General features: G+C 44.2%; 3 protein-coding genes across 5 annotated transcripts in view; all 3 read right to left on the reverse strand.

Annotated features, from left to right (window-relative positions):
• Positions 1-13218, reverse strand: part of LOC116503446 (zinc finger protein 420-like) — an 18082-nt gene extending 4864 nt beyond the window's left edge. Inside the window, exons 1-5 of the mRNA XM_032209856.1 lie at positions 12349-13218; positions 11981-12095; positions 11797-11864; positions 10640-10769; positions 8025-9250 (exon numbers count right to left, since the gene is read on the reverse strand). Of these exons, the coding sequence (XP_032065747.1) occupies positions 8025-9250; positions 10640-10769; positions 11797-11864; positions 11981-12095; positions 12349-12762 (1953 nt within the window). The 5' untranslated portion in view covers positions 12763-13218. The remainder of the gene's footprint in view (positions 1-8024; positions 9251-10639; positions 10770-11796; positions 11865-11980; positions 12096-12348) is intronic.
• A 3291-nt stretch (positions 13219-16509) lies between these two features.
• Positions 16510-48751, reverse strand: LOC116503330 (zinc finger protein 493-like). 2 transcript variants are annotated; one of them, XM_032209678.1, is made up of 6 exons: positions 24560-24644; positions 23529-24113; positions 23154-23268; positions 22969-23036; positions 20931-21060; positions 16510-19332 (listed from the first exon to the last, which is right to left on the reverse strand). In XM_032209678.1, the coding sequence occupies exons 2-6, from the start codon at positions 23940-23942 to the stop codon at positions 16751-16753; spliced, it is 3309 nt and encodes a 1102-aa protein (XP_032065569.1). In that variant the 5' UTR covers positions 23943-24113; positions 24560-24644; the 3' UTR covers positions 16510-16750. The 2 variants fall into 2 exon arrangements, with proteins under 2 accessions (XP_032065569.1, XP_032065570.1); XM_032209679.1 differs by lacking the exons at positions 20931-21060; positions 22969-23036; positions 23154-23268; positions 23529-24113; positions 24560-24644 and adding exons at positions 45118-45247; positions 47325-47414; positions 47688-48285; positions 48648-48751.
• Positions 48752-54731: 5980 nt separating this feature from the next.
• On the reverse strand, positions 54732-60606 carry LOC116503342 (zinc finger protein 708-like). Of its 2 annotated transcripts, XM_032209706.1 has the most exons (6): positions 60527-60606; positions 59573-60176; positions 59254-59353; positions 59066-59133; positions 57526-57655; positions 54732-56902 (listed from the first exon to the last, which is right to left on the reverse strand). In XM_032209706.1, exons 2-6 carry the CDS (start codon positions 59984-59986, stop codon positions 54858-54860), a joined length of 2757 nt encoding a protein of 918 aa, XP_032065597.1. In that variant the 5' UTR covers positions 59987-60176; positions 60527-60606; the 3' UTR covers positions 54732-54857. The 2 variants fall into 2 exon arrangements, with proteins under 2 accessions (XP_032065597.1, XP_032065598.1); XM_032209707.1 differs by lacking the exon at positions 60527-60606 and having other exon boundaries at positions 59254-59348; positions 59573-59664.
• Positions 60607-67950: the final 7344 nt, after the last annotated feature.

The raw sequence follows: 67950 nt of genomic DNA on the forward strand, positions 1-67950 counted from the left end.
GGGGGAAATAGAAGGAGGGAGCACTCTGCACATTTCCTGCTTCATTTCCTGGAGGGAGAATACAATTTTAATAACTTTTCCCTTTCTTACTTGATTTGGAGATTCAATCGCTGTTTGAGCTCCATTGTAAAAACTAGAAAACTTCATTCTTTGTTTCTCTGTAGGGAATAAATAATACCAAAATGTATAATTAACAAAATAGGAGGAGGTATTCTATAGAAGAATACAGAGAGTGAAGGTAAAGCAGATGGGCAATCTGAGGATCTAAGATTACCTCCTAAAATGTCTTGACTTTGATCTTCCCAGGGGATCCCCCTTAAAAATAGCTCCTGAGGGGGATTTGGTGGGTTTTTCTTTCCCTCAGGATATCTGATCTCCACATTGCAGCACTTCAAATAGGAAGAAGGAAAAAAGAAGCAGAATTAATGTACATCACACAACATAAAGTAGATTCCTATATATGGGGGAGAAAACAAAGCCCCCAATATCCATCAGTGTGGTTGAGTGGGAAAACAATGGATGAATATCCGACAAGAATTGGTGGGACATCGCCACATATTATGAATTTCAGAAAAGTTTGGGAAGGAGGGGTGAAGTATTTAAACACATTCTTTATTCCCTTTTGAGCTCCCTAAAGTCTCTCACCTGCAACTGGATCTGTTCCTTCTGCTCCTCTGCCTGGCTCAGGAGGAAGCCTTCTGCAAGGGCCACCGCCTGGGAGCTGGTTTCTGCTCCACACTCCCGCACCCAGCTCTCCATCTCTGGGGGCAGAAGGACCAGGAGCTGCTCCAGAACAACCAGGTCCAGCATCTGTGCCTTTGTATATCTTTCTGGCTTCAACCACTGATGGCAAAGGTGATGGAGTCGGCTACAAAGTCCTCTGGGACCTTCAGTCTCCCCATATTGCCAGGGCTGAACTTCTGAAGGGAGGATGGTTTCCTCCTCCAGGATCTTCTGCCCAGTCCTTGTCGAGAGCTTCCCCTGCTTGCCAGGCTGAGCAGCTGAAGGGCCTTTTCTGCTTCCCTCCTTGGCAAACGGTTGTGTCTCCATCCTTTCTCTGTCCTGCAGAGCAACTCCAGATGGGTCCAAGGACTCTGGTGGGTCTCCAGGTGCCTTTTCCTTCACGGGGCCATTTCTGGTGTCCCAGGACGGATCCCGGCAAGTTATTCCGCTCTTTTTCTTCCCACAAGAGAAAATTTTGCCTTGCAAAGATTTCAAACAGCTTTGAGTTTCTGTATCTGAGATGGAAAGAAAAAATAAATGCCAAGAATTAAAAATTAAAATTTATCCAATGAAAAACATCCCCCCAACCTGCCAGGATCCCCAAGCGGCTCATCCCAGCGCAGGGCCGAGCCCCTCCCCCATCCGCACCAGCAGGGCCGGGAAGCAAGCAGCTGGAGAGGCAGCTTCTTTGCCCCTCCGGAGACAGGATGGGGCCCTCAGGGAGCCTAGTGCGAATCCTGCCTCCTCCCCGTCCGGCTTCTCTCCTCTCCTGCTGGGTCTCCGCAAGGACGACCCTCCCCTCCCCCCACTCGGGCTCTTCCCCAGACACCTGTAAGGGAAGGGATCCCTGGATCCCCGCCGCCTTGCAGGCATCCCCGCTTCCCATGTATGCAGGTGGCGGCCGGGGAGCATGGGACAGGGGAAGAGCCCCTCATCCTCACCCGTGGCACATCTGCATCTCTCCCCGAAAGACTCTCCCGCAGCACCTCCGACTTCTGCGGAACTTCAGGGGTTAAGGAGAGTGAGTGCGGCGTCCTAGAGCGTTTGTCATCTAACGTCCTTCGCAACTTCCTCTGGAATGACAGCTCTGACGTCCGCCCTCCAGCAGCCCAATGGGGAAGCGCCTGGATCTCCACTGTCTTTGTGCAAGTCGCCCCCTGGTGGATTTGGACGCAAAGTGCCAGGATTCTACAGGGCGGGGCATAACCTTTTCCTAGGGGGTCACAGCAACACTTGTAATAACAACACAAATAATTCATACACCATTCGAAAGCCCATCAAAAACTGAGTTTATTGACACAATTTAATAGTCAGTATGACCACCATTAGCCCTTCGAACAGCATTCAAACGAGGTGGATAAGAACACAACAAATCTTCAAACAGTTCCGTTCGATTTTCCAGATTTTTCAACAGTTTCCAAATTCATTCTCAAAGTTTCAACCGAATATCGATTTTGACCTTGCTCCTGAATCATCAGAGCTTCCACTTCATCCTTAATTATGGCCCCAATGTTCTCTGCCGGATTGAGATCTGGCGAATTTCCCGGCCAGACGTCATTCGTTTTCCACGAATTTGAAGGATTTCTTGGGCCACTTTTCAGTTTCCTTTTCGTTGTTTGCGACTGCCAGTTGCAATGATGGCTTTGCTTTCTTGGGACAGTTGCAGAGGACGCCCTTCTCCAAATTTTGTGAAACATTCTTGGGCTGTTTTGTTCCAATTATCAGTAACCCAATCCGGATGACGTTTCAATTTGTTTGCAATCCATTTTCGATTGATAAACGTCACTCCAGCATCACGAGCCTCTCGAAAGGCAATGCATTTTATTCTGTCAATGATCCTTTGTTCTTCCGAATCGAATTTTCCAGCCATTCTTAAAGCAAATTTAACATTTAATAGCTCATTCAATTCAGTTTTTTATGGGCTTTAAAATGAGGTGTCGCGGAAGTTGTAAACTGCTGTCGATCTTGCTGTGACCCCCTAGGAAAAGGTTATGCCCCGCCCTGTAGAAAGGGCGGGAAAGAGGGGCGCGTCTGAGGGGAAGGGAGAGGACAGGGATGATGGGCATGGGAGTAGGGGGAAAGGCCCCTCCCGTCACGGCCACCCTGTGCAGAAAGAAAAAAAGACTAGTTTCAAAATGGAGAAAAACTTCAAATCTCTGGATATTCTGAAAATTTCGCCTCATAACGAGGCTCTTTAATTGAGAAACTGAAGAGGGGGGAAAGCGTGTTTCATCTCTGACTGGGGAAAAGGTGGAATTACAAAATTAAGAAAGGAAGATCAATAATACAATACAATAGCAGAGTTGGAAGGGACCTTGGAGGTCTTCTAGTCCAACCCCCTGCTTAGGCAGGAAGCCCTATATCATTCCAGACAAATGGCTATCCAACATCTTCTTAAAGACTTCCATTGTTGGGACATTCACAACTTCTGGAGGCAACTTCTGTTCCACTGGTTAATTGTTCTAACTGTCAGGAAATTTCTCCTCAGTTCTAAGTTGCTTCTCTCCTTGATTAGTTTCCACCCATTGCTTCTTGTTCTACCCTCAGGTGCCTTGGAGAATAGCTTGACTCCCTCTTCTTTGTGGCAACCTCTGAGATATTGGAGCACTGCTATCATGTCTCCCCTAGTCCTTCTTTCTATTAAACTAGACATACCCAGTTCCTGCAACCGTTCTTCATATGTTTTAGTCTCCATTCCACTAATCCTCTTTGTTGCTCTTCTCTGCACTCTTTCTAAAGTTTCCACATCTTTTCTACATTGTGGGGACCAAAACTGAATGCAGTATTCCAAGTCTGGCCTTACCAAGGCATTATAAAGTGATATTATCACTTCACGTGATTTTGATTCTATCCCTCTGTTTATGCAGCCTAGAACTGTGTTGGCTTTTTTGGCAGCCGCTGCACACGGCTGGCTCCTATTTAAATGGTTGTCCATTAGGACTCCAAGATCCCTCTCTCAGTTACTACTATTGAGCAAGGTACCACATATACTGTACCTGTGCATTTTGTTTTTCTTGCCTAAATGTAGATCCTTACTTTTTTCACCATTGAATTTCATTTTGTTAAATAGTGCCCAATGTTCAAGTTTCTCAAGATCCTTCTGTATCTTAAGCCTATCTTCTGGAGTTCTGGCTATTCCTGCCAGCTTGGTGTCATCTCCAAATTTGATGAGTTCCCCATTTATTCCCTCATCCAGATCATTGATGAAGATGTTGAAGAGTCCTGGGCCCAAAACAGAGCCTTGGGGTACTCCACTGCATACTTCCCTCCATGAAGATGCAGTTCCATTGAGGACTACACGTTGAGTGCGCTTGGTCAGCCAGTTACAAATCCATCTGGTGGTGATGCTGTCTAACCCACATTTTTCTACTTTATCTAGTAGTAGATTATGCTCTACTTTATCAAATGCCTTACTGGAGTCCAAGTAAATTATATCGACAGCATTCCTCTGGTCCATTAATTTTGCCACTTTGTGCTCGTGAGGGGGTGGGGGCCAAAAAAGGGGGGAAATTGCCTGTTTTTTTGACAAAAAAAATGTATGCATAGCATTATGGAGGCTTATAGAGTGTTGCTGGGGGGTGGTGGGAAACGGCCTTTTTTCTCATTTCTGCCCTTCCCAGCCCCCAGTGTATGCACAGCCATTTTGGTGAAGGGGTGGAGTTTCGAGAGGGAAAAAAATGCTGAATTCGATGTATAAGACACACCCAGATTTCCAGCCTCTTTTTTGAGGAAAAAAAGTGTGTCTTATACTCCGAAAAATACGCTAATTATGTTTGTTTTTTGTAAAAATCTTATATTTTGACATCTTTCTCGTATGTTGAATTTATTTGTACATGCAGCCACCATGCTAAATTGATCCCTTGCCTAATCTGTTCCTGTTTACTTTTAAGTTCCTGGGTTCTGGACCCCCTACACAGGCTGGAGACGGGCCTGTTTCTGGACTTCTGGGAGGCCCATTTTTTTGCCCTCCCAGAGTCTCTGCAGAGACCCTGCACTTACCTAGCATGATGGACAGGCAGCAACGGAGACTCCTGGGAGGGGAGGTGTGAGCAGGACTTGCCGGTTCTTGCAACAACCGTTTTGGCAAACTGGATGCAAAATTAACATCCAGTTCACCCAAACCAGTGCGAAATGGCTGAATCCCACCCCTGGCTATGGGCAAAGACGGAGACAGTGGGCAGGTGGCTACGCATCTGATGGGTTGGATCACGTGCCTCCTCCAAACCTCCCTGCCTCTGCTAGTGTTGCTGCCATAAGGTGAGGCAAGAGATGGTTGCCTCACTGGATCTCATGCAGGCCTTGGTTAGTAAAGAACAGAGGCCTAAAATACTGTAGTACAATATCACGCGAAATCAGTAGCCTGAGATCTTGCACTACTGGTCTCACATGATCTTGCATTAAACTAGGTTTGGCATTTGTTTTCTGGAAATGGACCGAAGCAGGTAAAGAACCAATGGCTGGCTACGTCGTCCCACGGTAAGACTCAGCGGAGTGGGATGGGGAAACAGACTCTCTGGAAAACACAGCTTGTGTCTTGCAGTTATTGTGAACTCCAGTCTTAAGTGGAGGAAATGGGACACAGGCAGGGAATCCATAATCAGGGAAAATAGTTTTATGCATTTGGTTTTTTTTATTTCTTGAATTCAATACATACAGGTGCCCTATTCAAATTATTTGCTCAGCCTGACATTGAAAGGCAGAAGCAGAAAGGGCAGACCCCAGTCTCTTCCGATGAACATGTGGATGACCCAGCTTTTGTGCCCACTGAAAGGCTCTGAATGAAAAAGAAAAAAGAAAACCAGTTCCAAATTGGAGGAAAAGCTGAGTTCAATCTCACCGGCTCATTGTTCATTCAGTCTTTTAATCTTTCTCAGGTCGGTAAAAGGAGGACCCAGATTGCTAGGGACAATATGCTGACTTTGTAAACTGCCCAAAACTGCTATAACACTTTGTGGAGCGGTATATAACTCCGAAACCTAGCTAACCACTGAGTTGGACTATGGACTGCCAAACAGCATTTGAAAAACTGAAAAAAACTCTTTTCAGCTGAACTTGTATTAAAAAACGCAGACCTAAAGAAACCATTTGTAATCCAGGCTGATGCAGTGATGTGGCAGTCGGTGCTGTTTTATCCAAAAGAGCGAAGAAAGCGAATTACAACCATGTCTCCATACCTCTAGGACAGTGTTTCTCAACCTTGGCAACTTGAAGATGTCTGGACTTCAACTCCCAGAATTCCCCAGCCAGCGAATGCTGTTGAGTTGAAGTCCGGACATCTTCAAGTTGCCAAGGTTGAGAAACACTGCTCTAGGAAGTTAACTGAAACTGAACAGAGATGGGCAATATGGGAACAGGGGTGTTTTGCAGTTAGGTGGGCACTCCTAGCTTGGAGACATTTCTTTGAAGGAAGTAAAATACCTTTCCAAGTATGGACCGAACACAAGAACTTGGAAGCACTCAAAACCCCACGGAAAATGTCTCAAAAATAAGTCCAGTGGTCACAGTATTTCCAACGCTTTAATTTCATTTTGAAGTATTTACTGGTATGGAAAAACTTTTTGGCAGATGCCTTGTCCAGACTACCGCAATACAACAGTGTCAAGGCAGAAGTAATTAAGCCCATGAGCCCAAACTTCCAATTAGCAGCTAAATTCGTCACAAGCTCTCAGGAGACAAATGCCCCCTCCACCTTAGACAATGCCACCACATAGATTTCAAAAAAACCTTAGAAATGGATGGGAGGTTTAGTGCCAATAAACACACTTGCATAATAAAAAAGAAGTTAGCTTGGGTGGGAAATATGCTTTATGTCCCAGCTAGGGAAAGGCTGAAAACTATGCAAGCTTGTCACGACTCCAAATTAGCTGATCACTGGTTTGGTAAAAACATTACATTTACTGAAACGGCGATTCTGGTGATCCTCATTTTAAAAAAGACATAGAAAGTTATGTGGTAAGCTGCACCATCTGTGCTGCTGCTAAACACCTGGCAGAGCCTCTCTCTGGGAATGTGTAATCAACACCTGATCTTATGGGTTCTGGCACACGCATGCACACTAGCCAGCTGATCTTTCCATGGGCATGGGCACCAGAAAGTGGAAGACCACGTGCACCAGGCAGTTGCTCTTCTGCTTTCCGGCATGCATGCACATGCAAAGATCAGCTGGCCAGCTTGCACACACGCAACTGTCAGCTGCTCTTCCAGTTTCCGGTGCTGCTGCACGTGAAGTCCAACTAGCTGATGCACATGAGTGCACCGGAACTCAAAAGAGCAGCTGCTCTTCCGGTTTCCAGCGCACACACGTGCGTTCTGGTTTCAGCACTTGGTGCCAAAAAGTTTCGCCAACACTCTCCTATGACCATTTCAGAAAAGTGACTATCCAGTCTCTTAAAAACATCCAGTGAAAAAGCACCCACAATGTCTGAAGGCAAGCTGTTCCACTGGCTGATTGTCCTCACTGTAAGGAAGATTCTTGTTAATTCCAGGTTGCTTAGTTCATCTGCATTACTTCTTGTCCTGTCCTCTGATGCTTTAAAAAATAAATTGACCCCTTCTACTTTGTGGAAGCCTCTCAAGTACTGGAATACTGCTATTATGTCACTCCTAATCCCGTCTTTTTCTCTAGACTAGCCAAACCAAAATCCTGCAACAATTCTACATGTGTTTTCATCCTTAGATCTTTAATCATCTTAGCTGCTCTTTTTACACTTTTTCCAAAGTCTAAACATCTTTTTTCTAATGTAATGTCCAAAATTGGATGCAGTATATTCCAAGTGTGGTCTTGCTAAGGTTTTATAAAATGGTACTAATATATCATGGGAATTTGATTCTATGCTTCTGTTTATACAACCAAACATTATATTAGCTTTTTTAGCTGCTGCTAAAAAACATGAGATGACTCATGTTCAAGTGATCATCATTCAGACTCCCAAGGTCCCTCTCACAGATACTATTTTTGAGCCAGTTTTCATGTAATCTGTTTTTCCCACCCAGGTGTAAAACTTTACTTTTCTCCACATTAAATTTCACTTTGTTGGATTCAACCTTGTCTCATTTGGATCAGAAAGGCACAATATAAAACAAAAATCTATAGACATGGTGGGTTAAAAGTTGGAATGCAGTACTACAAGCTAATTACCAACAACTCATGGTTGATTCAGGCTTTAATCTTTGTCAGGTCAATATAATGAGGACCCAGATTTCTTGGGACGATATGCTGACTTTGTAAACTGCTCAAATACTGCTATAAAGCTTTGTGGAGTGGTAGATAAGTCTAAAGTGGAATTGCTATTGCTAGATACTTTCTCCCGAGCATGCATCCTTTTATGAGAAGTAAGATTCCTATTCTGAGCAAAAGTATTTTCAGATTCCATGCATTTATAGGGTTTATCTCCTGTGTGGATCTTTTTGTGGATGGTAAGTCCACTTCTAGAACTAAAGGTTCTCCCACATTCCGTACATTTATATGGTTGCTCTCCTGAGTGGACACTTTTATGGGAAATAAGATGACATCTTTGAGCAAAAGTCTTTCCACACTCCATGCATTTAAATGGCTTTTCCCCTGTGTGCATCTTTTTGTGGATGGTAATTCCCCTTCTAGAACTAAAGGTTTTCCCACATTCCATACATTTATATGGTTTCTCTCCTGAGTGAATCATCTTATGGCGAATAAGATGACCTCTTTGAGTAAAAGTCTTTCCACACTCCATGCATTTATATGGTTTCTCTCCTGTGTGTATCTTTTTGTGGATAGTAAGTCTACTGCTCAAAGCAAAGGTCTTTTCACACTCCATGCATTTATATGGTTTCTCTCCTGTGTGGATCATTTTGTGGATGGTCAGTCTACTGCTCAGAGCAAAGGTCTTTCCACACTCCATGCATTTATATGGTTTCTCCCCTGTGTGGATCCTTTTGTGTTTTCTAAGTCCATCGCTCAAAGCAAAGGTTTTCCCACACTCCATGCATTTATATGGTTTCTCTCCTGTGTGGATCATTTTGTGAGAAATAAGATTACTACATCTTCTGAACTGTTTACCACACACTCTGCATTTGTATGGCTTCTCCCCGGTATGAATTCTTTTATGGCAAGTAAGTTGCCGATTTCTTCTAAAACATTTTCCACATTCCAAACATTTATAATGCTTCTCTTTTGTGTCAATCACTTTTTGAGATGCAAGGAAGTTATTTCCAAGAGAAAGAATGAATGTTCCATTATAATTTTGTCCGTTGTGTCTTTTTATAGCAACTTCTTCTTTGTTTTGGCTTAAATAATGTTCATTCACATGTAATTTAGCTTTGATTAGCTCCAAAGTTTTCCCAAGATCGACTGTCCTTATTTCCTCTTGTTGGGCAAGAAAGTCTTGCATTAGAGCATCAGTGGAAGATGAGCTTTCCTGATACCAATTATTTGACTGCTTCCAGTCATGGCTTTCTAATTCCATTTGAAATCCAAATTTCTCTGGTCCATCTTTAGCATTGATCACTTGGAACAGTTCACAGGAATCTTGATTCTCCTGGCCATTATTACCTTCAAAGCAAAAGAGAAATTAAAATGACATTAAGGTTAGAGAAAAAGATCAAACAGTAGAAAGTAAAGTGAATTTCCTTTTGAATTTTTCTGAAATTCCATTAGGTTGTATGTTTGCATGTTTACAGCGGTGTGATATAGACATGATGATTTCTATAATCATGTGTTATGAAAGAGTTGAAAATAACTAGAAAACATATTTTCTTTATAATTATCTATCTATCTATCTATCTATCTATCTATCTATCTATCATCTATCTATCTATCTATCTATCTATCTATCTATCTATCTATCTATCTATCTATCTATCATCTGCAAATCTAACTCAAAGTCAATTTTGAGTTAAGGAATAATCAGGGAAAACATCCAACAGTAGGATTTAGGAGAAAAGTAAAGACTTATTGGGATAGGTTAATTTCAGCAGAGACCTGTGAGAAATGAATCAATTTGGAAACAAGCTCCTTCTTCCCCGGTGTACCCTGGAACAGCTGCTGCATGTGTCTGCCTGGCAGCTGGGAATCCCCGCTCGGCCTGTTCCTTTATCCCAGCGATGAGATTTTGGAGCTAAATCCTTGCTTGAAGCCTCCCATTGGCTTGTAAACACTCTTTGTACTGAGACTGGAAAGAATGGGAGACTTTAAGAATGGTTATTTCGCTGCACCAAAGTCTCATCGGCTTGCAAGGACTTTATGGCCAGACAGGTACAGCCTTCTGTTCACAGAAAACAAAGGCCTAAGCTACTTTATTGCGAGATCACATGAGACCAGTAGTACAAGACCTCAGGGTACTGATCTCATGTGATCTCGCACTGCAGTACTGTAGGCTTGTGTTCTTTATGAACTGAGGACTGCATGAGGTCCGACTTCTTAGAGTCCAATTTCACAGCAGAGCAAAGTCTTTGAAAACGAAGCGGCTTTCCCTGTTTACAAAGCATTTGGCCCGGAATCATTCTGTCATTCGTAATTTTGGGACAGTCACATAGGGAAGTGTCGTAACTCGGGGATTATAGGATGCTCTGAGTCACACTGCATGAGGCCTTTGCTCTTGAATTGGATTGGGAGAATGCTCTTCCATAGCCTTAGCGTGAAAGTTGTCTTCTCACACAATTTTGGGAGGTTTCAGAGGAAAAATGAAAACACATTCCTCTCGCATGACATGGAGAGGACTCATAAAAGCAATCTTTTTTATATTTTACAGATGTGAAATGAACACAGAAAGGATGTAAACAAAGAGACATTGACTCTTTCCTTCCCTGGAGTAGGAGAAGGCCAGATACTTTCCTTCTCTGTCCCAGGAGACAATATTGGATTAGTGACTTTTTAAATTTAAAACAACTAACTATAATCTGTACATTTGAACTCTCTGATTGGGGACAAGAAAACTCTTACCCAAAGAGACCACGTTCCTATGGTTTTCAAGCATGACTTCCGAATGCAGCGCTTTCTGGTCAGGATCCAGCTGAGACCATTCCTCCTCAGAGAAATACACAGCCACTTCCTTGAAGGACACAAGATTCTCCTGAACATGGAAAAAAGAACAGAATTGGAGGATTCGCAAAATATGTTCATCTTCATCAATGATTTAGACAAGAGGATAGAAGGGGAATTCATCAAATTTGCAGACAAGACTAAATGGAGAGGAATACCAACACTCCAAAAGATAAGCTCAAGATATAGAAGGATTGACAGTTTGGTCCCCATCTACAAAATGAAAATCAACGGTGAGAAATGGAAGGTGCTACATTTAGAAAAGAAAAACCAAATGCACAGGCACAGAATAGGTGATATCAGGCTCAACAGTAAATAGAAAGTGAAACAGGGATCTTGGAGTTCTAGTGGACAATCACTTGAGCCAGCAGTGTAACTACACTTGCCAAGTTCACCCCCCAACAGATTCATAGGCTGCATTAAGAGGGGGGTAGAATCAAGATCAAATGTTAGTATCACTTTATAATGCCTTGCTAAGACCACACTTAGAATATTGCATCCAGTTTTGGTTGCCAGATTTAAAAAAGATCTTGAGACTCTAGAAAGAGTGTAGAGAAGAACAGAAAAAAATATTAGTGGACTGGAGGCTAAAACATACAATGAACTGTTGCTGGAATTGGGTATGTCTGGTTTAATGAATAGAAGGACTAGGGGTGACATGATAGCACTGTTTTAGAAACAATGGATGGAAACTATTCAAGGAGAGAACCAACCTACAACTAAAGAGAAATTTCCTGACAGTGAGAACAATTAATCAATGAAATGACTTGCCTCCAGAAATTGTGCATGCTCCAACACTGGAGGTGGTTAAGAAGAAATTGGACAGCCATTTATCTGAAATGTTATAGGGCTTCCTGTCTGAGCAGGGGGTTAGACTAGAAGACCTCTGAGATCCCTAGCCACGTTGATATTCTCTTCTATTGTTCCCAAATTCCCAAAGCAAAGATATGCACTAAGTTAAGTGGTTGTGCTTCACACAAGTCCTAATTTTAGGTAAGAAAATGGGCAAACATTTCCTGGAGGGAGAATACAAATTTAATAACTTTTCCCTTTCTTACTTGATTTGGAGATTCAATCGCTGTTTGAGCTCCATTGTAAAAACTAGAAAACTTCATTCTTTGTTTCGCTGTAGGGAATAAATAATACCAAAATGTATAATTAACAAAATAGGAGGAGGTATTCTATAGAAGAATACAGAGAGTGAAGGTAAAGCAGATGGGTAATCTGAGGATCTAAGATTACCTCCTAAAATGTCTTGACTTTGATCTTCCCAGGGGATCCCCCTTAAAAATAGCTCCTGAGGGGGATTTGGTGGGTTCTTCTTTCCCTCAGGATATCTGATCTCCACATTGCAGCACTTCAAATAGGAGGAAGGAAAAAAGAAGCAGAATTAATGTACATCACACAACATAAAGTGGATTCGTATATTAGGGGGGAGGGACAAAGCCCCCAATATCCATCAGTGTGGTTGAGTGGGAAAACAATGGAAGAATGTCCGACAAGAATTGGTGGGACATCGCCACATATTATGACTTTGAGAAAAGTTTGGGGAGGGGTGAAGTATTTAAACATATTCTTTATTCCCTTTTGAGCTCCCTAAAGTCTCTCACCTGCAACTGGACCTGCTCCTTCTGCTCCTCCGCCTGGCTCAGGAGGAAGCCTTCTGCAAGGGCCACCGCCTGAGAGCTGGTCTCTGCTCCACACTCCCGCACCCAGCTCTCCATCTCTGGGGGCAGAAGGAACAGGAGCTGCTCCAGAACAACCAGGTCCAGCATCTGGGCTTTGGTGTGCTTTTCTGGTCTCAGCCAGCGCCTACAAAAGTCATGGAGTCGGCTGCAGAGTCCTCGGGGACCCTCAGCCTCCCAGTGTTGGATGAAATTCCGCAGCTGAACTTCTGAAGGGAGGGTGGTTTCCTCCTCCTGGATCTTCTGCCCAGTCCTTGTCCAGAGCTTCCCCACCTTCCCATGCTGAGCAGCTGAAGGGCCTTTTCCGCTTCCATCCTTGACAAAAGGTTGTGTCTCCATCCTTTCTCTGTCCTGCAGAGCAACTCCAGATGGGTCCAAGGACTCTGGTGGGTCTCCAGATGCCTTTTCCTTCACGGGACCATTTCAGGTGCCCCAGGACGGACCCCTGCAAGTTATTCCGCTCTTTTTTGCCTCCCCAAGAGAAACTTTTGGCTTGCAAAGATTTCCAATGGCTTTGAGTTTCTGTATCTGAGATGGAAAGAAAAATATATGCCAAGAATTAGCCACTGAAAAAGCTTCACCCAACCTGCCCAGAGTCCCCAGTGAGTCATCCCAGCGCAGGGACTCGGTTCCCCCCTCAAGCAGGTCCGGGAAGGAGGCAGCTGGAGAGGCATCCCCACTTCTCTCCCGCTCCGGAGACACGATCGGGCCCTCTGGGAGCCTGGTGCGAATCCTGAGTCCTTCCCCCCCACCCCCGGCTCGGCTCCTCTCCTGTTGAGCCTCTGCAAGGCGGACTCTCCCCTCTCCACACTCGGGCTCTTCCCCGGTCACGGGGCAGGAAGGGATCCCCGGATCCCCGCCGCCTTGCAGGCATCCCCACTTCTTCCGCTTTTCCCTACGTGCAGGAAGCGGCTGGGGAGCATGGGACACGAGAAGAGCACCCCCCTCTCACCCGTGGCACATCTGCATCTTTCCCCGCCAGACTCTCCCGCAGCACCCCCGACTTCTGCGGAACTTCAGGGGTTAAGGAGAGTGAGTGCGGCGTCCTAGAGCGGCAAGCGTTTGTCATCTTACGTCCTTCGCAACTTCCTCTGGAATGACAGCTCTGACGTCCGCCCTCCAGCAGCCCAATGGGGAAGCGCCTGGATCTCCACTGTCTTTGTGGAAGTCGCCCCCTGGTGGATTTGGACGCAAAGTGCCAGGATTCTAGAAAGGGCGGGAAAGAGGGGCGCGTCTGAGGGGAAGGGAGAGGGCGGGGATGATGGGCATGGGAGTAGGGGGAAAGGTCCCTCCCATCACGGCCACCCTGTGCAGAAAGAAAAAAAGACTAGTTTCAAAATGGAGAAAAACTTCAAATCTCTGGATATTCCGAAAATTTTACCTCATAACGAGGCTCTTTGCGAAAGGAAGAGGAGAAAAGCACGTTTCATCTCTGACTGAGGAAAAGGTGGAATTACGAAATTAATAAAGGAAGCTCGTGGAAAAGGAATATCAATCTAAACTATGATGGGAGAAAAAACATTTTTATGTAGGGATTGAGTAGGAAATTCACCTCAACAAATGTGATTAGGAAACTTAAGCCCTTTGGAGAATTTATGGCAGGGATATATCATTAGGCCATAAATGAAAAGTGAAAACATACATATTCCACCACATTTGCAGTCAACAATGACACAAAAAGGTTAGCGACAGTAAGCAAAACAAAGAATTTTAAAGGATGGATTGTCCCCGTCCCGTCCCGTCGACCCCGCGTACACCACCCACCAGGGAGAACTACAATGATGATCCGGCTTTCTAGAAATCCCCTGGTCTATATAAATTGTGTTGTCTCGGTACAGTTAATTTGAGCAATAGTCATCATCATAACAATAGTATTTATAATATTAGTAATAATCATATAATTTCAGTAATGCCTCATCATAACAATCATAAACATATGAGAATAGTACTTAATTATATTTTGAAAAACCATTTTTACAATATTAGTCATTCTCTTGTATTTTTAAAGAAATCTAACTTCTGTTTCTACTCATTAATCATTGATAAAATGAATCCCAAATTAAAATATATTCAGTGTCTTCCTTGTCTTTAATTTTACATGTTAGTCTATTCAGTTCTGCACATTCTAGTACTTTATTACATTCTCTTCTGTAGGAATCTCTGTTATTCCAGTATTACGCAAATGCAATTCTAGCCGATGTTAATACATGTAATATTAAATACGTATTTCCTTCAGTATATTTTTCTAATATAATACCCAACAGAAATATTTCTAGTTTTAAGTCTTTGTGTTCTTTTATCATTATTTCTATCCAAGTGTGTATTTTTGTCCAATATTTTTTTGCCTTAAGGCACGTCCACAACATGTGGTAATACAAGCCCGGTGTCTGGTTACATTTCCGGCACTTAGCTGACATGTCCTTAAACATCTTGGCTAGTCTTGCTGGTGGAAAGTGCCATCTGTAAAACATTTTATATAGGTTTTCTTTATATGCTGTTCACATTGTTAATGTATAATTCATCTCCCAGAGGTTTTGCCATTTAGCTAATTATTTCGAATCCCTTTACTTGTTCTTCCATTGTAAAGCTCAGTAAATAGTTATAACAATTTCTTTTAGTTTTTAATCTGTTCCTGTCAGGATGTGATCTAATTATGTTTGCTCTTTGTAAAAATCTTATATTTTGACATCTTTCTCGTATCTTGATTTTATTTGTACATGCGGCCACCATGCTAACTCGATCCCTTGGCTATTCAGTTCCTGTTTACTTTTAAGTCCACTGTTCTTTCAGAATGTCTTTATATATTATTATTTTTTCCATATTAACCACATGGATGTATCAGTGCCTCCATCAGGGAAAGCCAGACTGATATTCTCAAATAGTGTTTTTCTCTAATTTTTGCCCATACGGAGGACCAGGTTCGACGGTGGGGACCAAAAGGATTGGGACAGTGGTGTGGCAGCACCCATGCCCCATCACTCCTCGTGGCGGCAGCAGCACCAACATACGAAGGCAGAGGCATGGGGTGTGGGGGAGGCATGTGATGCAGCCTGCTGTACAAACTATGCAGCTGGTTGCCCCATCACCGCTGCAAGCAAGAGTAGGATTGAAAAATGTTAGCAACTGGTTCTCTGTCCGGATGCTGGGTGGGCATGGCCTACTTGTCTCCTACAACATGGTGGAACAGGCATTTTCATCCTCCCCAGGCTCCAGAGGCTTTCCTCGAGCCTCTGGGAGGGCGAAAATGGCCTCCCCGGGGCTCTGGAGGCCCCACAGAGGTTGGAAACAGGCCTGTTTCTGGACTTCTGGGAGGCCCATTTTTTGCCCTCCTAGAGCCTCTGCAGAGGGACAGGAAGGACGGAGACTCCTGGGAGGGGAGGTGTGAGAAGGACCTGCCAGTCCTTGCAACAACCGTTTTGGCAAACTGGATGCAAAATTAACATCCAGTTCACCGAACCAGTACAAAACGGCTGAATCCCACCCCTGGCTGTGGGCAAAGACAGAGACAGTGGGCAGGTGGGGGCGCATCTGTTGGGTTGGATCACGTGCTTCCTCCAAACCTCCATGCCTCTGCTGGTGTTGCTGCCATAAGGTGAGGCAAGAGATGGTCCAAGGGTGGTGCGTGATCTCACACTGCAGTATTTTAGGCCTGTGTTCTTTAGGAACTGTGGACTGCACAAGGTCCAGGGCAAAAGTCTTTGAAAATGAAGAGGCCTTTCCTTTGTTTGCAAAGCATTTTGCCCTGGATCTCATGCAGGCCTTGGTTAGTAAAGAACAGAGGCCTAAAGTACTGTAGTACGATATCATGCAAGATCAGTAGCCTGAGATCTTGCACTAATGGTCTCACATGATCTTGCATTAAACTAGGTTTGGCATTTGTTTTCTAGAAATGGACCGAAGCAGGCAAAGGAACTGATGGCTGGCCATATCATCGCACGGTAAGACCCAGCGGGGTGGGATGGGGAAACAGACTCTCTGGAAAACACAGCTTGTGTCTTGCAGTTATTGTGAACTCCAGTCTAAGTGGAGGGACACAGGCAGGGAAGCCACAATCGGGGAAAATATTTTTATGCATTTGTGTTTTTATTTCTTGAATTGAATACATAAAAGTGCCCTATTCAAATTATTTGCTTAGCTTGACATTGAAAGACAAGTGGAATGGGCAGAGACTCGAGTCTCTTATGATGAACACTGTGGATGACCCAGCTGTTGTGCCCACTGAAGGCTCTGAATGAAAAAGAAAAAAGAAATCCAGTTTCAAAATGGAGGAAAAGTTGATTTCAATCTGACTGGCTCATCGTTCATTCAGTCTTTTAATTTTCTCAGTTCAGTGAAAGGATGACCCAGATTTCTGGGGACAATATGCTGACTTTGTAAACTGCTCAAAGACTGCTATAAAGCTTTGTGGAGTGGGATATAAGTCTGAAGTGGAATTTCTATTGCTACATGCTTCCTCCCGAGCGTGGATCCTTTTATGAGAAGAGAGATTACCATTCTGAGCAAAGGTCTTTCCACACTCCATGCATTTAAACGGCTTTTCCCCTGTATGGATCTTTTTGTGGATAGTAAGTCTATTGTTCAGAGCAAAGGTCTTTCCACATTCCATGCATTTATATGGTTTCTCTCCAGTATGAATCTTTTCGTGGCTTCTAAGGACACTGCTATGAGTAAAGGTTTTCCCACACTCCATGCATTTATATGGTTTATCTCCCATGTGGATCTTTTTGTGAGCAGTACGTTCATTACTACAAGTAAAGATTTTTCCACACTCCATGCATTTATATGGTTTCTCTCCCATGTGGATCTTTTTGTGAGCAGTAAGTTCATTGCTACGAATAAAGGTTTTCCCACACTCCATGCATTTATGTAGTTTCTCTCCCATGTGTCTCTTTTTGTGGATGGTAAGTTCAGAGCTACGAGTAAAGTTTTTCCCACACTGCATGCATTTATATGGTTTCTCTCCTGTATGGATCTTTTTGTGGGCAGTAAGTTCATTGTTACGAGTAAAGGTTTTCCCACATTGCATGCATTTATATGCCTTCTCTCCCGTGTGTCTCTTTTTGTGGATAGTAAGTTCATAGCTACGAGTAAAGTTTTTACCACACTGCATGCATTGATATGGTTTCTCTCCTGTGTGGATCATCTTATGGGAAACAAGATGACTACGTTGAACAAAGGTCTTCCCACACTCCATGCATCTATATGGCTTCTCCCCTGTGTGGATCATCTTATGGGAAATAAGATGACCTTTTTGAGTAAAGGTTTTCCCACACTCCATACATTTAAAAGGTTTTTCCCCTGTGTGGATCTTTTGGTGGTTTCTAAGTACATTGCTATGAGTAAAGGTTTTCCCACACTCCATGCATTTAAATGGTTCTTCCTCTGTGTGGATCTTTTTGTGGTTAGTAAGACTACTGTTATAAACAAAGGTCTTTCCACACTCCATGCATTTATATGGTTTCTGCCCTGTGTGGATGGTTTTGTGTTTTCTAAGTCCAGTGCTTTGAGTAAAGGTTTTCCCACACTCCATGCATTTAAATGGTTTTTCCCCTGTGTGGATGTTTTTGTGGTTTCTAAGTTGACCACTACGAGCAAAAGTTTTTCCACACTCCATGCATTTATATGGTTTCTCTCCCGTGTGGATCTTTTGATGGATAGTAAGTTCATTGCTACGAGTAAATGTTTTCCCACACTGCAAGCATTTATATGGTTTCTCTCCCATGTGTCTCCTTTTGTGAATAGTAAGTTCGTAGCTACGAGTAAAGGTTTTCCCGCACTGCATGCACATATATGGTTTCTCGCCTGTGTGTCTCTTTTTGTGGATCTTAAGTTCATAGCTACGAGTAAACGTTTTACCACATTGCATGCATTTGCAGGGCTTCTCCCCTGTGTGGATCATCTTATGGCAAATAAGATTATCTCTTTGAGTAAAGGTCTTTCCACACTCCATGCATTTAAATGGCTTTTCCCCTGTGTGGATCTTTTTGTGGTTTCTAAGTTGACCGCTACGAGCAAAAGTCTTGCCACAACTCATGCATTTATATGGTTTCTCCCCTGTGTGAATCACCTGATGGGAAATAAGATTACCTCTGTGAGCAAAGGTCTTTCCACACTCTATGCATTTAAATGGCTTCTCCCCTGTGTGGATCATCTTATGGGAAATAAGATGACCACTTTGAGTAAAGGTTTTCCCACACTCCATACATTTAAATGGCTTTTCCCCTGTGTGGATCTTTTTATGCACAGCAAGTCTATTGCTCAGAGCAAAGGTCTTTCCACATTCCATGCATTTATATGGTTTCTCTCCTGTGTGGATTGTTTTGTGGTTTTTAAGACCATTGTTATGAATAAAGGTTTTTCCACACTCTATGCATTTATAGGGTTTCTCTCCTGCTGCTTGGAGGGACTGGGCTGCATGGGCTACAGGTGCTTCTGAACATTGTTTCTCCCCAGTGTGAATTCTTTCAGGGGAAGTAGGTTGCCTCCTTGTTCTAAAATATTTTCCAGATTCCAAACTTTCATTAGGGTTATTTTTTGTGTGAATCACTTTTTGAGATGTGAAGGACTCATTTCTAAGAGAAAAAATGAATGTTCCATTATAATTTTGTCCGTTGTGTCTTATAGTGTCTTCTCCTTTGTTTTGGGTTAAATAGTGTTCGCTTACATGTAATTTATCATTGATTAGCTTCTCACTTTTCCCAATATATTTGTTTCTTATTTTCTCTTGTTGGGCAAGAAAGTCTTGCATCGGAGCATCAGTGGAAGATGAGCTTTTCTGATTCCAATTATTTGACTGGTTTCTCTCATGGTTTTTGAATTCCATTCGAAATCCACATTTCTCCATTCCATCTTTAGCATTTATCACTTGAAACAGTTCAGAGGAATCTTGATTCTCCTCCCCATTATTACCTTCAAAGCACAAGAGAAATGAAAATGTTAACAAGGTTAGAGAAAAAGATCAAATTGTAGAAATTCAATTGAATTTATTTCTGAATGTTTCCGAAATTCCATTTGCATGCCTGTAATATGATGGTTTCTATATTTGTGAGTCATGAAAGGTTTGAAAATATCTAGAAAATATCGCTTTCTTTTCAATTATTTATATATATGCTCTCTCCCATATTTGGGCATACCCGGTACTTTGACATAACACTCTGTGTGTGTGTGTTTGTGTGCGCGCGCGCGTGTGTGTGTGCCGGTCTTGGCATATTCGTGTCTTTTCCCGTGTAAGATTGAGAATATCTTTTGCGACGTTTCAACTAGGTCCCACTCATCATCTTCAGGCTGATGCCTTCGGCTTTGTGATATCCTGAGTCCTCTGCTGCAACCTCCAGAACAACACAGGATGCATCCACCAATCACCCTCACCAGATTCAAACCCAAACCCATCCCATAGACCAAATGCAACCACGATCCAGGAGCCAAACCACGGCGGTATCACCAACTGCTGCACCCCCCTCCGACCTCCACACAAGGCAAACTGACACACGCCATGAACACATGGCCAGACCACAAACTCGGAGCCAAACCAAAGCCCGGGATGTTACACCACAGCCATCTGCTCAGGACATTACATCACAGAACTCAGGAGGTCACAATGCAAAGGTTCAGGATATTACAACGCAGCCAACCCGCCAGGAGGTTGCAGCACAAGCCTCAGGATATCACTATAATAGAGCTCAGGATATCATCACACAGCCCATTACCCAAGTCATTACAACACAAAAGAACAATAGGCACACAGCTAGTACCTCAGCCACACAGGATGTTACAAACAGCCGACTAATCTGCAAACATCAACTCCATCACTAATCAAGATGTTACAACACAGCAACCAATCCCATTACAGCAACAAAGCCAGCACTTGACACCCCTTTACCAATATTTATAGAAAGACGACAGCTCCAATCACGCTTTGCTTGCACAAGCACAAAGCAAATATGCCAAGAACAGAAGTTTAAAGTACTGTAGTACAAGATCACATAAGATCACTAGTGTGAGAATTGGTACTACTGATCTCACATATCTCTCACTCTTTTAGGCTTCTGTTTTCTGCAAATTCAGTGAAGTAGGCAAAGGAACCGACATCTCGCTACATCATCACAATATAAGTCTCAGTGGGTTGGGGTGGGGGTATAGATGGAGAGAATGTTGCAGCGCCTTTTGTTTGTAAGTGTGAATGACAGCCGTGGTGCTGCAACATTTATATTTTCAGGACTGGGTCTTAAGTACTTACTTAGTGAATTGTCGTAACTTGGGGATTACCCTATAATTCTCTGAGACATACTACATCAGGCCTCTGTTCATGAATTTGATTGGGAGAATGCTCTTCACAGAAAACATGTAAGCAAAGGTATATTGACTCTTTCCTTCCTTGATGTATGAGAAGGCCAGATCCTTTCCTTCTCCCTCCGAGGAGACGGTATCTGATTAGTGACTTTTTAAATAAAAAACTAACTATAATCTGTCATCTCGAACTCTCTAATTGGAGACAAGAAAACTCTTACCCAGGGAGACCACATTCCTATGGTTTTCAAGCATGACTTCAGAATGGAGTACTTTTTGATCAGGAAGCAGTTGAGACCATTCCTCCTCAGAGAAATACACAGCCACCTCCTTGAAGGACACCAGACTCTCCTGAACAAAGGAAAAAGAACAGAACTGGAGGATTTGCAAGATCTGTTCATCTTCATCAATGATTTAGACAAGAGGATAGAAGGGGAACTCATCCAATTTGCAGACAAGACCAAATTGACAGGAATAACAACACTTCAGAAGATAAGCTTGTGATACAGAAGGATTGACAGATTCGGCGCCATCTAACAGAAAGAAAATCAATGGTGAGAAATGTAAGGTTCTTCATTTAGGAAAGAAAAGCTAAATGCACAGGCATAGAATAGGTGATACTGGCTCAACAGTAGAAAGTACAACTGGGATCTTGAAGTGTACTTAAACATTTGTCAGAAGTATGCTACAATTGCCACAAAAAAAAACCCCCAACCCTATCATAGGCTGCATTAAGAGAGGGATAGAATCAAGATCACATGAAGTGTTAGAACCATTTTATAATGCCTTAGTAAGACCACACTTGGAATATTGCATCCAGTTTTGGTTGCCAGATGTAAAAAAAGATCTTGAGCCTCTAGAAAGAGTGCAGGGAAGAGCAAAAAAGATGTTTAGGGTCCTGGAGATGAAAACGTATAAAGAATGGTTGCTGGAATTGGATGTCTAGTTTAACGAAACGAAGGACTAGGTATGACGTGATAACAGTGTTTCAATATCTAAGCGGCTGCCACAAAGAAGAGGAGCCCAACCTATTCTCCAAAGCAACTGAAGGAAGGACAAGAAGCAATGGATGGAAACTATTCAATGAGAGTAACTAACCTATAACTGAAGAGAAATGTCCTGACAGTGAAAACAATTAATCAGTGGAATGACTTGCCTCCAGAAGTTCTGGATGCTTCAGCACTGGAGGAGTTTGAGAAAAAACTGGACAGCTATTTATCTGAAAAGTTATAAGGCTTTCTGTCTGAGCAGGGGGTTGGACTAGAAGACTGCCAAGATCCCTACCAACTCTGTTATTCTGCTCCATTGTTCCCAAATTCCCAAAGCAAAGATATCCACTAACTTAAATGGCTGTGCTTCACACAAGGTCTAATTTTAGGTGAGAAAAGAGACAATTTGGAAAATTTATTTGACCGAAGAAATATTTGGGGAAGTTTTATCAAGCTGATTGATTCTGCAAAATTTAGTGCCTTTCAGTAAAGTAATCCCATTTTTGGATCAACTGATCTATCACTCTATATCATTTATTGATCTAGTAGTCTAAGCCATGGGCTGAATCGAAGAAAACAAAAAAGAGATAAGCCTTTGGGAAGGTAGTTTCTCAGCCTTTGCAAAGCAGGAATGTTTCATCTCTTAATCCAGGAACCAATCAGAGGATTGGAAATTATTTTAAAGCCCATCGTACAGCGATGACATGCTCTATGTGGCCACTCACTTTGGATTTTAAAATTCTGTGTTATTTTTTTAATGTGATATGCTTATTTTTTTGAATTACTGGTTATGAAACAAGGCTTTTAAAAAAACGGTAATGTGGCAATGTGAGTATTTAGTTATTTTTCATTAGCCTTGCATAATTCCTAATCAAAGAATGACAAAAAGAATGGGTTTCTAGCAGATGCTATCACTGTGATATGTTTATTGCTATTTCTTGAAGGACTTGTTAAAAAATTACTTCTTATAAACTCATAGTTGGAAGAGTACCTAGAGAACCAGTTAACCTGTGGTCTTTAAAAAAACATTTCCTAAACAGAATCAGAGGGTAGAAATGACAAACCATTTGCCACAGTAATAATCTACAGAAAAAGTTAAGATGGATGACAGCAACTTGAAACAGCTATCATGCTGTCCATGTCGTGCAGGAACACAAAAATAATCCAGTCCAAAAGACGGTGAAAAATAGAAGGAGAGAGCACTCTGCACACCCGCTTCACTTCCTGAAGGAAAGGAGAATACAAATCTAATAATTTTTCCCTTTCTTACTTGATTTGGAGGTTCAATCACACTTTGAGCTCCATCGTAAAAAACAGAAAACTTCATTCTGTGTTTCTCTGCAATGATAAAATAATTTCAAAATGCATTGTTAACAAAATAAGAGGAGGTATACTACAGAATATAAGCAGATAAGACAGATGGGATCTCTGTGTAATTGGAGGATCTTCAATTACCTCCTGAGATGTCCCGACTTGGATCTTCCCAAGGGATCTTCCTGAAAAATAGCTCCTGAGGGGGATTTGATAGAGTCCTCTTTCCTTCAGGATCTCTGATCTCCACAGTGCAGCACTTCCAATAGGAGGAAGGAAAAAAGAAGCAGAATTAATGTATGTCACACGACACAAAGTGGATTCTTATATTTGGAACACAACCTCAAAGCCCCCAATATCCATCCGTGAGGTTGAGTGAGAGAACAATGGAACAATGTCCTACAAGAATTGATGGGACATCATCACATATTATGAATGTCTGAAATTTGTGAAGGAGGGGTGAAGTATTCAAACTCACTCTCCATTCCCTTTTGAGCTCCCTCAATTAAAATGCCTCACCTGCAACTCGACTTGCTCCTTCTGCTCCTCTGCCTGGCTCAGGAGGAAGCCTTCAGCCAGGGCCACCGCCTGGGAGCTGCTCTCTGCTCCACACTCCCGAATCCAGCTCTTCATCTCTGGGGGCAGAAGGAGCAGGAGCTGCTCCAGAACCACCAGGTCCAGCATCTGGGCTTTGGTGTGCTTTTCTGGTCTCAGCCATCGCCTACAAAAGTCATGGAGACGACTGCAAAGCCCCCGAGGACCCTCAGCCTCCCAGTATTGGATGAAATGACAGAGCTGAACTTCTGAAGGGTGGATGGTTTCCTCCTCCAGGATCTTCTGCCCAGTCTTTGTCCAGAGCTCCCCTCCCTTCTCAGGCTGAGCAGCCGAAGGGCCTTTTCCGCTTCCCTCCTTGGCAAAAGGTTGTGTCTCCATCCTTTCTCTGTCCTGCAGAGCAACTCCAGATGGGTCCAAGGACTCTGGTGGGTCTCCAGGTGCCTTTTTCTTCACGGGACCATTTCTGGTGCCCCAGGACGGATCCCTGCAAGTTATTCTGCTCTTTTTTCCCCAAAAAGAAAATTTTGCCTTGACTTCCAGTTTCTGTATCTGAGATGGAAAGAAAAATATATGCCAAGAATTAGCCACTGAAAAGGTTTCACCCAACCTGTCTAGAGCCACCAGTGGGTTATCCCAGCGCAGGGACTCCGTCCCCCCTTGAACAGGGCCGGGAAGGAGGCAGCTGGAGAGGCCGCCCCGCTTCTCTCTCCACACACACACACACCCCGAGACAGGATCGGCTCCTCTGGGAGCCTGGTGCGAATCCTGCCTTCTCCTCGCCTGCTTCTCTCCTCTCCTGCTGGGTCTCCTCAAGTCCGACCATCCTCTCCCCCGACTCGGGCTCTTCGCAGGACACATGTAAGGGAAGGGATCCCCGGATCCCCGCCACCTTCCTGGCATCCTCCTTTCTCCCTGCATTCAGAGGGCGGCTGGGGAGCATGGAACCCGGGGTTGAACCCAGAGGAGGGCTGGACGCAGGTCTCTCTCTCCTTTACCTCTCTTTACACGGAAAGAGTCCCCAACTCGCCCGGGGTACGTCTGGATCTCCCCCCGCCAGACTCTCCCGCAGCCTCCCCGCCTCCTGCGGAGCCCCAGGAGTTAAGGAGAGCGAGTGCGGCGTCCTAGACAGGCACGGCTGTATGATGTCATTTCCTTCAAAGGCAGCCGTGACTTTCGCTCTCCAGTGGCCCAATAGGGAAGTGCGTGATTCTTTTGGCAGAAGGCGCCCCCTGCTGGATTTTGCAGGATTCGCTTGAAAAGGCGGGAAAGAGGAGCGCATCTGAGAAGAAGGGAGAGGGCGGGGATGATGGTCATGAGAGTGTGAGGAAAGGCTGCTCTCAATGCCTCCCTGTCAGACAAAGGCATCAACGTCTCCACAGGCGGCACTTTCTCTCCTTCCCTTCTAGGAAACTGTTTGTGGAGATGGAGAAAAATAACAGAGTTGTAATTCTCTCTCTGGGAGATTTGAACTCACTTCCCTCAAAAAAATAGCAGCAATAGCAATAGCAATAGCAGTAGACTTATATACCGCTTCATAGGCCTTTCAGGCCTCTCTAAGCGGTTTACAGAGAGTCAGCATATTGCCCCCAACAATCTGGGTCCTCATTTTACCCACCTCGGAAGGATGGAAGGCTGAGTCAACCCTGAGCCGGTGAGATTTGAACCGCTGAACTGCTGATCTAGCAGTAGCCTGCAGTGCTGCATTTAACCACTGCGCCACCTTGGCTCTGCCTGAAGACTGAGCAGAGATTGGAGGAGGCCTCAAAAGAGTCCAAATCCTGTCAGAAACAGCCAGGAAGTCGGATGAGAAGGACCAGGAGGCTCTCTGGGAAACACAGCTTGTGTCTTGCGATTGTTGGGAACTCCTGCCTGAAGGGGAGGAAGCTGGGACACAGGCAGGGAAGCCACAATCTGGAAAATCGTTTTGGTACATGTTTTTTTATCTCTTTAATTCAATACACACACGTACCTTTTTCACATCAATCACTCAGCTTCACATTGAAAGGCGGTAGCAGAAAGGGCAGAGACCCCTCCAGCCTCTTCTGATGGACACCCCAGGTGACCCATTTGTCAGGGTTCCAAAAAGCATCCGAAAGTAAATCAGAGTCCGAGACAAAAGATTCCTCAAAGTTCCATTTTATTAAGAGAGCCATGTTGGCACATCTGGGAAAACCCAAATCTGAAGGCTTCCCAGTTTCCCCCACCCAGTTGAAAGTTCAATATCTTGCCCACACACCCACAAGTCCATCACATGGTCTAATCTTCCACTCCCATGCTGGCAGCTTCTACCCATCCAGTTCAGGTGCAGAGGTACAGAGACAAAGGATGACCTTGGCTTTCAAGAAAGAATTTTGTTATGGATACTTATCACACAATTCCGTATAACCCCCCTCCCATTTTCCCATAATAGAAAATGCATAGTAGAATAATAGAAAGTGGGGCAGGCCTGAGGTCCAAAAGAAAAGATGGCTTGCAGGTCTCACACTGTTTCTTGTCCCTGTGGAAACACTCTAAAGAAAAAAAAGAAAACCAGTTCCAAAATGGAGGAAAAGCTGAAAGCTGAGTTCGATATGACCAAATCATAGTTGATTCAGCCTTTAATCTTTCTCAGGTTGGTAAAATGAGAACTCAGATTGTTGGAGACAATATGCTGACTTTGTAAATTGCTCGAAGACTGCTATAAAGCTTGGTGGACTGATATATATACCATATTTTTCAAAATATAAGACAAACCTGAGTATAAGACGCATTTGGGAGGGGGGGCAGGAAAAAAAGTTTCTGCCTACCAGCATTCATCAATATTAATCTGGCTAGCGTCCTTGCAGCAAACAGCGAACGGCCTGATCAGCTTCAGCACGTTATTGCAGCAAGAAGAGCTGATTGGTGGGTGAATGGCCTCCTGGAATACCCCCAATCAGTTCTTTCAGACTGAAGCGATTGCCACACATCATCGTCGCCTCCGTGCCTCGTGTTTTCGGGCAGTTCCAGGCAGCTGGGATCGGTGGCATCCTCACTTCCACTCAGATTTTGATAATGAGCAGCACAAATCTACTTATCCATTTAAAACAAACACTATCACCCTATGCACATTTAACTGGAGTGCGTGGGGTGGGGGATGATTTTAATGGGGGCAGAAGAGGGAATTGGCACATTCCTTGGCACCTGCCGCCTGGAACCAACCATAAATGTGATGTGTGGAGGCTGAAAATGTCCAAAGGGGTGGTGGTGCTGGCAGGGCTACATTCAGAATATAAAATGCATCCAGATTTTCACCCTCTTTTTTGGGAAGGGAAAGATGCCTCTTATACTCCGAAAAATATGTTAAGAGCTGTGGTGGCACAGTGGTTAGAGTGCAGTACTGCAGGCTACTTCTGCTGATCACTGGCTGCCAGTAGTTTGGCAGTTCAGGTCTCAGCAGCTCAAGGTTGACTCAGCCTTCCATCCTTCTTTCCGAGGTCTGTAAAATGAGGACCCAGATTGATTGGGGGTAATATGCTGACTCTGTAAAACTGCTTAGACCTGGCTGTAAAGCACTATAAGTCTAAGTGCTATTGCTATTGTCATAAAAATATCCTGATAAAAAAACAAAGGGAAACCACAATCAATATATCTTACTTTAAGATCAGAGGTTTATTGTTTCATGAGCAATTTGGAACATGAATAGCCAACATAGTAATGCAATTGCACAACAAAATTTACATTTTGAAACCATTGCAATGGGTTCCAATGGCAGATAGCAAGTCCTACAAGGACTGCTATTGGGCGAATGACAACTGTCTCATTCAAGCCACACTTCTTATACTTCTTTTTTACTGACCTACGCATTCCATAGTTTCACTTCCTTGTTCTTTCTTACTTTCTTACTCATTGTCACTGACTGTCACGCTCTGCAAATATATCCGTGTACATTTGAAGCTCTCAGCTATTTGTTACTTTCAGTTCCTCATTTCCCACCATCTCATTCTTCATGTTCTAAATATATCCATTTCAAATACAAACTTTGCAGAAAATGCAGACACAAGTCAGCACCAGGGACGTGCAGTCAGGGGAGGCATGGGAGGCAGGGCCTCACCGGTGTCATGAGGAAAAGAATATTTAAAATAATTAAAAAGGCTAAGGTAGTTGCTGCCAGACTCCAGAGTCACAGTGACTCTGAGTCTGCTTAGTGCTAACTGCAGGGGGAGGCAAGAGAACTATGGGCCTCCTTTGCATAAGGAATTTTTCGCCTTTTAACCCTTGCTCAGTTAAGCAAGGGTTAAAAGGTGAACAATTCCTTATGCAAAGGAGGCACGTGATTCTCCCGCCTCCTGATCTGGGAGCAGCAAATCGTGCTTAAGTAAGTTGCTTTTTTATTTAATTTTTTACATTTTCATCATGGCAGGCGGACAAGGGGAGAGTTGAAATCCACAGCTGGAAAAGGTATGTGGATCGGACGGAGGGAGGGGGGGGGGATTCAAAATTATTGTAATTTAATTTGTAATTTTTTATTGTGAGGAATTTTTGTGTGCGTGTGTTTCTTTCTTCACAGCAGTGGGGTCGGAGGAGGCGGGGGGCGAGGCGCGGCAGGGACGTTCTCGCCGCTGTGTCCAACAGGCCAGGCATCTCGCATTTATGTCCGCAATAAACGCATGACGCCTGGCCTGTTGGACCCAGCAGTGGCAGGCTGGTGCTTGCTTTCTTTTGCCAGGCCCCTCGCACCCGCGTCCAGCCCGCTGGAGCTTGCCGCACCGGGGGAGGAATGGGCTGGGTGGGCTGTCTGGCTGGGGAGGGGGGAATCATGGCCACTTTATGGCGGACACGGTGGTAGGGCTTTAAAGTGGCGGCAGGGCCCTGGCGGCAGGGCTTTAAAGTCCCAGCGCCGTGTCCACCATAGAGCAGGGCTTTCGCGCAAGCCTCACCGGCCATGAAGCTCACTGCACATCACTGGTCAGCACATTAGAAATATATCTGGTACATTTTGCAATTATGTTAGTTTAAAACTGTGGTTCAGTGAGTCCCGTAAACTCACTCTTTAAGCAAATTACCTGCAACTTTCCAATAGATAAAGCTTTCTTCTCACAGTATCTACTTTCTCCCGAGTGTGAATCCTTTTATGAGAAGTAAGATTACCATTCTGAGCAAAACTCTTTCCACATTGCATGCATTTATATGGCTTCTCTCCTGTGTGGACTCTGTTATGAGCAGTAAGATTACTATTCTGAGCAAAGCTCTTTCCACACTCCATGCATTTAAATGGTTTCTCTTCTGAGTGGATCTTTTTATGGGAAGCAAGATAACTGCGTTGAGCAAAGGTCTTTCCACACTCCAAGCATTTATATGGTTTCTCTCCTGTGTGGAGACTTTTGTGGATATTAAGATTATAGTTACGACTAAAGGTTATACCACACTGCATGCATTTATATGGTTTCTCTTCTGAGTGGATCTTTTTATGGGAAGCAAGATAACTGCGTTGAGCAAAGGTCTTTCCACACTCCAAGCATTTATATGGTTTCTCTCCTGTGTGGAGACTTTTGTGGATATTAAGATCATAGTTACGACTAAAGGTTTTACCACACTCCATGCATTTATATCGCTTTTCCCCTGTGTGGATCACATGATGTGAAGTAAGACTACTTTTTCTAATAAATGGTTTTCCACACTCCATGCACTTATATGGTTTCTCTCCTGTATGCCTCTTTTTGTGGATAGTAAGTCCATTGCTATGAATAAAGATTCTCCCATACTCCATGCTTTTAAATGGTTTCTTTTTTGCTACTTGGAGGCACTGGGCTGCTTGGGCTACAGGTGCTTCTGAACATTGTTTCTCCCCAGTGTGAATCCCTTCATGGGAAGTACGTTGCCTGCTTGTTCTACAATGTTTTTCAGATTCCAAACATTCATTAGGGTTCTTTTGGAATAATTCACAGGAATCTTGATTCTCCTGCCCGTTATTACCTTCAAAGGAAAAGATAAATGAAAATGATAACAAGTTAGAAACAGATCAAACTATAGAAAGTCAACAGATTTTCTTCTGAATTTTTTCGAAATTCCATTCGGTTGTATATTTGCATGACTATAGTGCTGTGATAAAGACATGATTTCTATATTCATGAGTTATAAAACTTTGAAAATACCTAGAAAATATCTCTTTCTTTTCAATTATCTATATATATGCAAATCTCACTCAAAATCAGTTTTGAGTTAAGGAATAATCAAGGGAAATATCCAAGAAGGAATTAGGAGAAAACTTAAGATTTATTGGAGTGGGTTAATTTCAGCAGAGACCTGTGGGAACTAAAACAATTTTGAAACAAGCCCCTTCCCCGGTGTACCTTGGAGCAGCTTCTCTGTGGCATGGACTACAAAAAGATAGTAGACTCACTATCTTCTTGTGGTTAGTAAGTCAACTGCTCAGAGCAAAGGTCTTTCCACACTCCATGCATTTATATAGTTTCTGTCCATTCTGGATCTTTTTCCTTGCAGAGAACAGAGGCCAAACCTTATTTAGTGCAAGATGTGAGACCAGTAGTGCAAGATCTCAGGCTACTGATCTCACATGATCTCGCACTGCAGGATTTTAGGTCTGGGTTTTTTTGGTAACTGAGAACTGCACAAGATCCCAGGCAAAATTATTTGGAAACGAAGAGGCCTTCCCTTCGTTTGCAAAGCATTTTGCCCTGGATCACATGCAGGCCTTGGTTAGCAGAGAACAGAAGCCTAAAGTACTGTAGTACAAGATTACGTGAGAACAATAGTGTCAGCACTCCTTCATTGAGTAATTAGGAAAGAAAACCACAAGACTCCATTGATAGAAATCAAGTGTACTTTTACTAATTATAAATGATCAGAAGCGTAGCAAAGCGAAGACTGATTATTTAGGCACGAAAGCGAGTGATATATAAAATAACCCATTCCCGACCCCTTGGCATCCCAGTTGCAGTCCAATCATAATTCTCCCAATTGTCAGGTGTGAGATAACTTCGAAAGGCACCACCAAGATGGAATGTCAGTGTCGTTGGCCTTGGCGGGAACCTCCGCATGCGCAGTCCGACAGGCAGCAGAACTCCAGAACCTTCCTCCAGCACAATTAGTAAATCCCTCCCAAATACCATGCCCCCCCCTCCCCGTTTCAATGGCAGCCGAAGCAGCAGCAAAGCAGAGGCTGACAAATAGCACAAGATCTCATTTATTTCTCACAACTTTAGGCCTCTGTTTTCTGCAAATGGACCAAAGCAGGCAAAGGAATTGATGGCTGGCCACATCGTTACACGGTAAGACCCAACAGGGTGGGAAGGGGGAATAGGAAACACAGCTTGTGTCTTGCGATTGTTGCGAACTCCAGTCTTAAGTGGAAGAAGATGGGACACTTGCAGGGAAGCCACAATCAGGGAAATGATTTTTATGCATTTATTTTTTTTTATTTCTTGAATTCAATACATACAGGTACCCTATTCAAATTATTCAGCCTGACATTGAAGGAGGGAAGCAGAAAGGGCAGAGACCCCTCCAGTCTCTCTTGATGAACATTGCGGGTGACCCACCTCTTGTGCGCGCAGAAAAGTTCTGAATGAAAAAGAAAAAATAAAACCAGTTCCAAAATGGAGGAAAAGCTGAGTTCAATCTCACTTGCTTATAGTTCATTCAGTCTTTTAAACTTTCTCAGGTCGGTGAAAGGAGGACTTAGATTGCTGGGGACAATATGCTGACTTTGTAAACTGCTGAGTTGGACTATGGACTGCCAAGCAGTATTTGAAAAACTGAAAAAAAACCTCTTTTCAGTTGAACCTGTATTAAAACACCCAGACCCAGAGAAACCAGTTGTAATCCAGGCTGATGCCAGTGATGTGGCAGTCGGTGCTGTTTTATCCAAAAGAGCAAAGAAGACAAATTACAACCATGTCCACACACCTCTAGGAAGTTAACTGAAACTGAACAGAGATGGGCAATATGGGAAAAGGAGCGTTTTGCAGTTAGGTGGGCACAGAGGCATAGAATCAAATTCACATTAAATATTAATACCACTTTATAAAGCCTTAGCAAGACCACACTTGGAATACTGTATCCAGTTTTGGACATTACATTACAAAAGCCAGTGGCTGATCCTTCAGGATCATGGAGAGAGATTGCCATGGATTTCATTGTTTAAAGTTTTTTATTTTTTTATAAATGCATCAAATCAATGCGTGAATAGTGTGGCACCTGGGTGTCATACATTCTAATGCAAATAAGACTAATAAAGTTAATCATAATTGTTACATTCAGTCAACTTATGTTAAGCTTATTTCTAATAATAATAAGCATTTATATCAGGTTGCAATCTATCATTGTTCAATTGTTCAACATTTTCTCTTATTATTACTTCCATTATATTATATAATTGTATACACTAATATTCCCTTCTCTTATTTCTATCACTTATTCTAGCTTTTAATCATGTCACTTTATTAAAAGACTTTTCCTTTCTTTCCTTTCTAACTTCTAATCATGTCACCTACCTAAAAAAGAAGCGATAAGCAGAGAGAGAGAGAGAGAGAGAGAGAAGCAAATCATAACAGCAACAAAAAAGAATTCATCCACCCACCATCTCTTGCGCACTCTAATACTTCTAATTGCTATGCTTTAAGAGAAAGATAGCAAAAGGCAAAAGCAAGTCAAAACAATTTTTAAAAAAATCATCTATCCATCATCTCTTGCCCACTTCAATACTTTAATTGCTGTCCTTTTTTTAAATTTGTCTTCCAAATTCCTCTCTTAAATCTTTAAATCCTTAAATCTATGTCTACTTCTTAGATGTTCAATCTAGATATTCCTCCCACTTCCATCCCACCATCTGTGCTGCTGCTAAACACCTGGCAGAGCCTCTCTCTGGGAATGTGTCATTAACACCTGATCTTATGGGTTCTGGTACATGCATGCACACTAGCCAGCTGGTCTTTCCATGGGCATGGGCACCAGAAAGTGGAAGACCACATGCACCAGGCAGTTGCTCTTCTGCTTTCCGGCATGCATGAACATGCAAAGATCAGCTGGCCAGCTTGCACACACGCAACTGTCAGCTGCTCTTCCAGTTTCTGGTGCTCCTGCGCATGAAGTCCAATTAGCTGATGCACATGAGTGCACCGGAACTCAAAAGAGCAGCTGCTCTTCCGGTTTCCAGCACACACACGTGCGTTCTGGTTTCAGCACTTGGTGCCAAAAAGTTTCGCCAACACTCTCCTATGACCATTTCAGAAAAGTGACTATCCAGTCTCCTAAAAACATCCAGTGAAAAAGCACCCACAATGTCTGAAGGCAAGCTGTTCCACTGGTTGATTGTCTTCACTATAAGGAAGATTCTTGTTAATTCCAGGTTGCTTAGTTCATCTGCATTGCTTCTTGTCCTGTCCTCTGATGCTTTAAAAAATAAATTGACCCCTTCTACTTTGTGGAAGCCTCTCAAGTACTGGAATACTGCTATTATGTCACTCCTAATCCCATCTTTTTCTCTAGACTAGCCAAACCAAAATCCTGCAACAATTCTACATATGTTTTCATTCTTAGATTTTTAATCATCTTAGCTGCTCTTTACACTTTTTCCAAAGTCTAAACATCTTTTTTGTAATTTAATGTGCAAAACTGGATGCAGTGTTCCAAGTGTGGTCTTGCTAAGGCTTTATAAAATGGTACTATAGGTTTATAGGTTTATTGCATTTATATGCCGCCCTATTCCCGGAGGGACTCAGGGCAGCTAACAAACCCAGGGGAGGGAGTAATACAGACAAAGCAAAAACAACAAACAGGATACAGAGAAATTTAAAAACAATCAACAGTCACACAATTCGAGCGGGGAAGGGAACTTGTCAACCCCAGGCCTGTCGGAACAGCCAGGTTTTAACGGCTTTACGGAAAGCCTGAAGGGAGGTGAGGGTCCGGATCTCCGCGGGGAGCTCGTTCCAAAGGGCCGGAGCAGCCACAGAGAAGACCCTCCTCCGGGTGGTTGCCAATCGGCATTGGCCAGTAGATGGAATTCGGAGGAGGCCTAATCTGTGGGATCTGATGGGTCTTTGGGAGGTAATTGGCAGCAGGCGGTCTCTCAAGTACCCAGGTCCAATACCATGAAGGGCTTTATAAGTGACGACTAGCACCTTGAAGCGTATCCGGAGACCAATAGACAGCCAGTGCAGCTCGCGGAGAATAGGTGTAACGTGGGTGTACCGGGGTGCACCCACAATCACTCGCGTGGCTGCATTCTGGACAAGCTGAAGTCTCTGAATGCTCTTCAAGGGCTGCCCCATGTAGAGCGCATTGCAGTAGTCCAGTCTTGAAGTCACAAGGGCGTGAGTGACTGTTGCGAGAGCCACAGTCAGGTAGGGACGCAATTGGTGCACCAGGCGAACCTGGGCAAATGCCCCCCTGGTCACAGCCGACAGATGATGTTCTAAAGTCAGATGTGGGTCCAGGAGGACTCCCAAATTGTGAACCTGTCTGAGGGGCGTAAAATTTCACCCCCCAGCCTGAGAGATGGAATACTTAGCCAATTACTGGGAGGGAAACACACAAGCCACTTGGTCTTGTCAGGATTGAGTGCAAGCTTGTTTACCCCCATCCAGACCCTAACAGCCTCCAGGCACTGACACATCACGTCAACCACTTCAGCTGTGTATCATCCGCATACTGGTGATATTTTATCCCGTGCCGCCGAATGATCTCGCCCAACGGCTTCATGTAGATGTTAAACAGGAGGGGGGACAGGACCGAACCCTGCGGCACCCCGTACTTAAGGGGCCTAGGGGTCGACCTCTGCCCTCCAACCAACACCGACTGCGACCTGTCCGAGAGGTAGGAGGAGAACCACCGAAGAACGGTGCCTCCCACCCCCACCTCTCGTAACCGTCGCAGAAGGATACCATGGTCGATGGTATCGAAGGCCGCTGCAAGGTCAAGAAGCACTAGGACGGAGGCATGACCCCCGTCCCTGGCTCTCCAGAGATCATCGGTCAGTGCGACCAAAGCAGTTTCCGTGCTGTAGCCAGGCCTGAATCCGGACTGAAAGAGATCTAGATAATCGGTTTCATCCAAGGACCGCCGGAGCTGAGAGGCCACCACTTTCTCGACAACCTTCCCAACAAAGGGGAGGTTGGAGACTGGACGATAGTTATTTAAAATGGCTGGATCCAAAGATGGCTTCTTCAGGAGGGGTCTCACCACCGCTGTCTTTAATAGAGGGGGAAAGAAGCCCTCCCGAAGGGAGGCGGTAACTATCGCCTGGATCCAGCCCCGTGTCACCTCCCTGCTGTTCGCGACCAGCCAGGAGGGGCACGGGTCCAGCGCACACCTGGAGGCACTCACCGCTCCCATGGCCTTGTCCACTTCCTCAGGAGTAACAAGTTGAAAATCAATCCAAAGATGTCGCTCAAGACCCACCCCCAGTACCTCAGCTGGCTGTGCGCAATTGGAGTCCAGGTCTGTCCGAAGCCGAGCAACTTTATCCACGAGAAATTGGATGAATTCCTCAGCTCTACTTTGTATTGCCCATATCCCTCCCATTCAGGAGGGAGCGGGTTATCCTGAACAAGGCACCTGGGCGCAACTCAGCGGATGCAATCAGAGCGGCAATATATGAGTTCTTAGAAGTCCGAATTGCCAGAAGGTAAGCTCTGATGCAGATTTTTAACAGTGCTCGGTCTGATTTACTGGACCTCCAGCGGCGCTCTAGGCGCCTCTTTTGGCGTTTCATCTCCTGGAGATCCTCAGTAAACCAAGGAGCCCTCCTGGATCCACTGCCTCGGATCGGCCGTAAAGGCGCAATCCGGTTGAGAGCCCCCGGCGCTGCTGAGTTCCAAGCAGCAACCAAGGTCTCTGCCGGACTGTGGACAAGAGTATCAGGCACAACACCAAGCGCCGTCTGAAAACCCTGAGGATCCATAAGGCGCCTGGGGTGGAACCACCTATTCGGTTCTTCCTCCCTACAGTGGGGGATTGGCCTCCGAAAGTCAAGCCTCAGTAGGAAGTGCTCCGACCATGATAGGGGCAAGATCTCACTACCCCTCAAACCAAGATCACAACTCCACTGCTCCGAGAGAAATACGAGGTCGAGCGTATGACCCGCTAAGTGAGTCGGGCCCTGAATTACTTGGGTCAAGCCCATGGCTGTCATGGAAGCCATGAACTCCTGTGCTCCATCAGAGTGCTCACCGAGCGAAGGCAGATTGAAGTCCCCCAGCACCATAAGCCTGGGGAACTCAACTGCTAGCTCGGCTACTGACTCGAGAAGCGAGGGGAGAGCTGTTGTCACACTGTTGGGAGGCAGATACGTTAACAACAAGCCCACTTGACCCACAAGGTCCAACTTCACCAGCAAGGACTCACACCCGACAAGCTCCGGAGCAGGGATCCTACGAGGAACTAAGGACTCCCGGATAACAATGGCCACTCCTCCACCCCTTCTCTGGGGTCGTGGCTGATGAAGCACCTGAAAACCCTCTGGGCACATTTCAGTGAGGGGGACTCCTCCCTCCGGGCCCAGCCAGGTTTCAGTAATACATGGCAGGTCTGCCCTCTCGTCTAAAATTAGGTCCCGGATGAGGGGAGCCTTGTGAACCACAGACCTGACATTTAGCAACAACAGCCTGAGATCAGGGTCCTGACTACTCACGCCATCTGGCCTTGGAGTGGAACTAACAGGGCCGGAAGGAGGGATCTCTGTGACATAGGGAACCCTCCTTCCCCGGTAATGGCTCGCCCTAAAGTTCCCGCCATATCTGCCCCTCCCCGTTATGACCCCAATGTTCCGGCCCACTCCCGCGTCTATGGTCCCTGCCCCCTGGCCACCAAGTTCAACAGCAGGGCCTTCAACACAGACATCCTAAGGACGGGATTAGGCCTAGGCCCCCCTGACACTTCTGCAAAGCACTCAGTGCAGTGCCGGCTGTGGTCCCGGCCTACTCACACATACACACACATACAATCAGTCAATCCCCACAAACAAGTTAAAAACAACGGAACAGCAATATCATCAATAAAAAGTGGGAACATTCAATCAATCACAGTCATACCAAACACTCCCCATACAATTTAAAATTATAAAAGCTGCACAGAAGAGCGAAATTTGCTCAAAATTGGTCCGATATAGAAAAGGAAAATTGATGTCCAGGTCCTCCCTCGCAAGGGGCCCAAGGTCCAAAAAAGTTGGGAGAACAGTATGGTAGAAACAACTGGAGGAGGAGACACACTTCCCAAACGCATCCTTCTTGTCCAATGCCCTCTCTAATATTTCATGTGAATTTGATTCTATGCCTGTTTATACAACCAAACATTGTATTAGCTTTTTTGGCTGCTGCTGCACAGAGATGACTCATGTTCAAGTGATCATCATTCAGACTTCCAAGGTCCCTCTCACAGTTACGATTTTTGAGCCAGGTTTCATGTAATCTGTTTTTCTGCCCAGGGGTAAAACTTTACTTTTCTACAGATTAAATTTCACTTTGTTAGATTCATCCTTTTCTCATATGGATCAGAAAGGAACAATATCCATACACATAAAAATCTATAGACATTTTGGGTCAGAAGTTAAAATGCAGTACTACAAGCTAATTACCAACAGCTCGTGATTGATTCAGCCTATAATGAGGACCCAGATTTCTTGGGACAATATGCTGACTTTGTAAACTGTTCAAATACTGCTATAAAGCTTTGTGGCGTGGTTGATAAGTCTGAAGTGGAATTGCTATTGTTAGATACTTTCTCCCGAGCGTGGATCCTTTTATGAGAAGTAAGATTACCATTCTGAGCAAAGGTCTTTCCACATTCCATGCATTTGTATGGCTTCTCTCCTGTGTGGATTCTGTTATGAGAAGTTAGAGCATTGCTCTTAGTAAATGTCTTTCCACACTCCATGCATTTAAATGGTTTCTCTTCTGAGTGGATCTTTTTATGGGAAGCAAGATAACGGCTTTGAGCAAAGGTCTTTCCGCACTCCGTGCATTTAAATGTCTTCTCCCTTGTGTGGATCATCTTATGGGAAATAAGATTACATGTTCGAGCAAAGGTCTTTCCACACTCCATACATTTATATGGCTTCTCCCCTGTGTGGATCACATGATGGGAAATAAGACTACTTTTTTGAGTAAAGGTTTCTCCACACTCCATACATTTATATGGCTTCTCCCCTGTGTGTATCATCTTATGGGAAATAAGATGACAACGTTGAGCAAAGGTCTTTCCACAATCCATGCATTTAAATGGCTTTTCCCCTGTGTGAATCTTTTTGTGGATAGCAAGTCTATTGCTCAGAGCAAAGGTTTTTCCACACTCCATGCATTTATATGGTTTCTCCCCAGTGTGGATCCTTTTGTGGCTTCTAAGTACACTGCTCAAAGCAAAGGTCTTTCCACACTCCATGCATTTAAATGGCTTTTCCCCTGTGTGGTTCTTTTTGTGGATAGTAAGTTCATTGCTACGAGTAAAGGTTTTCCCACACTGCATACATTTATATGGTTTCTCTCCCATGTGTCTCTTTTTGTGGATAGTAAGTTCATAGATACGAGTAAAGGTTTTACCACATTGCATGCATTCAAATGGTTTCTCCCCTGTGTGGATCATTTTATGGGAAATAAGATGACCACGCTGAGCAAAGGTCTTTCCACACTCCATGCATTTAAATGGCTTTTGCCCTGTGTGGATCATTTTGTGGTACCTAAGTCCATTGCTATGAGTAAAGGTTTTCCCACACTCCATGCATTTATATGGTTTTTCTCCTGTGTGGATCATTTTGTGGATTCTAAGTCCATTGCTACGAGTAAAGGTTTTCCCACACTCCATACATTTATATGGTTTTTCTCCTGTGTGGATAATTTTATGGGTGATAAGATTACCGCCACTACTGAACCTGTTACCATACTCTCTGCATTTGTATAGCTCCTTCACAGTATGAATCCTTTCATCTGAAGTAAGTTGCTTGCTTGTTCTAAAATGTTTTCCAGTTTCTAAACATTTATAAGGGTCCTTTTTTGTGTGAATCAGTTTTTGAGATGTAAGGATGTTATTTCCAAGAGGATGAATGAATGTCCCATTGTAATTTTTTCCATTGTGTCTTATAGCATCTTCTCCTTTGTTTTGGGTTAAATAGTGTTCGCTTACATGTAATTTATCTTTGATTAGCTTCACACTTTTCCCAATAATTTTTTTCCTTATTTTCTCTTCTTGGGTAAGAAAGTCTTGCATCGGAGCATCAGTAGAAGGTAATCTTTCATTATTCCTATTATTTCTCTCATGGCTTTCTAATTCCATTCGAATTCCAAATGTCTCCGTTCCATCTTTAGCATTGGTCATTTGGAACAGTTCACAGGAATCTTGATTCTCCTTCCCATTATTACCTTCAAAGCAAAAGAGAAATGAAAACGATAACAAAGTTAGAGAAAAAGATCAAACTGTAGAAAGTAAAAAAAAATTCTTCTGAATTTTTCCAAAATTCCATTATGTTTATTTTGCATGTCTACAGTGGTGTGACATAGACGTGGTGATTTCTACATTCATGATTCATGAAATCCTTGAAAATATCTAGAAAATATGTCAGCCCTGGAAGCCATTTTTTCTTTGAAGCTTCAGAGCTGCCACATTTAGTGCCTGGGAAAATGGGAGAGTGGAGTTACAAGCAGTTGGTGGAGAATTAGCCATAACATCATTCCATACACTCGGCTGTAACTGGATGAGAGTGACTCCAGTTCACTCTCCAGGGGTTGTCTCCAGTAGGCATGGTGAAATGATTGGGCCATTTGATAGACTTCTGGGTGCAGGGGATGGATTTTTGACTTTCTTTTGGGTGGGGACAAACCTGGAACTTTCAGATTCGGGTTTCTCCCAGATGTGCCAATATGACATCTCTAGTAAAATGAAACTTTGAGGAATTGATAGCCTTGGAGTCTTCCTTTGTTTGGAGTGTTACTTGGAACGCTGATATTAATCAAATCTCCTTTAAAAACTTTAACAAGCTCCCCGAATGCCGGGCCGCTGTCCGGGGTCCTGAGAGTCGACCCGTTACTTGAGCGGTGTGAATAGTCAGGGAAGATGGAGCAGATGGATTCTGGCTCAGCCTACCTTCACCTTCCCAGATAAGAGTGTGATGATGGCATCTTTGCACTCCGCCTGGGATGAAGTACGATCCTGCCTCCCCCAGCAGGTCCAATGCACCAAAGTGTTAGCTCCTGCTTGAACCAGTCTGCCGCAGCAACTGGAGCCGTCGGGCTTGGCAAAACCAGCCACACCCTCTCATCAGCCAGTCTTCATGCTGCCATCAGCCAAACTGATACCCCTTGCTGGGTTTTCAACCCCGGCCGGGGGTAGATGCAGTGCTAGTGGGTGCTGGCCGCAAAACTGCAGCCAGCATTGGCTCTGCCGGCCACAACCCCTGCAGGTCCGTCATCGGCTCCAACGACTGCACCCACTGCCGCACTGCCACCAAAGTTCATGGCAACTTTTGATGGAACCCTGTGGAAGTTGGCATGCTTCTTCAATCGGATCTGGGTGTCAAGCCTGAATTTTGTTAGATTGTGGGTTTGGTTGTATCCAGGTTATTCATATTAATTCAGTTTGTCACATTTGGGAGCTGAAAGGGGGGAGAGCTGGGGGGAGTTTCAGCCAAACAACAGAACTGGCCAATGAGCCAGCCTTGTTCCAACAGCTGGCTGGTCAGAGGAAGTCGCCAAGCAACCAGTTCTCATCCCAGTTGGACAATCTGACATTGTTTTGAAAAATTGAGAAAATCCTATTTGTAGTCACATGGAAAGCCCAGGAACTTTCAGTACTGGCTTTCCGCTAGTTAGTGCCAAAATGGTGTATCTAAATAAATTTGTTCTTTGAGGAAATGGAATGTCTCGGAGTTCATTTTATGATGGATGCATTATTTGAAACCTAACACTGGGCTTACATCGACCATTATGGAGACCAGTACCAAACTGCCCATGACCTGATCTCAGCCATCGGTGATGGGATAAACGAAGGAGAAGAGGCATTATGGACCGGCCAGCTATACGATGAGGGTGCTGCCGATGCTGATTTTCATCCAATTGCTCTGGGGCAGATTTGGGGACACAGACGGTAGGCAGGAGACTGAGACACAAACCAAGACTATGAAGCAGGCAGGCTGCTCCCCTAAAGAGTTTGTCTGGGAGTTCTGGAGAATAGCTGGGAAACTTAGGCACTGGCCTGAATCACTCCTCGTTCATTATTTTAAGGAAGCCACAGACCCAGAACTTAGAAAGGCTTGTGACATCAGGGGGGTGCCAGACTGACTGCAGGATTGGTATACTATAGTTGTGACAATGGATCGAGAAATCAATCCCTATCTGAAGCCCATTCAGGAGATACTGCCCAGGAGAGTCCTATGGCACTGAGCCCTGGCGAAGCCAGCACAGCTGCCACCTTCCAAGCGGGCAACAATGGTAAAGTGCTTCAGATATGGCCAACTGGCACACCAGGCATCTGAGTGCCAAGCTCCCACCCCGGCCTCCCTCAGAAACATGGGGAAGGCGATTCCTCCTTCCACAGATGGAGAGAAACCTCCAGCCAGAGACCCTCCTCCCAGGGCCGCCAGCAGAAGCAGTGGTGAAGACAACCCAATGGTAAGTGAAGCCATTTGCCCCTTGGCTGCCAAAGTCATAGTAGTGCCAGAAACCGAGGAACAGGGTAACGTTGAGGCCATGATAGACACCAGTTGCACCAGGTGTCTGATCAGTCTCCCGATCATCAAGCAGCTAGGAACAAAGATGACGTCCCTAGTTCACCCCATACGCTTCGAGCAAGTAGATGGGACCCTGCTAGCCACCAAACTCATTAGACTGGAAATGGGATGTAACCAAGAGCTCATCTGATTTGTAGTAGCCCCCAAGATAACTGAATCGGTCATATTGGGACATGCTTGCTAGACAAGTGGGGCCCAACCATCACGTGGGAAGACGGCTACCATAAAATAAAGATAGGCATCAGCCCCTTACCACCAAACAGCTGCCAACAGATGAAAAGCCCCAGGTCCCCAGAGAGTACCAGGACCTGGCCAACATGTTTAGTGAGGAAGACTACAATGTCCTCCCTGCTCATCACCCAACTGACTGCGTGATCCAGTTCAAGCCAGGAGCTAAACTTCCAAAACCAAAGATCTATTCTATGACCCAAAGTGAAATGGCCAAACTGAAGGAATACATTGATGCCAATCTAGCCAGGGGTTTCATTCAACTGGCAAATGCCACAGTAGCAGGCCCTGTGCTATTTAAAGAGAAGATGGGGGGGGGGGATGAGGATTTGTGTGGATTTTCACGGAATTAATGCTATGTGCGTGGAGAACACCTATCCCAGTGTTGGCAAATCTTTTTAGACATTGAACGGCAATGGGCAATTTGGGAGAAAGAAGCCTTCAGAGTTTGCTGGGCGCTCCTCTCTTGGAGACACTTCCTAAAAGGAGCCAAGGTGCCTTTTGAGGTCTGGACTGACCATAAGAACCTCAAAGCCTTAAAACTGCCCCGGGAACTTTCCCTCAAACAAGTCCACTGGGCACAATACTTTCGACGATTTAATTTTGAGCTCAAATACATCCCAGGGGGAAAGAACCTGTTGGCCAATGCACTATCAAGGAAACCCCAATTCGATAGCCAGCGAGAAAAAATAATCCACACCATCATTCCCACCCTGCAAAGTGTGGCGCAAGCCATTACCAGGGGCCAGGCCAGATGCAGAGACATGCCCTCAGAGGAGAAACTGACAGCTGAACTAAAAGCGGCATTTCTAACAGATCAATGGTTTGCTGAGATTCAAGAGATTTTAACCATGAGAGAAGGACTAGCGTGGAAAGGATCCAAGCTCTATGTCCCCAGCGGGCTTGAAACTGCAAGTCCTACAATGTAGCCATGATTCGCAGCTGGCCGGCCACTTTGGATTCCTAAAGACTCTCCACCTGGCTCAGAGGCATTTTTGGTGGCCAAAGATGAAGGCAGATGTGGAAGACTACATGAAGAGTTGCGCTACTTGTGCTACTATAAACATGAGACCAAGGAAACCTCCTGGGCTGCTCCAACTAGTAGCTGAGCTCAGCCAAATCTGGGAAGATATTGCCATGGACTTTATAGTAAAACTCCCAGAGAGTAGGGGAAACACCGTGATCTGGATTGTCATTGATCTGTTCTCTAAGCAAACCCACTTTACTGCTTGTTCAGGACTGCTATCAGCCAAAAAGCTGGCCAAGATGTTAATCAAACAGATCTACTGGCTACACGGAGTGCCACAATGAGTGATTTCAGACAGGAGAGTCCAATTCACTGCAAATTTTGGAGAGAGTTCCTGGGGTCCATTGGATCATCCCAAGGACTTTGCTCGGCTTTTCATCCAAGTACGAACGGCGCCACGGAACATGCCAATGCAATGATGGAACAATACATCAAATTTTACGTGGATTACCAGCAAAAGAACTGGACAGACCTACTACCTTTCACGGAAGTGGCTTACAACAATGCTGTGCACAGCAGCACGGGACTGACCCCTTTCTAGATCACCACCAACATGGAGTTTGTCCCCATGTTTGAACTGCCAAGAGAACAACCCTCTTCCATGATCCTAGCTGAATGGAGGAGCCATTAAAGAAGGGTTGGGAAAACACCAAAAACACATCAGTTCAAGCTTAATACCGCAGAAGCAGCTCCTCCCAAACCAATTGTTGTACAGGGTGAAACCCATTATGAAGTTAAAAAAAAGGATTATAGACTACATAGAGGTAGATTACAATATCTGGTTCATTGGAAAGGATACCCTTTATCAGAAGCTACATGGGTTAAGAGTTGGGATATAAACACTGATACTATAGTGCATGGCTCCTCAAATTACGGCCTATGGGCCACATGCATTTATAACTTTTGGAGGCAAGCTGTTCCACTAATTAATTGTTGTAACTGTCAGGAAATTTCTCCTTAGTTCTAAGTTGCTCCTTGATTAATTTCCACCCATTGCTTCTTGTTCTACCCTCAGGTGCTTTGGAGAATAGATGACTCCCACTTCTTTGTGACAACCCCTGAGATATTCGAACACTACTATTGTCAACTTGTAAAGTGTTGCCATGACTACTATCAAGTGGCATAGAGAAGGGAGGAAAATTCCATGCATACTTTTGGCTAGAGTCAGGTCTCATATTCTTGCAGCTGCGCATATCCATAACCTGCCGTAGCATCCTGTTGGTGAATGTGAGTTATGACCAAGGGAGAGGGGAGGGGACACAGGGGTAAAGTTCAGACGCCATTAAGTGTAAATCAGTTTTGGCTCAGCAGGAGTACACCCCAGAATGTTGATCCTAATAAATGAATTACTTTTGAACTTTGTCTCGAGGCTCGTAAATTAATTAGGTCATTTTCTGGGAACTTCAGAACTATCATATCACACTTTTCTTTTCATTAAACTAGACATAATGCCCAGTTCCTCCAACCGTTCTTCATATGTTTTAGCCTCCAGTTCCCTAATCATTTTGGTTGCTCTTCTCTACACTCTTTCCAGAGTCTCAACATCTTTTTTACATCGTGGCAACCAAAACTGATGTAGTATTCCAGGTGTGGCCTTACCAAGGCATTATAATATGGCATTAACACTTCTGGGCCTAAAACAGAGCCTTGGGCTACCCCATTGAATACTTCGCTCTGTGTACATGCAGTTCCATTGATGACTACATGTTGAATGTGGTTGATCAGCCAGTTACAAATCCATCTGGTGGTGATCCAAGCAAGTCTTTGGAAATGAAAAGGCCTTCTCTCTATTTCCAAAGCCTTTTGCCTCGGATCTTGTGCAGGCCTTGGTTAGAAGAGATCAGAGGCCGAACATACCATAGTGCAAGATAACACAAGACCAGTAATGCAAGATTTCACACTACTGATCTCACCTGACCTTTTACTACTTTAGCCCTATCTTTTCTGCAAATGCACCAAAGCAGGCAAAGGAACTGATGGCTCTCTACATCATCACAGAGTAAGTCTTCGTAAGGTGGGATGGGGGAATAGGTAGGGCGAATGTTGCAGCGCCTCTACTGTCATTAGTAAACTGTGGATGGCCATCGTGCTGCAACATTTGTAATTTCAGGACTGGGTATAAAGTAGAGGGGGTGGGGGATCATAGCTTCGAATGCTCATTAAGTGAACTGTCATAACTCGGGGATCACCTGTACCCTAGGAAGCTCTGAGTCACACTTCATGAGGCCTTTGCTCTTCAATTGTATTAGGAGAATGCTCTTCCATGACCTGAGAGTGAAAGTTCTCACACAATTTTGGGAGATTTCAGAGGACAAATGACAACACATTCTTCTCACATGACCTCCAGAGCACACATAAAAACACACACTATTTTTCTCAGCCTCCACAGATAAGTTCAAATAGAAATGGAAGAATACAGATAAGAAATGGGCCAAAAGCATCTAAGCAAAGAGACATTGACTCTTTCCTTCCTTGGAGTACCAGAAGGCCAGATACTTTCCTTTCCCTTTCCAGGAGACGATATCTGATTCGTGATTTTTTAATAAAAAGTAGCTATAATCTGTCTTCTTGAACTCTATGATTAGGGACTAGAAAACTCTTACCCAGAGAGACCAGGTTCCTATGGTTTTCAAGCATGACTTCCGAATGCAGCGCTTTCTGGTCAGGATCCAGCTGAGACCATTCCTCCTCAGAGAAATACACAGCCACCTCCTTGAAGGACACAAAACTCTCCTGAACACGAAAAAAAGAACAGGTGGGTTTGCAAGATCTGTTGAACTTAATCAATGATTTGGACAAGGGGATAGAAGGGGAACTCATCAAATTTGCGGACAAGATCAAATTGATAGGAATAACAACACTCCAGAAAATAAACTTGAGATATAGAAGTGTCAACAGATTGGGCCCCATCTAAAATGAAAAACAACGTTGATTAATGTTATGATCTACATTTAGGAAGGAAAAACCAAATGCTTGGGCATAGAATACATGAGTGGTGACTAACCTTTTTGTTGGCAAGAGGCCAAAGCGTGAACGCACTACCCAAAATGCAACCCCTCCCTCCCACACCCCGTATGGATTCCAGATTGGTGCAGCAAACCTTCCAGGTTTCCCAAAACGGGGTAGGGGTGCGCGTGCATGCAAACACCTAAAATGCAATGTGACCCCACCCGCAAATGAACCCCACCATGCATGTGCAAACGCATCCCATACATGCGTCATCGCCCTGCACATGCGTGGCAGAAACCAAAAAGCAGCTGCTGGCAGGAGGCGCATGCACATGCATGGTGGAGCTAGGCTCAGGCGACGGTGGGCATGCCCACAGAGAGGGCCCTGTGTGCCACCTGTTCCATAGGTGATACCTGGCTCAACATTAGTATGTACCACAGGGGTCTTGGAGTTCTAGTGGACAATCACTTAAACATGAGCCAGCAGTATGCTATAGGTGCCAAAAAACCCCACACAGAATCATAGGCTGCATTAAGAGTGGAACAGAATCAAGATCACATGAAGTGTTAGAACCACTTTGGTTGCCAGATGTAAAAAAGATCTTGAGACTCTAGAAAGAATACAAAGAAGACCAACCAAAATAATTAGGGTCCTGGAGGCTAAAACATATGAAAAACGGTTGCTAGAATTGGGTATGTCTAGTTATTAGTGACATAATAGCAGTGTTGCAATATGTAAGGGCTGCCACGAAGAAGAGGAGCCCTACCTGTTCTCCAAAGCACCTGAAGGCAGGACAAAAAGTAATGGATGGAAGCCAATCAGGGAGAGAAGTAACCTACAACTAAAGAGAAATTTCCTGACCGTGTGAACAATTCATCAGCGGAATGACTTGCCTCCAGAAGTTGTGCATTTTCCAATACTGTTTAATGTTTAAGACGAAATTGGACAGTCATTTATATGAAATGGTATAGGGCTTCCTGTCTGGGAAAGAGTTTGGACTAGAAGACCTCTGAGATCCCTACCAATTCTGTTATTCTTCTCCATTGTTCCTAAATTCCCAAAGCAAAGTTATGCACTAATTTAAGTGGCTGTGCTTCACACAAGTCCTAATTTTAGTTTTAAAAAATGGACAATTCTGAAAATTTGTTTGACTGAAGAAATATTTCGGGCAAGTTTGATTCTGCAGAACTTACATTGCTTCACAGTAACCCCACATCTGAATCAACTGATCTATCACTCTGTCAATTACTTATTGATCTAGTAGTCTGAGCCATTGGCTGAATGGGAAAAAAGAAAGAAGAGAAAATTCTCTGTGAAGGTTGTTTTTCAGCCTTTGCAAATTGGGAATGTTTGATCTCCTAATCCAGGAACAAATTAGAGGTTTGGAAATTATTTTGTAGCCCAAAATATTGTAATTACCTCCTCTATGTGGCCATTCACTTTCCATTTTAAAATTCCACTTTATTTTTTAATACGATTTGCTTATTTTTTAAGCTACCAGTTATAAACAAGGCTTTTTAAAAATAGTAATGTATTTATTTTTCATTAGCACTGCACAATTCCAAGCCAAAGAGTGTCAAAACGAATGGGTCTCTAGCAGTTCTTGCCACTGTGATGTGTTTATTCCTAATTCTTGAAGGAATTTTTTAAAAATTCCTTCTTGTAAATGCAAAATTGATGAACAAGATAACCAGAGGAAGCTATGCTGGTTGAATCCGCTATTCTGCTGTCCGTGTTGTGGAAGAAAACAAAAATAATCCAGGCCAAACAAGAGGGGAAAATAGAAGGAGAGAGCATTCTGCACACTCACTTCACTTTCTGAAAGCAAGAATACAAATCTAATAACTTTTCCCTTTCTTACTTGATTTGGATGTTCAACTGCTGTTAGCTCCTGACAGGGATTTGATGGATTCTTCTTTCCCTCGGGATCTCTGATCTCCACAGTGCAGCACTTCAAATAGGAGGAAGGAAAAAAGAAGCAGAATTAATGTACTTCACACGAAATAAAATCATATGAAATGGAAAGTGGATTCCTATATTCAGAACACAACCTCAAAGCCTCCAATATCCATCAGTGTGGTTGAGTGAGAAAAGAATGGAACAATGTCCTACAAGAATTGGTGGAACATCGCCACATATTATGAATGCCAGAGAAGTTTGGGAAGGAGGGGTGAAGATTAAAACATATTCTTTATTCCCTTCTGAGCTCCCTAAAGCCTCTCACCTGCAATTGGACCTTCCGCTCCTTCTGCTCCTCCGACTGGCTCAGGAGGAAGCCTTCTGCCAGGGCCACCGCCTGGGAGCTGGTCTCTGCTCCACACTCCCGCACCCAGCTCTCCATCTCTGGGGGTAGGATAGCCAGGAGTTGCTCCAGAACCACCAGGTCCAGCATCTGGGCTTTGGTGTGCTTTTCTGGTCTCAGCCATCGCCTACTAAAGTCATGGAGTCGGCTGCAAAATCCTCGAGGACCTTCAGCCTCCCAGTGTTGGATAAAGTTCCAGGGCTGAACTTCGGAAGGGCGGATGGTTTCCTCCTCCTGGATCTTCTCCCTAGTTTCTGTCCCCCCCTTCCCAGGCTGAGCAGCTGAAGGGCCTTTTCCGCTTCCCTCCTTGGCAAAAGGTTGTTTCTCCATCCTTTCTCTGTCCTGCAGAGCAACTCCAGATGGGTCCAAGGACTCTGGTGGGTCTCCAGATGCCTTTTCCTTCAGGGGACCATTTCTGGTGCCCCAGGACGGATCCCTGCAAGTTCTTCCGCTCCTTTTTCTTTTGCCCAAGAGAAACTTTTGGCTTGCAAAGACTTCAAATGGCTTCGAGTTTCTGTATCTGAGATAGAAAGAAAAAGAAAAGCCAAGAATTAGAAAGTGGAATTCAGCCACTGAACAACCTTCACCCAACCTGCCCGGAGCCCCCAGTGGGTCATTCCAGCGCAGGGCAGGATGGGGCCCTCGAGGAGCTTAGTGCGAATCCTGCCTCCTCCCCGCCCGGCTTCTCTCCTCTCCTGCCGACCCGACTCTCCCCCCCCCCCCCCTCGGGCTCTTCCCCGGATCCCCCCCCGCCTTCCCCGCTTCCCCTGCAGAGAGAGGGCGGCTTGGGAACATGGGACCCGAGATTTAAGCCGGAGGAGGGCGGGGTGCGGGTGTCTCCGTCCTCCGCCTCCATTTGCCCGGGAAGAGCCCCCAACTCACCCGGGCCACGTCTGGATCTCCTCCCGCAGCCTCTCCGCCTCCTGCGGAGCCCCAGGGGTTAAAGAGAGCGAGTGCGGCGTCCTAGAGCGGTAAGAGTTTGTGACGTCACTCCCTTCGCAGCCTCCTTTGGAAAGCCCGCCGTGACCTTCGCCCTCCAGCGGGCCAATGGGGAAGCACGGGGATTTTACTTGTCTTGGCAGAGGCTGCCCCCTGGTGGCTTTGGCGCAAACTGGCAGGATTGTAGAAAGGGCGGGAAAGAGGAGCACGTCTGAGGGGAAGGGAGAGGGCGGGGATGATGGGCCTGGGAGTAGGAGGAAAGGCCCTCTCGCAATGTCTCCCTGTCAGACAAAGGCTTCAACCTCTCCACAGGCAGCAATTTCTCCATCTTCCCCTCCTTTCTGTCCAGGAACTGTTTGTGGAGAATTGAAGAACTATCTCTCTGGAGGATTTGAAGTTGCCTCCCTCAAGAGCAGCCGCTTTGAAGGCTGGGCAGATTGCAGAAGGCCTCAAAAGGGTCCAAATCCCGTCAGAGACGGTGCTGTGAAATAAGACTACTTTTTTTAGCAAAGGGTTTTCCACACCATGCTTTTAGGTGGCGCAGTGGTTAGAGTGCAGCACTGCAGGCTACTTCAGCTGACTGCAGTTCTGCAGTTCGGCTGTTCAAATCTCACCGGCTCAAGGTTGACTCAGCCTTCCATCCTTCCGAGGTGGGTAAAATGAGGACCCGTATTGTTGGGGGCAATATGCTGATTCTGTAAACCGCTTAGAGAGGGCTGAAAGCCCTATGAAGCGGTATATAAGTCTAACTGCTATTTTAAATGGTTTCTCTCCTGAGTGGATCCTTTTACGGGTGATAAGAGTCCTACCACTTCTGAAGCTCTCTCTGCATTTGCAATAGCTCCTCCCCAGTGTGGATCCTTTCACGGGAAGTACGCTAAGTTCTAAAAAGTTTTCCGGACTCCAAACATTCATTACGGTCCTTTTTTGTGAGAATCGCTTTTTGAGATGTAGGGAAGTTATTTCCAAGAGAAAGAATGAATGTCCTGTTGTAGTTTTGTCTGTTGTGTCTTATAGCATTTTCTCTTCTTTTTTTGGAAGGTGGTTGGAAGAAATGTCCTTCTGGGTTCGGCTCCAAGTGGGGGGGAAAAGACACTGGAAACATGGAGGCTGCTTGGAAAGATGGTTTTAATGGTGGACAGGACCACATGGCTTGAGTCCTGAACAGAAAAGGTGATCACATGCTTCAATATTGGTGGAGAAGGAGAGAAGTGGGATTGAGATGCTGAGTCCCTGGTTTTATGTCCCCTCTGGCCTTTGATCTTGAGCTTGTATTCTGATTGGTTGTCAGACTCCCATGGGACCATGCAGGGGCAACTCTCTAGGCTGTGTTTTGAATCCAGGTTGGGTTGAATTCTCAGATGCCATGTGGTGAGTTGGGTAAAGGGCCAATATTATCATGCCTTAATCCCATCCCCTGGAGTTGAAGGGGAGAACTCTTTATTATGTAAAGGGACTGGCTTGGCCTTTTTAATGGCCCATTGACAAAGTGGGTGGGGGCAGGAAGCTATTCTCTCTTCAAAACATGTCTCTTCCTTTTCACATCCAGGGAAATATAATATTCTGCCATTTCAATATTTCCTGGGATATTTCATTTTTCTGGGAGAGGACTGGGTGATAACTTTTCACAGGGTTAAATAGTATTCATTTCCAGGGCCTCCCTGGAAAACACAGTGTGTGTCTTGCGGTTGTTCAGAACTTTGGTCTTAAGTGGATGAAGATGGACACAGGCAAGGAAGCCGCCATTAGGGAAATGATTGATTTTTATTGATTTCTTTAATACACAGTTGTCCTTTTCAATTTAGTTCAGTCTCACTGGCTCATTGTTCATTCAGTCTTTTAATCTTTCTCAGGTCGGTAAAAGGAGGACCCAGATTGCTGGAGACAATATGCTGACTTTGTAAACTGTTGAGTTGAACTATGGACTGCCAAGCAGCATTTGAAAAACTGAAAAAAACTCTTCAGCTGAACCTGTATTAAAACACCCAGACCCAGAGAAAGCATTTGTAATCCAGGCTGATGCCAGTGATGTGGCAGTTGGTACTGTTGTAGGAAGTTAAAACCCAGCCCTCTCACAGAAAAATGAAATATCCTAGGAAATATTGAAAAGGCAGAATATTTCCCTGGATGTGAAAATGGAGAAACATGAGAGAATAGCTCCCTGCAACTTCCTGCCCCCACCCCCTTTGTCAATGTGCCATTAAAACGTGAGCTAGTCCACTTTACATAATAAAGAGTTCTCCCCTTCAGCTCCAGGTGATGGAATCAAGGCATGCTAGTACCAGCCTTTACCCAACTCACCACATGGCATCTGAGAACTCAATCAAACCTGGATTCAAAACACAGCATAGAGAATTGCCCCTGCATGGCCCCATGGGAATCTGACAACCAATCAGAATACAAGATCAAGATCAAAGGCCAGAGAGGGCATAAAACCAGGGGTCTCAGTCCCGCTTCTCTCCTTCTGCACCAACATTGAAGCATGTGATCACCTTTTCTGTTCAGGACTCAAGCCATGTGGTACTGTCCACCATTAAACCATCTTTGCAAGCAGCCTCCATGTCTCCAGTATCTTTTTCCCCACTTGGAGCCGAACCCAGAAGGACATTTCTTCCATCACTGTTTTAATCAAATGAATGAAAGAGACAAATTACAACCATGTCCCCACACCACTAGGAAGTTAACTGAAACTTATTTCATTATGCTGTTTCTTTAGTATAGTTGATGGGAGGGGGGAATAGACAGGAGTAGGATTGTGGAATGTATTGTTTTCATTTTTTTCTAGAAGACCAAGGTCATCTTTTCTCTTCGCACTTTTATACCTGACTGGAAGCAGCTGGGTGGAGACGCCAGTGAGGAAGAAGAAGATTGGATCATGTGATGGATTGTGGGTGTGGGGACAAGATCATGAACTTTTAACTGGGTGGAATTCTGATGTCATTTCCAGAATTGGGATTAACACAGATGTGCTAAGATGTCTGCTTTATTAAATTGGAACTTTAAAGATCGTTTTGCCTTGAACTCTGATTTAATTCTACATGATACTTGGAACACTGACAGATGGATAAGGAGTGACATAATAGCAGTATTCCAGTACTTGAGAGGCTTCCACAAAGTAGAAGGCATCAATTTATTTTTCAAAGCATCAGAGGACAGGACAAGAAGCAATGCAGATGAACTAAGCAACCTGGAATTAACAAGAATCTTCCTTACAGTGAGGACAATCAGCCAGTGGAACAGCTTGCCTTCAGACATTGTGGGTGCTTTTTCACTGGATGTTTTTAAGAGACTGGATAGTCACTTTTCTGAAATGGTCATAGGAGTGTGTTGGTGAAACTTTTTGGCACCAAGTGCTGAAACCAAAATGCATGAGTGTGTGCTGAAAACTGGAAGGGCAGCTGCTCTTCTGTGTTCCGATGCCCACATGCACCCTGGCTATCTGGACTTCACGTGCAGAAGCGCCAGAAACTGGAAGAGCAGCTGCACAATGCACAGGTGCAAGCCAGCCAGCTGATCTTTGCATGTGGATGCAGATGGAAAGTGGAAGAGCAGCTCCCTGGTGTGCATGCACGTGCTGGCCACCTGGCCTTCTGCTTTCTGGCACCCACACCCACGCAAAGACCAGCTGGCTAGTGTGCACATGCATGGCGGAACCCATAAGCTCAGGTGTCGACGATGCATGCCCAGAGACAGGCTCTGCATGCCACAGCTTTAGGAACTCAATGTTTACTGGCTGGATGCCCTTCCTATCTCCAAGGCAGAGTTTTGTTCAGCAGATATATTCTCATTGTGCCCAGAGAGAAATATCAGCCTCTACCTAGGATCGAACTCACAGCCTCCTGATTGTGAGATAAGAGATAGGCCTATAGGCCATCCATCAGATGGATTCGTAACTGGCTGACCAACCAATCAAATGTAATTCTCAATGGAACTGCATCTACACGGAGGGAAGTATGAACAAACATCCAGCCCCATTACACCAGTGTGAGCATGTTACACATTCACCTGCACTGCAACTCCATTGTACTACTTAGTTATGGTGTTATTTTGCAATCAGGAGTTCATGGTTTGCACCCATCCAAGAAAGGGACTGAGTTACTTGGCATTAAATTCACAGATTTTCTGGATAAACATTTCAACTGAACAGCAGGGACAGAGAATTAATTGATACAGAACATTTCTGTCCCCAGCAATCTAAAACTCATAGGGTTATCCGTGCATGTAACACAGATGTTTGTGCGGGTAAGATTATCACTCCCGCTGTCAAGCAAAGCCAAGCATTTAATAGTGAGTGCCATACCATGTCCATGAATCATACAAGTGGCAAGAAAATAGGGGCAGTCCGGAATAACACAAGTTATGTAGACAGTAAACACAGAATCATTCAAAATGGACTCAAATGTCTACACCAATGCACAGAGTATGAGGAATAAACAGGATCACCTGATGAGTATTAAGATTACCTCTGTGAAGAGAGACGGCATGACATGCGATCTTGGCGCTCTGAGATTGCAGTTGGTATTTCTGCCGCTGGACGGTCCATTTGGACCTAAACCATCCCGTAGAGACGGTGATTGAGGAGGGCACCTCCTCTTGATCTCAGGGACACCGCAAAGTCCCTGAAAGATCTAGGAATAGTCTTTTTTTCCAGCGACAGAAACACAGCTAATGAAGCTGCTGAAGTTCGGACAGCTCCGGAACAGGAAGAAAGCAGAAAGAGAAAGTGTGTCGAATTGGTGAGGAAATTTTATTATTAGATAATGAGACTACCCCCCCTCAAAAAAAAGAGATTAAGTTCAATTAAAATTGAAGACAGAAGACTGTAAGTGGCGAAATTAATCTACATTAAACTTAGTGTGTTATGTTTTTAATTTTTTTCCACAGATGGAACTTTTGCAAACGTTCCCTATTTTTTAAATTGAATTGATTAATTCTTTCTTCTTTTTCCGTTTTGCTTACACCTATGGATTAAAATTCTTCATTTTTTACAGAGTTCAAAAGATGGAAGAAAAAATGAGCAAAGAGATAATTGTGGATACTGACAACAAAGTGAGCGTGGTTGGTAATGGCAAGAGCGGAATATGGAAAAGGGAGATAGATGAATTGGAACTTTACCCAGACTTCAAAGCACAGAAGAAGAGAAAAAAATTATCCGAGTTATGGGTATAAAATGAAGTGACAAAAGCTATAGTTAAATGATGATTAATAATGGTAACAATTCATATAGATATATTATTTTGATATGAAATTTTATATAAACAAAACATGGAGAATAGAGATTTAAAATCTTTATCTAGAATATGTTATAAGGATTATTGTGATTGGATGATCTTAGGATGATTTAATAGAATGTTATCATATAATCCTATTCTAGATTTTGAATATTATATATAAAAGGATGTAAAAACAATTGTAGTCAAATTAAGGTTGAGATATAATAATAGTGATATGCATGAATATAGGTGAATTTAAAATATGTGATTTGATATGAAAAGCAGATGATGACTATGGAAGAGATGCATGGAAGTACTGTAACCAACTGAAACACTCCTACAACTTGTAATGGAAGATGTGTTTTTTTATGTTTGTTTGTCTTTGTTCAAAAATAAATCTTTTTTTTATCTCTCTGCATTCATTAAATGGTTTCCCTTCTGAGTGGATCGTCTTATGGGAAATAAGATTACTTCTTTGAGCGAAGCTCTTTTCACATTCCATGCATTTAAAGGTCTTTTCCCCAGTGTGGATCTTTTTGTGGGTAGTAAGTCTACTGCTCAAAACCAAACGTCTTTCCACTCCATACATTTATATGGTTTCTCTTTTAAGTGGATCGTCTTATGGCAAATAAGATTAACTCTTCGAGCAAAGGTCTTTCCACACTCCATATATTTAAATGCATTTTCCCATGTGGATCTTTTTGTGGTTACTGAGATCAACACAGTGAATAAGTCTTTCTACACTCCATGCATTTATATGGTTTCTACCACGTGGATTACCTCATGGGAAATAAGACTCCTTTTTTCAGTAAAGGTTTTTCCACACTCCATGCATTTAATACAATACAATACAATAAAATTTATATGGTTTCTCCCCTGGGTAGATCACCTGATGGGAAATAAGGCTACTTATTTGAGTAGAGGTTTTTCCACAATCCATTTATATAGTTTCTCCCATGTGGATTACCTGATGGGAAATAAGACTCCTTTTTTGAGTAAAGGTTTTTCCACACTCCATGCATTTAAAGGGCTTCTCCCCTGTGTGGATCCTTGTGTGTATTCTTAGGCTATTGCTATTAGCAAAGGTCTTCCCACATTCCATGCATTTATATGGTTTCTCCCCTGTGTGTATTACCTGATGGGAAATAAGATTCTTTTTTTGAGTAAAGGTTTTTCCACACTCCATGCACTTAAAGGACTTCTCCCCTGTGTGGATCACCTTATGGGAAATAAGATTGCGTCTATGAGCAAAAGTCTTTCCACACTCTATACATTTGTACAGCTTCTCTCCTGTGTGGATCACTTGATGGGAAATAAGACTACTTTTTTGAGTAAAGGTTTTTCCACACTGCATGCATTTAAAGGGCTTCTCCCCTATGTGGATCCTTGTGTGTATTTTTAGGTTATAGCTATTAGCAAAGGTCTTTCCACACTCCATGCATTTATATGGTTTCTCCCCTGTGTGGATTACCTGATGGGTAACAAGGCTACTTTTTTGAGTGTAGGTTTTTCCACACTCCATGCATTTAAAGGGCTTCTCCCCTGTGTGGATCCTTGTGTGTAGTCTTAGATTATTGCTCTTAGCAAAGGTCTTTTCACACACCATGCATTTATATGGTTTCTCCTGTGTGTGGATTACCTGATGGGAAATAAGGCTACTTTTTTGAGTAAAGGCTTTTCCACACTCCATACATTTATATGGTTTCTCCCCTGTGTGGATCATCTTATGAGAAATAAGATGACCTCTATGAGAAAAGGTCTTGCCACACTCTATGCATTTAAATGGCTTTTTCCCTGTGTGAATCTTTTTGTGTATAGTAAGTCTATTGCTCAGAGCAAAGGTCTTTCCACACTCCATGCATTTATATGGCTTCTCCCCTGTGTGGGTCATTTTATGGTAAATAAGATAACAATTTTGAGCAAAGGTCTTTCCACACTCCAAGCATTTATATGGCTTCTCCCCTGTGTGGATCACCTTATGGGAAATAAGATTACCTCTATGAGCAAAGGTCTTTCCACACTCTATGCATTTAAATGGTTTTTCTCCTGTGTGGATCTTTTTGTGTATAGTACGTCCACTGCTATGAGCAAAGGTCTTTCCACACACCATACATTTATATGGTTTCTCTCCTGTATGGATCACCTGATGGGAAATAAGATTACCTTTTTGAGTAAAGGTTTTCCCACACTCCATGCATTTAAATGGTTTTTCTCCTGTGTGGATCTTTTTGTGTATAGTAAGTCCACTGTTCTGAGCAAAGGCCTTTCCACACACCATACATTTATATGGTTTCTCTCCTGTATGGATCTGCTTGTGGATATTAAATTCCCTGCTACGAGTAAAAGCTTTTCCACACTGCATGCATTTATATGGTTTGTCTCCCATGTTTCTCTTTTTGTGGACAGTAAGTTCATTGCTATGAGTAAAGGTCTTTCCACACTCCATGCTTTTATAGGGTTTCTCTCCTGCTGCTTGGAGGGACTGGGCTGAGTGGGCTACAGGTGCTTCTGAACACCGTTTCTCCCCAGTGTGAATCCTTTCATGGGAAATACGTTGCCTGCTTCTTGTAAAATGTTTTCTAGATTTCAAACATATATAAGGCTCCTCTTTTGTGTGAATCACTTTTTGAGGTGTAAGGAAGTTATTTTCAAGAGAAGGAATGAATGTCCCATTGTAATTTTTTCCATTGTGCCTTATAGCATCTTCTCCTTTTTGGGGGGTTAAATAGCATTTGTTTACATGTAATTTATCTTCGATTAGCTTCATAGTTTTCCCAATATATTTGTTCCTTATGGACTCTTGTTGGGCAAGAAAATCTTGCATCAGATAATCAGTGGATGATGACCTTTCCTGATTCCAATTATTTGTCTGGTTTCTCCCATCGCTTTCTAATTCCATTCTAATTCCAAATTTATCCGTTCCATCATTAGCATTGATCACTTGGAACAATTCACAGGAATCTTGATTCTCCTCCCCATTATTACCTTCAAAGCAAAAGAGAAATGAAATGATAAGGTTAGGGAAAAAGATCAAACTGCAAATCTCACTCAAAGTCAGTTTTGAGTTAAGGAATAATCAGGGGAAACATCCAAGAAGGAATTAGTGCGAGATCACACGTTCACTAGCCTGAGATATTGCACTACTGATCTCATGTGATATCAAACTAAAGTAGTTTATGCTTCTGTTCTCTGCAAAAGGAGTGGCAAACTACTTTAGTGCGAGACCACGTGAGACTAATAGTGCAAGGTCTCATACTTCTGATCTTGTGTGATCTCCCATTACATGCTGTTCTATGGCCCGATCGTGAAAGTTCTGTTCTCACTTTTGGAAGTTGTAGAGGACACATGACGACACATTAGTCTCACATGAAAACACACATTCTTCTCAGCCTCCACAGATAAGTTCAAATAGAAAAATATACACAAGAAATGGCATAGAAAGCATCTAAGCAAAGAGACATTGACTCTTTCCTTCCTTGGAGTACGAGAAGGGCAGATCGTTTCCCTCTCCCTCCCAGGAGACGTTATAACATTAGTGATTTTTAAATAACAAACTAACTATAACTTGTCTTCTTGGACTCTCTGATTAGGGACTAGAAAACTCTTACCCAGAGAGACCAGGTTCCTATGGTTTTCAAGCATGACTTCCGAATGCAGCGCTTTCTGGTCAGGATCCAGCTGAGACCATTCCTCCTCAGAGAAATAAACAGCCACCTCCTCGAAGGACACCAGGCTCCCCTGAACAAGGAAAAATGAACAGAACAGAAGGATTCACAAAGGATTCTTCATGAATAATTAAGACAAGAGGATAGAAAGGGAACTCATCAAATTCGTACACAAGACAAAATTGACAGGAATACCAAGATTCCAGAAGATAAGCTTGAGATATAGAAGGATCGAGAGTTGCTGGAACTGGGTATGTCTAATTTAATGAAAAGGTGAACTAGGGGTGACATAATAGCAGTGTTTCAATATCTAAGGAGTTGCCACAAAGAGGAGCCCAACCTATTCTCCAAAGCATCTGAAAGCGGGACAAGAAGCAATGAATGGAAACTAATCAAGGACAGAACTAACCTACAACTAAAGAGAAATTTCCCAACAGTGAGAACAATTAATCAGTGGAATGACTTCCCTCCCAAACAATGGAGCCGTTTAAGAAGAAATTGGACGGCCATTTATCTGAAATGTTATAGGGCTCCCTGTCTGAACAGAGGGTTGGATTAGAAGACCGCCAAGATCCCTACCAACTTATTCTCAAATTCCCAAAGCAAAGATATGTATTACATCCTAATTTTAGTGAAAAAAATCAAAATTTCTGAAAATTTCTTTGACTGATGAAATATTTGGGGTAGGTTTTATCAAGTTAATTGATTGTGCAGAATTTACAGTGCCTTTCAGTAAAGTACTCCCACTTCTGGATCAACTGATGTATTGCTCTATCTATCATTGATTGATGTAGTAGTCTAGCCATTGGCTGAATGGGAGAAAACAAAGAAGAGAAAATTCTCTGTGAAGGTCTTTTTGAAGGTCTTTGCCTAGTGGGAATGTTTGATCTACTCCAGGAACAAATCAGAGGATTGGAAATTATTTTGTAGCCCAAATTACTGTGATTACATGTTCTATGTGGCAGTTGCCTTTGTATTTTAAAATTCTGCTTTTTTTAAATATGATTTGCTTATTTTTTGAACAACTGGTTATGAACAAGGCTTTTTAAAACTGGTAATGTAGCAATGTGAGTTTTTAGTTATTTTTCATTCTCTTGGCACAATTCCAAGTCAAAAATTACAAAATGAACAGGTCTCTAGCAGTTACATCCACTGATACATTTATTCCTATCTCTTGAAGCTCTTTTAAAAAATTACTTCTTGTAAACTCATAGTTGGAGGAGTACCTAGCAGAACCAGTTAACCAGTCATCTTTAAAAAAATTTCCTAAACAGAATCAGAGGGTAGAAATGACAATCCATTGTGTCCCAGTAATAGTTTACAGAGGAAGCTGTGCTGGTTGAGAGCAACTTGAACCCGCTATTATGATGTCCATATCCAAACAAGGGGGGGGGGGGGAGTGGAAGGAGGGAGCACTCTGCATACCCACTTCACTTCCTAAAGGAAAGAACAATACAAATCTAATAACATTTCCCTTTCTTACTTGATTTGGAGGTTCAACTGCTGTTTGAGCTCCATCGTAAAAAACAGAACACTTCATTCTTTGTTTCTCTATAAGAAATAAATAATTTCAGTATTCATATTTAACAAAATAAGAGGTGGTATACTACAGAAGAGAAGAAGGTTAAGGTAGATGGGATCTTTCTGGGTAATCAGAGGATCTTGGATTACCTCCTAGGGGGTCCCAACTTTGATCTTCCCAAGGGATTCTCCTGAAAAATAGCTTCTGAGGGGGGGTTGATGGATTCTTCTTTCCTTCAGGATCTCTGATCTCCACAGTGAAACATTTCAAAAAGGGGGAAGAAAAAAGAAGCAGAATTAATGTACATCACATGATATTAAGTGGATTCTTATATTCGGAACACAACCTCAAAGCCCCCAGTATCCATCACTACATATTATGAATGTCAGAAATGTTTGGAAAGGAGGGGTGAAGTATTCAAACACATTCTCCATTCCCTTTTGAGCTCCCTCGATTAAAGTGTCTCACCTGCAACTCGACCTGCTCCTTCTGCTCCTCTGCCTGGCTCAGGAGGAAACCTTCAGCCAGGGCCACCGCCTGGGAGCTGGTCTCTGCTCCACACTCCCGCACCCAGCTCTCCATCTCTGGGGGCAGAAGGAACAGGAGCTGCTCCAGGACCACCAGGTCCAGCATCTGGGCTTTGGTGTGCTTTTCTGGTCTCAGCCATCGCCTACTAAAGTCATGGAGTCGGTTGCAAAGTCGTCGGGGACCTTCAGCCTCCTGGCATTGGATGAAATTCCAGGGCTGAACTTCGGAAGGGCGGATGGTTTCCTCATCAAGGATCTTTCGCCCTGTTTCTCTCCAGAGCTTCCTTCCCTTCCCAGGCTGAGCAGCCGAAAGGCCTTTTACGCTTCCCTCCTTGGCAAAAGGTTGTGTCTCCATCCTTTTTCTGTCCTGCAGAGCAACTCCAGATGGGTCCAAGGACTTTGGTGGGTCTCCAGATGCCTTTTCCTTCACGGGACCATTTCTAGGGCTGCAGGACGGATCCCTGCAAGTTTTTCCGCTCCTTTTTCTTTTGCCCAAGAGAAACTTTTGGCTTGCAAAGATTTCAAAGGGATTCGAGTTTCTGTATCTGAGATAGAAAGAAAAAGAAAAGCCAAGAATTAGAAAGTGGAATTCAGCCACTGAACAACCTTCACCCAACCTGCCCGGAGCCCCCAGCGGCTCATCCCAGCGCAGGGCCGGGAAGGAGGCAGCTGGAGAGGCCGCCCCGCTTCTCTCCCTCTCCGAAGACAGGGGACCCTGGTGACTCCCCACGTGGCTTCTCTCCTCTCCTGCTGGGCCTCCGCAAGACCGATCCTCCACTCCCCCCACTCGGGTTGTTCGCCGGACAAGGGGCGGGAAGGGACCCCCGGATCCCCGCAGCCTTCCTGGCATCCCCGCTTCCCCCTGCAGGAAAAGGGTGGCTGGGGAGCATGGGACCTGGGGTTGAAGCCGGAGGAGGCCCGGGCGTGGGTCTCTCGCTCCTCTTCCTCCCTTTGCACGGAAACAGCCCCCCCCACTCAGACCGGATATGTCTGGATCTCCCCCACCCCGGTGGACTCTCCCGCAGCCTCACAAGGAGAGCGAGTGCCGCGTCCTAGAGCGGCAAACGCTTGTGACGTCACTTCCTTCGCAGCCGCGTCCACAAAGGCAGCCGTGACTTTCGCCCTTCATAGGGAATCGCCTGATGTTCCCTTCTCTTGGCAGAAGGCGCCCCCTAGTGGATTTGCTTAAATTTACAGGATTCCCTGCAAAGCGCGGGAAAGAGGAAGGAGTCTGAGGGAAGGGCAGGGATGATGGGAATGGGAGTAGCAGGAGGTGGAAAGGTCCCTCTCAATAATGGCTTCAACGTCTGCAGAGGCGGCACTTTCTCCATCATCTTCTCCTTCCTGTCCAAGAACCGTCTGTGGAGATGGAGAAAAATCTCTCTGGAAGATTTGCACTCAAGAACAGCGGCCCTGAAGGCTGGGCAGAGATCGGAGGAGGCCTCAAAAGGGTCCAAATCCTGTCAGAAACAGCCGGGTGGTCAGAAGAGAAGGACCTCTCTGAGGTCCTTCTCTGGGAAACACAGCTTGTTTTATTTCACTTTTGGCAAATACATGGACTTATAGTATTTCAAATGTTAATTTCCAAATGTTTGTGATTGTTGAGAACTTTGGTCTTAACTGGAGGAATGTGGGACACAGGCAGGGAAGTCACAATCAGGAAAATGATTGTTTTTATTGATTTCTTTAATTCAATACATACAGCTGCCATTCCCAAATTATTTCCTCAGCCTCACAGCGAAGGGGGAAGTACAAAGGGCAGAGACCCCTCCAGCCTCTTCTGATAAACACCCCAGCCGCACTGTCTCTTCTGCCAGCGGAAACACTCTGAGGAGAAAGAAAAAAGACAACCCGTTCCAAAATGGAGGAAAAGCTGAGATGTCTGGATATTCCAGAAATTTTACCACACAAAGATGCTCCTTAATTGAGAAACGAAGAGGGGAAATGGCATTTCATGTCTGACTGGAGAAAATGTGAAACTAAGAATGGAAAAATTGTGAAAAAGGAATCTGGTTACAGTCTAACAAGGCACCTTGTAAGTCATCTATTCCAACCCCTGCCCAAGTAGATCCTACACTGTTTTTGACAGATGGCAGTCCAGTCTCTTCTTGAAATGTTCCGGTGATGAAGTTCCCACAACGTCCGAAGGCAAGCTGATCCATTGGTTGATTGCTCTGTCAGAAAAATTCTTATTTCCAGGCTGAACCTCTCCTTGATTAGTTTCTATCTCTTCTTTCGTGACTGGCCTTCAGGTACTTTGGGGAAGAGTTTGACCCCTTCCTCTTTGTGGCAGCCCCTCAACTATTGGAACACTGCTGGTCCTTCTCTTCACTAGACTAGCCATGCCCAGTTCCAGTAACTGTTCTTCATATGCTTCAGCCTCCAAGCCCCCTAATCATCCTCATTGCTCTTCTCTGCACTCTTTCTAGAGCCTCAACTTCTTTTCGATAGTGTGGTGAGCAAAACGGGATGCAGTACTGTAGGTGTGGTCTTACTAAGGCAGAGATGGCAAACCTTTTAGAGATCGAGGGCCCAAACTGCAATTCAAAACCCACTTATTTATCGCAAAGTGCCAACAGGGCAATTTAACTTGAATAATGAAGCTTTACTACCAAAAACATGATAAACAGAATTCTTCTAAGAAAAATGTGATAAATGCACTTTTATGCCCCATTTCTTTGCTTTTGAGATATTACATTTAGCAACAAAACAGAAAAACATTTGTAATATTTATCTTTCCCTCCCTCTTTTCCCAATTTCTTTCCCTGTTTCTCTCTTCCCTCTTTCCCTTTCTCTTTCCCCCATCCTCTTCATTCCCTCCCTTTCTCTCTCCCTCCTTTTCCCTCCCTCTCTGCATTACTCTCTTTCTCTCCCTCCCTCTCTTTGCCCCTTGTGCCCATGAAGACACTGTTGAAAAAGAAAAAAGAAAACAAGTTCCAAAATGGAGAAAAGGCTGAAACTTCTGAATATTCCAGAAAATTTACCTCATAAAGATAAGGTGACCAGATTTTCAGATTGGTAAAGAGGGACACCATTAACCAGGGGAGGTGGGGGGGGGGCACCTTGATTTAAAATTTTATATTTTGTGAAAAAGTCACACAAGGCAATTACATGACCCCAGGACACTGAAAGCACATAAATATGAATCTGTTGCCAAACATCAAAATTTTGATCACGTGACCATGAGGATGCTTCAACGGTCGCTAAGTATGAAAAACGGTCATCAGTCACTTTTTTCAATGCCATTGTAACTTTGGTCACTAAATGAACTATTTGAAAGCTAAAGCTAGCTTGCATTATAATGCCTTATGCTAGCTTACATTTTCAAGAGAGAGAAGCTAAACTCCTTATTAGAATTGAAATAGAAATGAGTAGAGTAGAGTAGAGTAGAATATTTTATTAGCCAAGTGTGATTGGACACACAAGGAATTTGTCTTCGGTGAACATAAAAAAAATAAAATAGAATGCATTCATCAAGAATCATAAGCTACAACCCTTAGTGATAGTCTCTCTCTCTCTCTCTCACACACACACACTCCTCCTCTGGATTCAATGGGACTTTTAGAACCCCCCCCTCCTGTGCACAGACTCTCTCTCTCTCTCTCTCTCTCTCTCTCTCTCTCTCTCTCTCTCTCTCTCTCTCTCTCTCTCTCTCCTCCTCTGGATTCAATGGGGTTTAGAAAATCCCCCCTCCTCACACACTCCTTCAGCCTCTTTCTCCCCTCTTTCTGGATTCGCTCCGAAGTTTTTAAAATTACCTCTTCTGCAGAGACCAGGTTATCAGCCACGTGAGACATCCGTCTGTCTGTCTATCTGCCTGCCTATCTGTCTATCTAGTTATGGTATCCCTCTCCCTCTTTCCCCCTCTCTCTCTCCATCCGTCTATCTGCCTGCCTACCTATCTCTCTCTCTTTCTCTCTATCCATCTGTCTATCTGCCTGCCTATCTGTTTATCTAGTTATGATCTCTCTCTCTCCCTCTCTCTCTCTCTCCCTCTCCCTCCCTCATCTCATTATCATCTATCTCAGTGTTTCTCCACCTTGAAGACTTGAAAGTATGTGGACTTCAACTCCCAGAATTCTGGGAGTTGAAGTCCACAGACTTTCAAGTCTCCAAGGTGGAGAAACACTGATCTATCTAATTAATATAATTATTTCTCCATCTCTTTTTCACTCTCTCTCCAGCACATACACGCAAATGCATAGGGCAGCCCACCTCACACACAGGTAACTCTGGGCGGCTTACAACATTATGATGCACGTCTCCCCATAGGAGACAATATGGGGAAGCTGGGGGCCCGGAGATCACCCGGGGGATGCCGAGGATGCCCCAACTCAGCCCCTCTTCCCACTCCAATCATGTGCTGCTATTTCCCCCGAGCGCGGCACTTTACTCACTCCTCGGAGCGTTTGCAACTTCACTCCTTCCAATTTCTCAGCCCGGGAGGCTCGCCGGGCTCCGCCTACCCCGGGCCCCCATTGGTCCAGTGGGCCGAAGAACGCGAGAGGGGTGCGGTTGGGAGGGAAAAGCGCTTGGTGCGAAGGACTTTCTTCCAATCAGCGGAACCCCCAATCGCCAGGGGCATCGGACTCCAAATCCCATCGCAGGAATCCCCACTCGTCAAGATCGTAGGACTCCAAGTCCCATCCCCCCGCACGTCCCCGCCAGCGCAGCCCCTGGCGCAATTGGGCTGCAATCGGCGGCCGTCCCTGCTACAATCCGCGCCGCCCGCCACATCAGCCGGAATCTAATTCAAGAGATCTTAATCTTGACAGTGTTGTTGGGGTCTGCGGGTGAAAGAAATTACTTTAATCAGTGGGGTTAAGTTCTTTCTTTCGCCCGCCCGAGCTCTGATGTGGGTGACAGAAAGCACTTTTCTTTTGCCCGCATCAGAGCTGGGGGGGAGAAAGCACTTTTCTTTCGCCCGCACAAGAGCTGGGGGGGGGGGAAGAAAGCACTTTTCTTTTGCCCACATCAGAGCTCGGGCGGGGGAAAGAAATTACTTTAATCAGTGGGGTGAAGCTTAAGGTGGCCAGATTATAACACGGGCGACTGACGATAGTTTGAGCGGGCGCGGCCGAAACAAACTACCGTCAGTCGCCCCGCGCTCATCAAAACAAGTCCGGGGAGAGTAGGTGTTGGGCAGGAAGGCTTCTGGCGGCTCCCGGGCGGCGATCCCACCGCCATCCGCTCACGCCTCTTCCCGCCCGTACGCCCAAAGCCTTCCAGCCCACCCGGGGTGAGTCAGCTGCGGTGCAGCCGGTGGTGGACAGGAAGGTTTCGGGCAGCTCCTGGGCGGCGGGTGTCCGGGCAGGAAGAGCTGGTGGCGGTGGTGGTGGCATCTTCGCTGCGAAGCAGAGGCGCAGCAGTGCGGGCAGCGAGGCGAGCTCCGTACGCGAGGCTGCTCGGCCAGCCCACCCCGCAACTCCTGTTAGTGCTCGGCAACGCGTACCTGCCATGCAGCCTCCAGCCTCGCAGGCCGTCCTCCTGGCGCACAGCCACTATCATCCTGCAATTCCTTGGCGGCGTCAGTGGCAGCGACGGCCGCAAGACCTCCCCCTCCTCAGCCACTGCCATCTTGGCTCCCCCTCCCTCCGAGCCCCCTCTCTCCAGCTTCCCTCAGGTCCCACCCTGCTCTTCCCTCACCCTCGCACAGCGTGTCCTGGCTGCACTGCTGATGCCCTTTCGTCCACTCACCCATGAAAATCGGGATTTTTTTAAAACATCGTGGGACGCGGGAAAAATTGTGAAAAAGCGTGACTATCCCGCCAAAAGTGGGACGTCTGGTCACCTTACATAAAGAGGCTCTTTAATTCAGGAATGAAGAGGGGAAATGGTGTTTCATTTCTGACTTGAGAACAGAGGAAATTATTAAACTAAGGAGGATCGTGTAAAAGGAATACAAATCTAAACTGATCAGGAAAAAAACATTTTTACATAGGGATTGAGTAGGAAATTCAAGAGATATGATTGGAAACGTAAGCCCTTTGGAGAATTTAAGATAGGGAATATTATGAGACCATAAATAAAAAGAGAAAATGAAAAGATTTGCCCACATTTGGAGTTGACAATGGCACACAAAGGGGTTATGTACAATGAGCAAAACAAAAAAATCAAAATGGTGTAAAATTGGTTAAAAATCCATTCAAAAGAATGGAAGTAAGCTTTGATTTTTTCTTATGTATTTATTTCTCTTTTTTCTGCAGTTTCTCATAGACTGTTTAATAAGCAATATTTGAAAAAAACAGGTTCAACTCACCAATAGCCGAAATATAACCCACCAGGCCATCCACACTTTGGTGTGTTAGTAATTTTTAATGCAATGAAGAAAAGAGAATTGCAGCAGAGTAGACACGCAGGACAGGGCTCAGCAGTTGGAACACAGTGGCGAGGTCACACTGGAAACCACTGGGGAAGGGGCCCTGTCAGACTGGTGGGAAGCCTTCCAGAGGTCATAGATCTGGGCCTGCTCACTCTATTTCAGGCAGGAACAGCCATGAAGTGTGGCTGAGAGCAGGGCTGTCAGGCGGACAAAGAGCCCCCATGAGTCCTTTGTTTTAGTGGCTGCAAGCAGTGTGTCAAAATGAAAGCAGGACTCGCCTGTCATTCGTATGTTTTGGAAGGAAGATAAAAATAATCCTGAATATGTTGCCACTGTTGTGCAAACCCCAACACTGGTAATAGCAGCTGTGCCTTCCCCTTTCCAAGACACGCCGGGATGTGATCTGAATAAAACCTGGCTTGACATGCTATTGAAACACCCCCTGGCTCTTTCCCAAAGGGAGGGTAGCTGTTCTCTCAGTTTTGTCGCCTACCGCGGTGCAACTGACGGTAGGCGAGTCCCACTTTTCACACTTGACATGCTCGCTGCTTGTTTTCAGCAACTGGGACTGCTGCGGGTGGCACAGGCAAAGGCACGGGACCGGCCACTCTGTATCCAGCAGGCACTGCAAGCTCATTTTGGCAAAGAGCCGGGAAGCATTTCAATAGTAGGTCAAGCCACATCTTATTCAGATCACATCACGGCGTTGTGGACAATTAATAAAATGAGACCCATGTCATATAATATACAGTTTGTTCTTTCTCCTTAATTGCAAGCGGTAATCTATTCCTTTCTGCACATTCTAATATTTTCCTAATCACATTCTCTGTAGGGATCTCTTCACTTTTCCAATTTTGTGCAAATACATTTCTAGCTGCAGTTAATATATAATAGATAATTAAATATGCATTCCCCTTTCTATATTTTTCAGGTAAAATCCCCAAAAAGTATATTTCTGGCTTTAAATCAATATGTTGTTTTATCATTTTTTTCCAGTCACACATGTATTTTTGTCCACTAATTTGGCTTTAGCTCATGTCCACCACATATAATCTGGCAGCCCTTGCAGCATTTAGCCGACTTCTCTTTAAACATCTTTGCCAACCTCACTCGTGCAAAATACCACTTATAAAACATCTTATACAGATTTTTTGTATGCAGTTCACATTGTAAATTTATAGTGCCTGTCCCAGTTTCTGCCATTTATCTAACTCTATTGTAAAAAAAAAGTTTTTTGCCCATATTATCATTGTCTCCTTCACTTGTTCATCTTCCATTTTAATGCCTTTCATCTTTTTGAGGTCAATAAAATGAGGACCCAGATTTCTGGGGACAAATATGCTGACTTTGTAAATTTTTATGAGAATTAAGATTACAATTCTGAGCAAAGCTCATTCCACACTCCATGCATTTATATAATTTCTGCCCTATGTGGATCACCGGATGAGTATTAAGATTACCTCTGTAAAGAGAGCTGACGTCGCGACGGCACAACATGCGATCTTGGTGCTCTGAGATCGCAGTCAATATTTCTGCCGCTGGGCAATCCATTCGGACGTACACCATCCCGTAGAGACGGTGATTGAGGAGGGCACCTCCTGCTGATCTCAGGGACACCACAAAGTCCCTGAAAGATCTAGGAATAGCCCTTTTTTCCTAATGAAGCTGCTGAAATTGGGACAGCTCCGGAAAGGGAAGAAAGCAGAAAGAGAAAGTGTGTCGAATTGGCAAGGAAATTTTATTATTAGAAAAAGAGACTAACCTCCCCAAAAATAAGTTAAACTTGAAGAAAGACTGTAAGAGGCTAAATTAATCTACATTAAACTTAGTGTATTATACTGTTTCTAATTTTTTTTTCACAGATGGAACTTTTGCAAAGGCTCCCTATTTTTTAAACTGAGTGGATTAATTCTTCTTTTTTTACTTTTGCTTACACCTATGGATTAAAATTCTCCCTTTTTTATAATGCTTGGTTGGATTGATTGGATTGTTTTTGA

The sequence above is a fragment of the Thamnophis elegans genome, chromosome 2 (genome assembly GCF_009769535.1).
Source record: "Thamnophis elegans isolate rThaEle1 chromosome 2, rThaEle1.pri, whole genome shotgun sequence".
Lineage (NCBI taxonomy): Eukaryota > Metazoa > Chordata > Lepidosauria > Squamata > Colubridae > Thamnophis > Thamnophis elegans.

Coding starts and splice junctions, on each gene's coding strand:
- LOC116503330 (XM_032209678.1), bottom strand. CDS start 23,942: ATGGAGACACAACCTTTTGCCAAGGAGGGAAGCGGAAAAGGCCCTTCG. Junction 23,269..23,528: donor AGGAGCAAGTCGAGTTGCAG/GTGAGGCATTTT, acceptor TCCTATTGGAAG/TGCTGCACTGTGGAGATCAG. Junction 19,333..20,930: donor TAGGAATGTGGTCTCCCTGG/GTAAGAGTTTTC, acceptor TGTGCTTTGAAG/GTAATAATGGGGAGGAGAAT.
- LOC116503342 (XM_032209706.1), bottom strand. CDS start 59,986: ATGGAGACACAACCTTTTGCCAAGGAGGGAAGCGTAAAAGGCCTTTCG. Junction 59,354..59,572: donor AGGAGCAGGTCGAGTTGCAG/GTGAGACACTTT, acceptor TTCACTGTGGAG/ATCAGAGATCCTGAAGGAAA. Junction 59,134..59,253: donor AAGTTGGGACCCCCTAGGAG/GTAATCCAAGAT, acceptor TATTTCTTATAG/AGAAACAAAGAATGAAGTGT.